This window comes from Bufo bufo, chromosome 5, assembly GCF_905171765.1.
Source record: "Bufo bufo chromosome 5, aBufBuf1.1, whole genome shotgun sequence".
In the NCBI taxonomy this organism is placed as follows: Eukaryota; Metazoa; Chordata; class Amphibia; order Anura; family Bufonidae; genus Bufo; species Bufo bufo.
This window is the reverse complement of record NC_053393.1, coordinates 108477814-108548842: the sequence shown is the minus strand read 5'-3', so window position 1 is coordinate 108548842 and position 71029 is coordinate 108477814. Positions and strand designations below refer to the sequence as shown.

Genomic DNA, 71029 nt, shown 5'->3' with positions numbered 1-71029 from the left:
TCCTTTCTTGATAATGCAACTCTATTCCTGTTCAAAGGCTTTCCTAATGTTAAATAATCAAAGACTGCAGTCAGTCTAAACCGTAAGAAATATATGAATAATCATCCATAATATCCCCCCCCCCCCTTCATTGTCAAAATCCTGTGTTTTAGCTCTACTGATACTGGAGAAAGACCCATCCCGCATTAATCTGTATGAAGAAGATGAGCTGGAAGCCCCTAACCACTAAAACCACTAAACATTGGCCTCTTGGTTGATCCCCACCCATCAGATGGCTCACCTGAAAATTATTGCCTGTGTCATCTGCAAGATCTTACCAAACAAATTGCTTTAGCCTCATGTATAGAATGCTATGATGGGGGCGGCTGGGCAAACATTGTGGACAAGTTTAATTTTGTCATTTATTACTAGGTGAGCTATTGTCGCAGTCCTCTCTGGCCTTACTTTCTTGAAGAGTTTCCAAAACTTTCAGTCCAAAGTGAAAATCAGTATCGGCTTCTAATACATTTTGAGACAATTGTCTCTTACGTTTTCAGTGCTCTGATCGGTCACATTGCCCTGTGTTCAGCGATGGATGTAAAGGCCATGACAGTATTTTGTGCGAGCAAAACATTCTGTGCTTGTTAGGCCTCGTTAACATCTGCGCTGCGAACTCTTCCAGTGGAGGAACAGACGAAATTCACTGTATCTGGCATTCAGCTGGACAAGAAAATTCTGCATGTAGTATTATTGTCTGGCTAAAAGCCTGCATATACGCCGGATACAGTCACCGGATCAGAGTGTCGGAGTTCACAGGGCATGTGTGAACCCGGCCTTAGTGTTGGCCTAGCCAGGAAATCTAATTATAAGGACAATGATGGCTGACCAGGCTCGGACTGGCCCACAGGGAAACGGGTGAATCCCCCGGTGGGCCCCTGAACAAGGTGGGACCCTAGTCCCTCACCCCTATTACAAGTGGCACATGGCACAGTAGACTGACAGCGCTAAATATAGATAGGCAGCATAGAGCATCTCAATCAGCCTATGTTGATATGAAAACCTGGGCACATTATTTAACAAAGTACCCAGTTTATAGACACATTGGGTGGCTGAGATGACTTTTAGGTATAGAGTCCGGCTAGCCATATCCTTTCTTTCCAGGGACCTGCCCTCTAAAAGTCACTGCAAGGGCCCCTATAATCATATTGCAGCATCTTGCTGCTGCCACTGTATAAGTGGTTAGTATTCGCATGTAGCTTTATAGTGGGCCCCTAAAATGAATTTTACTGGTGGGCCCCAGGAACCCCAGTCCGACATTGTGGCTGACTAATTTTTTTCTATTGAACGTGCATGAGCTGATGGTAATTTATAATAAAGGTGGCAGTACACTTTAAGCTGCCCATACACCTTCAATAACTGTTGGCCAAATGCTCATTTGGCCAGCAGCTGTCTCTCCCGACTTCCCCATGCACCTACTCGGTTTGGACCCCCATGTATTTATTTTAGAGTAGATATTTACTGCCAGGCATCTGTGAACTCTGGTAGCTGCTTATCTCATGTAGGGATGAGCAAATCGACTTCAGATGAAACATCCAAAGTTGATTCGCATAAAACTTCGTTCCAATACTGTACTTGGAACCGAACCCGAGTTCGGGAAATGTTTTTTTTACAGTATAAATCAATTTCTGAAGTTATTTTGCGAAGTCTCGCGAGACTTCACGAAGTAATAACTTCGGCTCATCGGAGCCAATACATTCTAATACTGTACAGAGCGCTTGCTGCGTACAGTATTGAAACAAAGTTTTATGCGAATCGACTTCGGGTGTTTTATCTGATGTCGATTTCCTCATCCATTAAAATTCTCCCCCGACATGTATTGGTGGGATAGTCATGAGCTCCTCATACACCTAAGGCCTCATGCACACGAACGTTTTATTTTCCGTTTACGTTCCGTTTTTTGCGTTCTGTATGCGGAACCATTCATTTTAATGGATGCAAAAAAAAACTGAAGATAGTCCGTATGCCTTCCTTTTCCGTTCCGTTCAAAGATAGAACATGTCCTATTATTGTCCGCATAACGGACAAGGATAGTACTGTTCTATCAGGGGCCAGCTGTTCCTTTCCGCAAAAAAACGGAATGTACACGGACGTCATCCATATTTTTTGCGGACTGCAAAATACAAAAGCCATATGGCCGTGTGTAAGAGGCCTGGTAATCCTGCCAAAAAAGTTAAATGTGTATGGGGCCTTCAGACTGCTGTCTCGGCCAATGGCTATTCCTTCTGCAACCTTTTTCCATGCTCTGAATGGAAAGCAAGGAACAAGGACCCATTTACCATGAGCGAACATTTGTTTGAACACTTGTTCCCATTAGTTGACCCAGGAAAATGTACGGCCTGTCACCTGACAAACGGGCAAAATGCTTTTCTGCTGAGTAATAAGATCGTATATGTAACACATGAAATGAATGTTTGCTGGCAGCACATTGCGCTGTATTAACAGAAATTTGCTGCTAACAAACATGGGGATGAATGATAATAGTAACAATGTATCATCCGCATTCATAGGGGATGATTGCTTTATGTAAATGGAGCTGAACAACAGAGCAATGGTCGAGAATGAATTATTTCGTTCACAACTGTCGCCCTTTGTATCGGCCCGAAAAGACGAAACGGATGAACCTCTTCATTCTTTTAGATGTGTGTTTAGGTTGCGCAGGAGCCACTTTCAGTGGTGGATTTTCTGGATATCTGGGCACAAGTGCCATAATTACGCACAACATGTTTAGTTATACTGTCAGGAACATATAGGAGAGGTATCAAATAATCAGACTTCAGTATAATCAACATTGATACCACAAGTAGGGAAATCAGAGAGGACTTTGCTGCAACAGAAAGTGAACTGCTATCATCATTTGCTAAAAATAATTTTTTATCAGCTTGCACTTTCTGCACTTTTCCCTATAATGACAGGCTCTCCACAGTGAATCCAGTCAGATAGCAGCACTGACCGTTCAATCTGTAGCCCTTATTTCTGAACTCTTAATAGCTCATAAACACTCGTTATAGTTAAATTCTTATCAAACTGATCAGAACTGAGCTATAATGAATTTTTATTAACTGTCAGAAGTTTCTTATCAGAAGTAGCTAGGAGATTTTTTTGTGTGGTCTTCTCTCATTATTATATATTATACATTTACAGATTTAAAGGGGTTATCCAACCCCTATAATGCCCCCCAAAATGCCCGGGCCCCTCATACAGGTTATACTTACCTTGCTCCCCGACACCTGCGTTGCTTCTGATGCCCGCTTGGCCGCCGCTTCATCTTCCGATCACGCGGATCAAATCATCCGGTGACGGGCAGCCAATAGCAGGCCTTGACGGGAACGAGCCTCCCTAGCATTGTGGGTGACGCTAGGGAGGCTCGTTCCCGTTGCAGCATGCTATTGGCTGCCCGTCGCCGGGTGTTTTTAGATTTGCACGGACATCAGAAGCGACGTGGTGCCAGGCATTTTAGGGGTGGAATAACCCCTTTAATATTTCCGATTGCAGTTGAAGCCATGTGGTAGCCTTCTCACTTTCTGTTGAAAGCTCATTCCTAATTAGGGTCAGTGCTTATTGGCATTGTTTTTCCTATTTTGGAAAAGTTTTGCTGTGGGGGTTAGTGCTTACATGGTGGTGGTGTTCTTGACTCGAGTTCACTGCTTTCTTTTATATTTTTCTTCTCTCTCCATTCAGTTTTTTTTTTGGTGCTGACTTCATTCCTTTTTTAACCTTCTTTCATTCATCTCCTCCTTTCTTCCTTTTTTTTTTTTTTCTTCATTCCCACAATGGCAGAACCTTCTATAAAACTGGCATCCTCGAATGTGCAATAGGTTTAATTTAGCTGAAAAGGGCTCAGATGGGTTACTCTATGGATAGTGAGTGAGAGTACACGTTATGTTATTGCAGAAAACACATTTCAAATCAGGCCATGTCCCGGGTAAACGTGCCAGGTAGTATAATTATTGGCTACATAGCACTAACCCTGAATATAAATTAAAGGGGCAGTGAATTGCTCTGCATCATTCTTTCCATATATAGTGGTAGATTAGTTACTTTCCTTTAGAGTAGATTTGCTTTTCTTAAGATCATTCATGATCCATTCTTAAAGGGATTCTGTCACCTGCTTTTACCATTTTAAGCTGGCACCATCGCTATGTTGACTAAAGCACCTTATTTCCAGCAGTCTTCTTTTTACTTTATTTCGTTTTGTAGTTTTGATATAAAAGCCGGAGCCCAGTGACGCCCCCCTGCAGTGCCCAAGAACGCCTTCTGATCATCAAATAACCTCCCACAGCCCTGGCAAACGGTTCCGCCCCCTCCCCACGTCATAGTCTACCTTATAGAAATGCCCCGTCCTTCTTCCTGTCTGCGGCCAGAAAACTCGCGCAGGCGCAGTACTGCCAGTGGCCTGCGCGATCATCAACGTCCTGAGGGCAACAGCCTCAAAAGTCTCACTGGGCATGCGCTGAGCCCAGTGATGTGACCTGAGCGCTGTTGCCCTCAGGAGGTTGATGATCGCGCAGGCCGCTGGCAGTACTGCGCCTGCGCAAGTTTTCTGGCCGCAGACAGGAAGAAGGACGGGGCATTTCTATAAGGTAGACTATGACGTGGGGAGGGGGCGGAACCGTTTGCAGGGGCCGTGGGAGGTTATTTGATGATCAGGAGGCGTTCTTGGGCACTGCAGGGGGGCGTCATTGGGCTCCGGAGAGTGAAAAAAACGCCCCTCTGGGCACCTTGAACCCTAATTAGCATAACAGAAAACGCACTTTTATATCAAAACGAAATAAAGTAAAAAGAAGACTGCTGGAAATAAGGTACTTTAGTCAACATAGCGATGGTGCCAGCTTAAAATGGTAAAAGCAGGTGACAGAATCCCTTTAACTACAGTATATACAGTTGGCAATATTTATTTACCAAATGTTAATCAAGGTTAGACCTTAAAAGATATTCTACTGAAGGTTTATTTTGTTAAAGCAGTATCTTTGATTGGGGGGTTAACTTGGTGATGTGTACTTCCGTTTATTTCGTTTCTGGCAGTTCCTGTGTTCCTTATTCCAAACTGAATACGGCAAAGACTGCTCTGGATGCTCATCAGCTTATCGATGTCTGGAGAGTCCTTCATCCTAGAGAAAGGGATTGCTCTTATTTTTGTCTTTATTTCTTCCTTTCCCAAATCAGAATGAAAAGTGATTATGTGCATATTAATACTAATGAAAACTGCAGATTATTCTACTAAAAACAAGCCTACACGGGTCAGTCGAGGAAAAAATACTTATATTTATAAAAAAAAAATTAAGTGATTTTTTTTTTTTTTTTTACAAAAGTGGTAAAGCATTAAAAAAACTACAGAAATGTTGTATTATTGTAATCATATCAACACGATATGGAAAAAACAAGACAATTCCAGAACTTTTTTTTTTGCATTGTGCATTGTGCCTTCCGTACAGTGATCCAAAAAGCCTTTGTACCCCAGAATTGAAAACTACAGACTATCCATCTAGCTTTGTTCCTGGTTCTGATTTCTGTGCTTATTTGGATTGCTTGTGCTTCTGACCCCAGCTTGTCCTCTGACCTCTTTGTCTCTCGTTTGGTACTGCGTAGCCCGTACGGTTCTGACCCATTTATGTATGACTCTGCTAGAGTGTTTGTCTTCTTTGTTTGTTTGTCCATCTCTGCACTTTAGCATAGGGACCATCGACCAGTTGTGGCCTAGCTATCTAGGGCTTGTACTGCAAGTAAGTAGGGAAAGCACGCTGGGTTCTAGCCTTACTGACCACCATCCTTGTCTGTCCCTACCTACAGTTTGTTACAGTGTATTTATTGTGCATATGTAATAAAATATGAAAAAAAACATAAATGCACTGTTCATTCTGATCCATAGAATAAAATAAAAAACATCATTTATTGCCGTACGGTACTCGATCAACGATCTTTGTCCAGAATTCAATTAACAAAATGCAACGTGAATAAACTAAAGAGAAATCTAAATCAAATCCATATTTGGTGTGACCAGTCTTTGCCTTCAAAATGGCGTCAATTCTTCTTGGTAGACTTCTCGGAATTTTGAATGAAGTGGATCTTGGTGCAACTTGTGTGAATTTTCTGTGTGCTACTACCTAGCGTTCTGTGAATTAATACACAGATGGAACGACGCTTCATTGGACATGATTTATTTCATCAGGTCCAAATGTCCTTCTACAGTAATAGGAGCCAATTTCAAAAACCTCTGTCAACAGATTTGTACCTATGAAACTGGCTGACCTGTTGAATGTGCGCTTGGCAGCGGATGGAATCTGTGTTGGTCCCATGTTCATATGTGCCCATACTGCTGAGAAAAATTATTTATTTATATGCAAGTGAGCCTCCAGGAGCAACTGGGGAATTACCATTACACCTAGAAGCTCTGTTCTTTCTACAACTGTCGCACCCTCTGCACTTTGATTGACAGGGCCAGGCGTTATGATGTTTTCACTTCCTGGCCCTGTCAAAGTGGAGAGGGTGCAGCGGTTGCAGAGAGAGCAGAGCCTCTAGGTATAATGGCAACGCCCCCGTAGCTCCTAGAGGCTTATTTGCATATATTAACACTTTATTTTTCTCAGCAATGCAGGCACATATGAACTTGGGACCAACACAGAAGCCTTCAGCTGCCAAGCGCACATGTAACAGGTCAGCTAGTTTCATAGGTACAAATCTGCTGACAGATGCCCTTTAACCACTTCCTACTGCCACACGACTTTATATGTCTTATCTGTAACCCGACATATAAAACCATTAGGTTACATCTTGATCTGGCGTCGGCCCTTGCAGCTGCAGATCGCTGTGACCACGCTGTCATTAGACAGCTGCGGTCACAGGGAGATGTGCCATGACCAGCTAGAGTGGTCAGGCAGTAATAAACGCTTGTAACTCTGTGCTACAAGCGTCTATTAAATTGTAAAATCGAAACCCGGCAGGTAGAGCTTTTATGTTTTGTAAGAGCGCAACCTGCTGGCTATAAAATAAACAGGCTGAGAATTAACCTCTTCCTGCCTTGACTTCACTTAAAAAATAAATAAATAAAAAGTAACAAAAAATATAATTAATAAAAAGAGAAATAAAATTAAAAAAATTAAAAAGTTATAGCAAGAGTTATTAGTATTAGCAATAGTATATCAGACTATGTACACACCCATACATTTATAAGAAAGGAAAAATATATTTTTTTCATAATTTTCAGTTTCTCCTTAACCCCTTAAGGACTCAGCCCTATTTCAACTTAACCACCTCCCGACCGCCTAATGCAGGTATGCGTCCTGCAGGCAGCCGGGTTATTCCTCCTGGACGCATATACGCGTCATCTCGCGAGACGCGAGATGACGCGCATATGCTGCCCGCACATGTGCAGTGCGGGTCGGCAAAAGGCGCACAAGGAGTTGGTCACCAGCCTGCCAGCCAATGATCAGTGCTGGCAGGTTGGTGACTTTTAAAATAACGAACCACCAGCCATATAACACATTATATTTAGAAATATAATGTGTTAAATGGCCTCTGTGCTCTCTGCTGGGTCCTTTTTGTCAGTTGGTCCCGGCAGAGAGCACAGATCACAGTGAGTACACCAAGCACTACATATTTAGCCCCAGATCACCCCCCCCCATCACCCCAATTAACCCCTTGATCACCCCTGTCAATCACTATTGAAAGGGAAAAAAGTGATCAGTTTTTTCACCAGTATTGACTGTTAGGTTTAGGTTAGTTTAGGCCCCTTTGGTAGGTAGTTAGCTTCAGTTAGCGCCCAGCCCACCGCATCGCGGTCACTGATTCGCTGATTAGCGTATCGCTAATCAGCATTGGTACTTTATAGTATCTGTAAGTGATCAGAACTGATCACAGTCAGATCTATAATAGTATTAGTGTCACCTTAGCTCGCCCTCCACCCAAAACGCAGTGTTTGCCTGATCGGTCGCCAACACGTGCATTCACCCACGCCCACCCCACCGCAGTGACAAAATTTTATTTATTTTTTTATCACTGCACAATCACTACACAAGCGCTGTGGCGATAAAAAAATCACACATAAGCAAAAAAGTTAATGTTCCAAAAGTTCAATAAAGTTTATAAAAGTTAATGTTCTGTTTCAAATGTTATATAAAGTTAATGTTAATAAATTTATTGCATTGTTGCCTGTTTTTTTTTTGTTTTTTTTACCTTCTACGTGGACCAAGCGATCAACCAGCTGAAGCACTGATGTGCATTCTGACAGAAGCATTGAGCTGCTGTCAGATTACACAAAAGTCTGTGTATGCGGCGCTGCAAGACGAGATTTCTCCTCTGCAGTAAAAAAGATACGTTTGCCGAGGCTTATGAGCTGAGTGGCGGTGTTCATATGCTTTGGCAAACACTTTGTATATAAAAAATAAATAAATTCCGGCAATGATTTATTCATCCACATCGATTGATGTGAATGGAGAAATCGGGTTTGCCAGGGCATACGGGCTGAGTGGGTTTGGATGTTGGGCGGAGCTCCTATGTCCTGGCAGACGCCTTTCCCCTCTTTCTTTCTTTTTTTTGCACATTTTTTGGCAGAGATTTTTTCATCCACATTGAAGAATGAAGAAATCTGTGCCGTTCATTTTTTCTTTCAGCCCAGAGGCTGAACGGAAAAAAAAAAATCTCATTACCTGTATGCTCAATATAAGGAGAATAGCAGAAACTCCTAATGCTGGTCATACATGTAATGATTGCGGAGACCCTCAAATGCCAGGGCAGTACAAACACCCCACAAATGACCCCATTTTGGAAAGAAGACACCCCCAGGTATTCACTGAGGGGCATATTGAGTCCATGAAAGATTGGACTTTTTGTCACAAGTTAGCGGAAAGGGAGGCTTTGTGAGAAAAAAAAAAAAAAAACAATTTCCGCTAACTTGTGCCAAAAAAAAAAAAATTCGATGAACTCGCCATGCCCCTCACGGAATACCTTGGGGCGTCCTCTTTCCAAAATGGGGTCACATGTGGTGTATTTATACTGCCCTGGCATTTTAGGGGCCCTAAAGCGTGAGAAGAAGTCTGGAATCCAAATGCCTAAAAATGCCCTCCTAAAAAGTACTCATTGGAATTTGGGCCCCTTTGCGCACCTAGGCTGCAAAAAAAGTGTCACACATGTGGTATCGCCGTACTCAGGAGAAGTAGGGCAATGTGGTTTGGGGTGTATTTTTACATATACCCATGCTGGGTGAGAGAAATATCTCTGTAAATTGACAACTTTGTATAATTTTTTTTTAAAAAGTTGTCATTTACAGAGATATTTCTCACACACAGTATGGATATATGTAAAAATACACCCCAAAACACATTGCCCTACTTATTCTGAGTACGGCGATACCACATGTGTGACACTTTTTTGCAGCCTAGGTGCGCAAAGGGGCCCAAATTCCAATGAGTACTTTTAGGATTTCACAGGGCATTTTTACGCATTTGGATTCCAAACTACTTCTCACGCTTTAGGGCCCCTAAAATGCAAGGGCAGTATAAATACCCCACAAGTGACCCCATTTTAGAAAGAAGACATCCCAAAGTATTCCGTGAGGGGTATGGTGAATTCATGTAAAATTTTATCTTTTGTCACATTCAGAGAAAAATTTATATAGAAATGTAGTTTTATTTGAAAAATTTTACAACAGAAAGTGAAAAATGTCATTTTTTTGCAAAAATTTCAGTCATTTTTTATTAATATTAAAAAAAGTAAAAATGTCAGCAGCAATGAAATACCACCAAATGAAAGCTCTATTAGTAAGAAGAAAAGAAGGTAAAATTCATTTGGGTGGTAAGTTGTATGACCGAGCAATAAACCGTGAAAGTAGTGTAGTGCAGAATTGTAAAAAGTGGTCTGGTCATTAAGGGGGTTTAAGCTAGGGAGGGTGAGGTGGTTAAAGGGCTTCTGTCACCCCCTAAAAGTCATTTTTCATTTTGGGCTAATTAAAATCCATATAGTGCGATTATTCAATATATAGTGCTCTTACCTTTTTCTGTGGCTTAGTTTCTTTAAAAAACGCACTTTTATAATATGTTAATTACCTCGCTACCAGCAAGTAGGGCGGTAACTTGCTGGTAGCCGCCGCATCCTCCTTTAAAAAAAAACGCCCCCTCCTCCTGTTGATTGACAGGGCCAGCGAGTGCTCTCCTCCTCCGACTGGCCCTGTCTGCAATTCAAATCCCGCGCCTGCGCCTTACGTGTCTTCATTCGGTGCAGGCGCTCTGAGAGAAGGACGCTCGCTTCCTCAGCACTCCCTCAGTGCGCCTGTGCCGATGACGTCACCTCTAAACCCGAAAGAGAAGACGTCATCAGCGCAGGCGCACTGAGGAAGTGCTGAGGAAGCGAGCGTCCTTCTCTCAAAGCGCCTGCGCCGAATGAAGACACGTAAGGCGCAGGCGCGGGATTTGAATTGCAGACAGGGCCAGCCGGAGGAGGAGAGCGCTCGCTGGCCCTGTCAATCAACAGGAGGAGGGGGCGTTTTTTTTAAAGGAGGATGTGGCGGCTACCAGCAAGTAACCGCCCTACTTGCTGGTAGCGAGGTAATTAACATATTATAAAAGTGCGGTTTTTAAAGAAACTAAGCCACAGAAAAAGGTAAGAGCACTATATATTGAATAATCGCACTATAAGGATTTTAATTAGCCTAAAAATGAAAAATGACTTTTGGGGGGTGACAGAAGCCCTTTAAGGACTTGGCCATTTTTTGCAAATCTGACCAGTGTCACTTTAAGTGCTGATAACTTAAAAACGCTTTGACTTATCCAGGCCATTCTGAGATTGTTTTTTCGTCACAAATTGTACTTCATGACACTGGTAAAATGAAGTAAAAAAAATCATTTTTATTTATAAAAAAAATAGCAAATTTACCAAAAAAAAATTCAAAATTGCAAATTTCCAAGTTTCAATTTCTCTACTTCTATAATACATAGTAATACCTCCAAAAAATAGTTATTACTTTACATTCCCCATATGTCCACTTCATGTTTGGATCATTTTGGGAATGATATTTTATTTTTTGGGGATGTTACAAGGCTTAGAAGTTTAGAAGCAAATCTTGAAATTTTTCAGAAATTTTCAAAAACCCAATTTTTAGGGAACCGTTCAGGTCTGAAGTCACTTTGCGAGGCTTACATAATAGAAACCACCCACAAATGACCCCATTCTATAAACTACACCCCTCAAGGTATTCAAAACTGATTTTACTAACTCTGATAACCCTTTAGGTGTTCCACAAGAATTAATGGTAAATAGAGATACAATTTCAAAATTTCACTTTTTGGGCAGATTTTCCATTTTAATCATTTTTTCCCAGTAACAAAGCAAGGGTTAACAGCCAAACAAAACTCAATATTTATGGCCCTGATTCTGTAGTTTACAGAAACACCCCATATGTGGTCGTAAACTGCTGTACGGGCACACGGCAGGGCGCAGAAGGAAAGGAATGCCATACGGTTTTTGGAAGGCAGATTTTCCAAAAAAGTGACCCCATTTTAGAAACTACGGGATAGGGTGGCAGTTTTGTTGGTACTAGTTTAGGGTACATATGATTTTTGGTTGCTCTATATTACACTTTTTGTGAAGCAAGGTAACAAGAAATAGCTGTTTTGGCACCGTTTTTATTTTTTATTTACAACATTCATCTGACAGGTTAGATCATGTGATATTTTTATAGACCAGGTTGTCACGGATGCGGCAATACCTAATATGTATACTTTTTTTTATTTATGTAAGTTTTACACAATGATTTCTTTTTTTAAACAAAAAAAATCATGTTTTAGTGTTTCCATAGTCTGAGAGTCATAATTTTTTCAGTTTTTGGGCGATTGCCTTGGGTAGGGTATAATTTTTGCGGGATGAGATGACTGTTTTATTGGCACTATTTTGAGGTGCGTGTGACTTTTTGATCGCTTTCTATTACACTTTTTGTGATGTAAGGTGACAAAAAATGGCTTTTTTTACAGCTTTATTTATTTTATTTTTTTACGGTATTCACCTGAGGGGTTAGGTCATGTGTTATTTTTATAGAGCTGGTCTATACGGACGCGGCGATACCTAATATGTATACTTTTTTTTTTATTTATGTCAGTTTTACAGAATAATATCATTTTTGAAGCAAAAAAAAAATCATGTTTTAGTGTCCCCATATTCTGAGAGCCATAGTTTTTTCAGTTTTTGGGCGATTATCTTAGGTAGGGTCTCATTTTTTGCGGGATGAGATGACGGTTTGATTGGCACTATTTTTGGGTGCATATGACTTTTTGATCGCTTGCTATTACACTTTTTGTGATGTAATGTGACAAAAAATTGTTTATTTAGCACAGTTTTTATTTTTTACGGTGTTCATCTGAGGGGTTAGGTCATGTGATATTTTTATAGAGCCGGTCAATACGGACACGGCGATACCTAATATGTATACTTTTTTCCCACCCTATTTTTTACAATTTTTTTTTAACTTTATTTGGGGAAAATGACGTTTTTGTTTATTTTTACTTGAAACTTTTAATTTTTTGGGGGGAAACTTTATTTTTTCAACTTTTTTTCACTTTATTTTTTGTCCTACTTTGGGACTTCAACTTTTGGGGATCTAATCCCTTTTACAATGCATTCCAATACGTCTGTATTGGAATGCATTGGCTGTATGAGTAATACAGTGTGTATTACTCATACAGCTTCCGGCCTGTGAGATCCAGGGGGCTGGATCTCACAGGCTCGTCACCGGAAGGCAGCGCAGATGCCTAAGGAAGGCATCGCGCTGCCTTCCATGCCATCGGGTCCCCCCCCACAGCCGCATGGGGACCCGATGGCACCGCCGTCCGCCGGATAAGGTAAAACCGCAAACCGCAGGTCTGAATTGACCTGCGGTTTGCGGTGATCCCCCATGCGGGTGGGGGGGGGGTCATGGGGGACAGGATGCCCGCTGGTGTTGTGACAGGATGCCCGCTGAATGATTTCAGCGGACATCCTGCACCGATTAACCCCCGCCGCGCCGCAATATAATTTTAAACTTAGGACGTACCGGTACGCCCTGGGTCTTTAAGGACTCGTCCTAAGTCCTTAAGGGGTTAAATATAAAAAATATATATATCATATCCATTATCGGATGGCACAAAAGAAAGGTCTAAGGTGTCCCGTGAAAAATAATATCAAATACATGTAGGCTGACTCAGAAATTAAATTTGCAGTTATAGTCAGGTCCATAAATATTGGGACGTCGACACAATTCTAACATTTTTGGCTCTATACACCACCACAATGGATTTGAAATTTAACTGCAGACTGTCAGCTTTAATTTGAGGGTATTTACATCCAAATCAGGTGAACGGTGTAGGAATTACAACAGTTTGCATATGTGCCTCTTGTTCGTTTCATTTCAAATCCATTGTGGTGGTGTATAGAGCCAAAAATGTTAGAATTGTGTCGATGTCCCAATATTTATGGACCTGACTGTAGATAAACATGCCGTTAATAAAGCGGTTAAAGTCTAAATTTGCTTACCAAAATGTATCTTTCCTGGAGTCCAAAGGCAGCACACACAAAGGGTTAATGTCTTACTCCTCCCATCTAGGATAGAAGATAAATCATTAGTAAATCAGACTAATTAACCCCCCTATAAAGGAGTGCACACCCACTAGGCAGACGTGTTTTTTCCAAGCAATGTCTTTTTTCAGGGAGGGATATATATGCGGCCTTTTGGCTAAGATCAAGTGTAATTTGCTCTTTCAGTCTGCCTTGACTTGACAGCTCAGGTCCTTTGGGTACCCCTACACTCGGCTCAGGTCCTTTGGGTACCCCTACACTTTTTTGCTTTGTTGGGAACTGTCCCATTCAGAGGGAGGAAAGAAGGATCACGGTGGCTATGAGGAACCCGCACACCCACGCCAAGACCTCACCACTTTCCTGAAGCAGTTCTGCACAGTGGTGAGGGAACCCACCCATATCATGAACTGACTTGGCTTCTGGACCGGGAAGTGGTCAGTAATCGTCAAGCTAAACAAGGACTCGACCTCTGAAGATGGCCTCCAGCACCTTCTCCAGTAATTTTCCCTCGGAAACTCCCACGGTCTCATCTGCTACCTGGATATACCACAGTTCTGCCGGAAATGTGGAAAGAATGGCCACGAGATAAAGAACTGCAAGGAGGATCCTTGCCAAATTTGCCGGGTCACAGGTTTCGAGACCAAGAATTGCCCCAAGAAGATGGCATGCAACCTGTGCGGACTGTCCTCTCATGTCTACAAGGACTGTCCAAAGAGGGATCGCACCTAGGCATCCATTGCAGCCAAGTCTCTGGTCAGCGAGAAACCCACCCCAGCCTCAGCTCTGGCAATGACAAAACCCAAAGAGAAGCCATCTAAGAAGGAGGGTAAGTGGACATCTGTCCCTGGCCACGCTCCCAAGTCCCCCCCCCCCTTCCCCCGTCACCACCACTGAGGCTATCCAAATCCACCTGTCCATCACCTCAGTGGCACCTCCCCTCTCCCCCAGCCCAACCCGCCCCATTGCCACGGCTGTAGCAGCACTACCCCCCTCCCCCCTCCAGCTGCAGCAGTCTCCGCTACGGAGGATTTATCCACTCTTCCGCCCCCAGGTGTCCAGCCAAAAAAGAGGAAGGAGAGGGACAGCCCTGTTGCCAACCACTCCAAGAAGAAGATGATCGAGGTGGAGGAAAATTCCCTGCCCTGCGCAGAGTAAATAGACCAGCTCGTGGAGGAACTGGTAGCTGGCAGTGAAGCCCTCAAGCTGCACGGCCTCCAGACCTCTGCACTCCTTGATGAGCTTGATGCCCAGTGCCTGATGTTGATGGGCCACCTGGAGATGGGTGAAAAATGCAACTCGTTCTTTTTCAGGAAACTCCACATCAGCCACACGCCCCTGAACGAACTTCGAGACAAGGATGGCAACATGCGATCAGGGAAGGAGGAAGTGATGGGAGTCGTCACGGACTACTACAGCGACCTCTACTCCCTGAAGAACACCGACCCGACAGCTGCCGATTAAATTCCTGTTAGGTATCACTAACCATCTTGATCCTGTAGGTGCAGAGGCAATGGATGACCGTCTGACGGTGGGAAAGCTATGTAGCGCTGGGAGATCTGATCTGTACGGACCTGCTGTAACTCTATGAGGAGATGGTGGAGGGTAGAATGCCCCCATCGTTGAGAGAAGGAATGATCACGATCTTGTATAAGTGGAAGGGGGAGAGATGTGACCTGGAAAACTGGACTACAAGATCCTTGCCAAGGTACTAGCCAACCGGTTAAAGGTTGTCATCGGCGGGATCGTCCACCCGGATCAGACCTGCGCCATTCCTGGCCGCAGGATCACAGACATTCTCGCTCTCATGAGAGACATGGTACAATACATCAAAGACAGCCGTGTACACGCGGCCCTGGTCAGCCTCGATCAGGAGAAGGCCTTTGACCGAGTCTCTCATGAATTCATGGGCAAGGCTTTGTGCAAGCTGGGTCTGGGCAGGAGGTTCTGTTCATTTGTTAACCTGATGTACCTTGATATTTAAAGCATGGTGTTGGTGAACGGCTGGAAGACTGACCCCTTCCCGTTTCTCTCAGAGGACAGCCTTGTCTGACCCCAATCACCTCTCCTTATTGTTTGTGTTATAGAACTCTTTGCGGAGTCTATCCGGCTGAATAGAGGGATCACTGCACCAGGACACTACGAGGTCAAGTGCTCGCTGTACATGCACGACGTGACCGTATTCTGCGCTGACCGGCGATGAGTTCTGACAAGCTTCAAGGGCCAAAGTCAACTGCGGGAAGTCGGAAGCCATGCTCTTCGGGGACTAGCAACTGGCTTCCTCTGCCCCCTTCCCATTTACTATCAAATCGGATTTCATCCAGATCCTGGGAGTCTGGTTCAGGAAAGAAGGAGCAGCCCTCAAGTCTTGGGAAGAACGCTTGGCCAAGGTTAACCAAAGGATTGGACTGTGGAGCCTCAGACAGCTCACTATTGAGGGCAAAGCACTTGTCCTACATAACGAAGCTCTGCCTGTGCTACAGTATACAGCACAGGCATGGCCCCTGCTTGCCACCGTTTATAGGGTCATCACCAGGACAGTGTTTTACCTTAGTTTGCGGATCCAAAATGGACAGATGAAATGAGCCATCATGTACAAAGAGCCCCGCAAGGGCGGGAAGGGCATTTCGGACCTGCCCACATTACTGCGGATTGCCTTTGTTTGTGACAGCGTTCACCGGACTCGGAGAACTGCAAACGGCTCTGCGGGCAAAGACATGTCTCGCTTCTTCCTCCTGCCCCTCTGGAGGGGTCTAGGCTGGGACAAGTGGGACAGCTCCATCCCTTACAACTGGCATGCTCCATGATATTACGGAGATGTTGTCAGGTTTGTGAGGTAACATCAACTGGAGGGCCTCAAGCCCGACTTGTGGAAACCCAAGACGATCCACAAGCTAATCAGAGAAAAGGACTTGGTGGAGTCAATTCCAGGGCTTCCTGATGACACTGCAGAGACAGTATGGACTAATGTGTCTTCAGACAGGTTAACCAACGGGCACAAGGACTTGTCATGGATGGCCATCCAGGGAGGATTACCCATCCGGTCATTCATGCACACCCGCAACCTGTGCAAAACTTGGTACTGCCCCAGGTGCCCTTTCACCTGTTTTGGGAGTGTCCCTTTGCGCAGGGTCTCTTGGATGCCCTGGAACATGAACTCAAAGACTCTGTGCCCAGGAACAGCCTGCAACACACCTCTGTGTTTTACGGACTATTTCCTGGAGCCTAGCACCTTATGAACTGTTTTAAGGACGCTATATGGCTTGCCAGGAACCGGATTATCCTCAGGAGGGAGAGCATGTCCGTCCTGGACTGCCGCAGGCTTATCCACAGCCTGTTGCAGGACTACAACATCTTGGACAACGACGACGAAGAAAAACAAGACAACCCCTCTCCTTCCCCCTCTCTCCCCATTTGTGTCTGTCCTTTCAATAAAGCTTCGGGCATGTGATTTCCCCTCCCTACCCCCTCCTTCCCTTCCCCCACCCGTCATCACTGTCTAAATGCTTTGCTGGAAGGTTTGTGTTAATTTGTGATTGAATAGGAATGCTTGTGTAGCATGCATTGTGATGTATAGTGTAGGTTAGCCTGTGCTTTACATAACAATACCATGCCAGGAGAGACAATTGAAAGTATTTATTAAGTGCTGGCTCCTTGCCTGCGCAGCGTCGCAGTACTAAGTATGCATGGTTGACGATTTGATTGTAATAAAGGCGTTTTAATTCAAAAATATGTACTGCTTTTGGACTCAATGAAATAATAAATTTTGGTAAGCAAATTTATACTTTCCTTATCATCCTTCAGGCAGCACACACAAAGGATCTGAAAAGCGGTATTGAACAAGGGGGGGGGGGGGGTCAAAATCGCAGCCATAACGGGCACTTGTCTGTCAAAGGCTGAATAGCAAGCACCAGATAAATCCAATTTTGTATTGTTTTTTAAAGATGCATGGAGAAGACCATGTACCGGCCCTGCATATATTATATTTTTTATCCCCTTTCTCTGCCCAAGCAACTAAGTGGACCGACCACCTGATAACTCCACCTGGTAACTGGAGTACTTGAAATTTAGAAGCAGATTTAATAGTATTCTTAATCCAAGCTACGTAGGCTTGCTGGCTTTTATACTTCTCTATAAACAGCCGTTCAGCCGATCTTAAGGACCCTGGTTCTCCAATGACCAGTAGATGAAGCTTGTCTATGTAACAGATCTGCCTGAAACTTCAGAATAACTTGAATGTGGATGGCTGTCTACGGTTTGACATTCCACTGCCCAAGTCATAATCTGACTATTATCTGTGGATCAGAGTGAGTCCTATGCCAATTGTTGATATAGCACATGGTGGAGATATTATCTGTTTGCTCCACCACTGATCCTTGAGCCTGCCCTAACTGAAGAGCTAGATGTATTGCTCCCAGATATCTGATAATGGTTTAGATACATCTCTTGGGGAGACGATCTCCCCTGAACTCAAAGAATGTGGAAGTGTACTTCCTGACCAGAGATATTGAATGGCCAGAATAATCTACCTTGTTCAGTATTTCTCGGACGAAGACAGGTCTTCCCTAGTTTCTGGCTTGAGCAACTGAAGACGAACCAGACTTGAAAAAAACAATGTTTTCTTCCTGAAACGATGCTGGTTTGTAATGTACACTAATGCCCATGTTACGGCTTCTATCGAAGAGGTCAGCAAAGCATATATTTGTAGACAGAGCGGCTGCCTGGCCTGATCTGATAGGCCTGATCTTGACTAGCGACAGGAGTTGCAGTTGCACGGGAGGGGGGAAAGCTTCCACAGAAGTTGCTGGGGTGAGCCCTGTTCTAATATTTGCTGTGGGGCCCAGTTATTTCTAGTTACTCCACTGGGTCCTGACTGGCACTTGGTTATGGGACCTTAGACTTCATATCCACCTTGATTTCTGGATCCGCTCCTGTGAGAGCTTAAGCAACTAGTTTCTAAAGTTTAACTGGAAGCTAGGGGCTGCAGTTAGTGCCACAACTAACTCCGTGAAAACACCAGGCGATGATAAACCAAAGGCCAGTGAATTGAAGATGAGAAACCCATAAACGCTAGATGCAACGGCGAGCAGGTAAACAATGAAGAGGAGGCAGCGCTGGCACAGTGCACGTCTTCTCTTCAAACAGCTGATTGGCCGGGGTGCCGGGTGTCAGACCCCAGCCAATCTGATATTGATGACCTATCCTGAGGATAGGTCATCAATAAATATAACTTGGACAACCCCTTTAAAGCTGCTGTGATTCCGCTGCTGCAGAACGATCTCGTACCTATGCAGAGCCACAAATGTAGCTGAGCTAAAAACGACTCTGATAACATGGTACAGAGTTATCTCATACCATTTTGTGAAAAACTATTGAAATACATTGAAAGCTGCACCTGTATACTTCTACTCCAAAATGGCTCCTGAGATGGGGAAAATAAACTCTGGAAACCACTTCCAGTTCAGTAATGTCATGCAGTTAATTCTGGAGCACACCCCGAGCTCTATAACATGCATATACAGTGGATATAAAAAGTCTACACACCCCTGTTAAAATGTCAGGTTTCTGTGCTGTAAAAAAATGAGACAAAGATTAATCATTTCAGAAAGTTTTCCACCTTTAATGTGACCTATAAACTGTACAACTCAATTGAAAAACAAACTGAAATCTTTTAGGTGGAGAGAAGAAAAATATAAAAATAAAATAATATGGTTGCATAAGTGTGCACACCCTTAAACTAATACTTTGTTGAAGCACCTTTTGATTTTATTACAGCACTCAGTCTTTTTGGGTATGAGTTGCCTAAGTGTGCACACCCTCTTATAACTGGGGATGTAGCTGTGTTCAGAATTAAGAAATCACATTCAAAATCATGTTAAATAGGAGTCAGCATACACCTGCCATCATTTAAAGTGCCTCTGATTAACTCCAAATAAAGTTCAGCTGCTCTAGTTGGTCTTTCCTGAAATTTTCTTAGTCGCATCCCACAGCAAAAGCCATGGTCCACAGAGAGCTTCCAAAGCATCGGAGGGATCGGAGGGATCTCATTGTTAAAAGATATCAGTCAGGAGAAGGGTACAAAAGAATTTCCAAGGCATTAGATATACCATGGAAAACAGTGTAGACAGTCATCATCAAGTGGAGAAAATATGGCACAACAGTGACATTACCAAGAACTGGACGTCCCTCCAAAATTGATGTAAAGACGAGAAGAGAACTGGTCTGGGAGGCTACCAAGAGGCCTACAGCAACATTAAAGGAGCTGCAGGAATATCTGGCAAGTACTGGCTGTGTAGTACATGTGACAACAATCTCCCGTATTCTTCATATGTCTGGGCTATGGGGTAGAGTGGCAAGACAAAAGCCTTTTCTTACAAATAAAAACATCCAAGCCAGGCTACATTTTGCAAAAACACATCTGAAGTCTCCCAAAAGCATGTGGGAAAAGGTGTTATGGTCTGATGAAACCAAGGTTGAACTTTTTGGCCATAATTCCAAAAGATATGTTTGGCGCAAAAACAACACTGCACATCACAAAAAGAACACCATACCCACAGTGAAGCATGGTGGTGGCAGCATCATGCCAAGGGGCTGTTTTTCTTTAGCTGGAATCGGGGCCTTCGTTAAGCTAGAGGGAATTATGAACAGTTCCAAATACCAGTCAATATTGGCACAAAACCTTCAGGCTTCTGCTAGAAAGCTGAGAGGAAGTTCATCTTTCAGCATGACAACGACCCCAAGCATACAGACAAATCAACAAAGGAATGGCTTCATCCGAAGAAGATTAAAGTTTTGGAATGGCCCACCCAGTGCCCAGACCTGAATCTGATTGAAAATCTGTGGGGTGATCTGAAGAGGGCTGTGCACAGGAGATGTCCTCTCAATCTGACAGATTTGGAGTGTTTTTGCAAAGAAAATGTCAAAATGTGCCATGCTGATAGACTCATACCCAAAAAGACTGAGTGCTGTAATAAAATCATAAGGTGCTTCAACAAAGTATTAGTTTAAGGGTGTGCACACTTATGCAACCATATAATTTTATTTTTATATTTTTCTTCCCTCTACCTAAAAGATTTCAGTTTGTTTTTCAATTGAATATGCACAAAGAAAAGTCCAGCTCAACCCAATTATCCAAACACCTGCGTGCACGGAAAAGGCTGGTGAGCCTGTATATCCTTGATATGAAAACACAATGAAATTCCAGCACTCACATTTTTGGTAGCTAAAATCTTCGTCTTTTATTCAGGCAGTAGACAATTTAGACAGGACATCCACCCACAAGTGTAGCAACTTTGACGCGTTTCGAACAGTAGTTCTTAGTCGTAACAATGAGCTGTGTTACCTCTGGTAGTTTTATGCTGGTTTGTAAAGTAATTACCCTCTCCCCCCACCTGCAGGGCGGGGGAGCAGAGGAGGCAAAGCACACTTTAACCTCTTATTTTCCAGATGAAGCACTGCTCATGTGTCTTACAATATACATAGATAATTTATGCATCCACATATAGTCATCAGTTTATCAATTAAATCAAACGTGAAATGTAACATAAATAAAAACAGTATACATATTAAAATTATGATAGAATATCAACTGTCATGATAACAATAGAACACCACATTGGTTATATATAACAGCATTTTTGCATGGATCCATATGTGATAGTGTTATACTGCTATATCTGACATAGGCCCTTTTTCCCCCGCTAGTACTCTTAATTACAGTGTAAAAGGAGATATGATGGAAAGAGATCCTTGATCAATAGAAATACATGAGCTCTTTTTTCATATTCAGGCCGTTTGGATGCCTGGTATTCAATTTAAAAATCCAAAAGGCTTCTCTTAATCTCACCAAACGTTTAAAATCTCCTCCTCTGCGTGGCTTGCTGGCTGAGTAAGATGGCTGCGTGAGGTGAGAGCTCACAGCGTGCTCCTGCTCCTGCTCGACTACCCGGTGACAGCGGTATAGCAGCGGTATAACGGGCCGTGCACTCCACGATTGAGCTTACGTTATAGCTGACGTGAAGCGAAGTGGAAATGACCAGAGGTATGAGGTCGGCGAAGAAACAGGGGAAGCTGGATGCCTTCATGGAAAAGGGAACCCCTGGAGGTATTCCCTCACACCACCTCCCTCACTTCCACTATTGCCTCTATCACCGCATCAGCGTGATCCGGAAAAGGTAGAGACCCGGAATACCACCAGACGTGAGTTGGTGGCAAACTCACTGTCGGGTTTACATCCGTCCGGACCAGCGGGCTCTCAAACCAGGTGTGAGAGACCTGGAGATCCTCGTGATCCGCAGATGGAGACGGAGGGCTCCCAGAGGTATGTCGGTTGTTTGACTTCAACGTTACAGTCGATTGGAGTGGGACGGGCACAAGCAAGCAAACAGCAGGACGGGGAAACTCCAACCCCGATGCATGAGGTGAGCGAGGTGATTGACTGTACCACTCAAACAATCCAGGCGATCCCCACTGATGATCAACCTGCATCAGGTAACTTACTAAAAGACATGCTGGTTCTTTTTAGCAATTCGATGCATAAAGATTTAACTGCCTTGGTTCGCCCGTTACAGATGGCGGTGGTAGAGGTGGGGAGTAGGGTGGATTCTATCGAATCAAGGATGGAGGAATACGCTACATCTTATAACCAACTGAAAGAGGCTCATAGTGATCTAAAGGGGGAAATAGCGTGGCTTAAGGCCAAGGTAGTTGATCTAGAAGATAGATCACGCCGGAATAACCTCAAATTTCGAGGGATCCCTGAAGATATTGCATTAAAAGATCTGATTCCCTACCTACAGAGTATAATGAAAATTCTGACTCCTGAACTCACCCCACAGGACTTGACCCTGGATAGAGCGCATAGGGTGATGAGACCTAAGTACCTTCCTAGCTCATTACCGAGAGATACCGTGGTACGGATTCACTTTTTTCACGTTAAAGAGGTGCTTTTAGCAGCATCTAGAAAATTAGGTACTTTGCCTTCTCCGTACCACCAGATTAAGATTTTTGCGGATGTATCCGCTACCACCTTGCAACAGCGCCGCCAGTTGGGTGCGTTTACTGCTGCATTGCGACGGAATAACATTCCTTATAGATGGGGATTCCCGACCAGAGTCTTGATCCATCATCAGGGAACCGCACATGTTGTAACTTCCATGAAGTCCGGGAAGCACCTGTTAGACTCTTGGAATATTGAGATGGAAATCCCGGATAAAAGTCAATGTCCATCTACTTCCCTGGACTCTGAATGGCATTTAGTGACCCAGGGGAAAAGGCCCTATAGTTGATGGGGGTCCAGGGAAATTCACCAGGGTAGAGGGTGTGGGGGCAACGTCGAGCAGCCCTTTCTGGCCATGAGCCGAAATATATGTCCCTTTATAGGATTAACGGCATTATATGCCGGGTTTGTGTTTGTCTTAAAATAATTGTGGTTTATGTTGTTCTTTTTTTCTCTTGTTTCTTCTCCTTTTTATGTAGAATTGTTTGTGATTTCTGTATTGTTTGGCAGTGCAAAGATGGGATACGTTGCTTACAGGCTTTAATATGGCAGAAACCTGACCTGGTGGGGGTCCAATCCCTCCACAGCGTGAACCCATGGACAGATGGTTTATAAAATCGTTGCAATAAATGTGAAGGGCCTAAACAGCCCGTTCAAGAGGTCCATACTGTGGAGGGAAGTAGAGACCATGAAAGGGGACATAGTCTGCGCAACCGAGACACATCTCCTAAAGGAGGATGCGTATAGACTTAAAAATACTCATTTTCCACACATTTTCCATTCCCATTATGCGAAAAAACAGAGAGGTGTGATGGTGGCAATTAGGGATTCGGTCGTATTCCAGCTGATCGAATCCATAGTTGACCAAAATGGACGATATATTATCATGGTGGCATCCGTAAATAGCGTGATTTTCACCATGGTATTTATATACGCCCCGAATAGGCACCAGCTAAGTTTTTTACGTAATTTGGTGACTAAGGTGAATGTGGTTAGGAGGGGTCTGATCCTCTGGGGTGGAGACTTCAACTCTGGGGTGGAGACTTCAATATTGGATCCAGTGATGGATTCGTCATCAGGGGTTGGAGGGTCCATCCGGGGTCTCAACTCCCTCTTATTGAGAGAGGATCTTTATGATGTTTGGAGGTTTCATCATGAGGGAGAAAAGGATTTTTCCTTTTTTTCAAATGTCCACCAGACATACTCCAGGATAGACCTTTTTCTGGTAGATCGCCACTTGTTAAATATAGCAGTATGCTCATCTATAGGGACGATTACATGGTCTGACCATGCGCCCGTCACCTTGACAATTGGTGAGGATTTTAAAAGACCCCTATGCTTTCTTTGGCGTGATAATACCTATTTATTGGAACATCGTAAACATGGTTTAACGCTGCAGGAGGGTTTAAAGGAATTTTTTCGCATTAATGAGGGATCAGTATCTAATCCTTTTTCTCTCTGGAATGCCCATAAGGCCTATATGCGAGGTTTACATATTAAAATTGGTTGTATAGCAAAGAAAGAGAGAGAGGAACAGACAACTGCTTTGACTTTACAGATTAGGGCTTTGGAGTCCAGTAACAAAATGAACCCCACTGCCACTATAGGAACTCAGTTGCAGAATTTACGCCTTCAATTGAAGGAGCATTTGCTTTATAGATATGAGAATGATCTAAAAAAGAGCCGTGCATTATATTATGCTCAGGATAATAAATAGGGGAAATTATTAGCCCACAGATTAAAGGAGAGAACTACTAAAAACAAGATCCCTTATATAACGTCAAAATCTACGAATAAAAAGATCATTGATCCCCAAGGTATAGTGAATTCTTTTCAGAGTTTTTATAAAACCCTCTATAACTTAGAATCCCTTCCGGATGTGTCCTCTGTAGACTCGGTGGCCATGGACCAGTTTTTAGATTCCATTGACCTCCCGAGTCTTACTGACGCCCAGTTAGAGAAATTAAACTCCCCAGTGACAGAGCAGGAAATTCTCGAAGCTATTAGGACACTACCGAATAATAAAGCACCAGGGCCAGACGGCTTTTCAAATACATATTATAAGTTATTTCAAAGAGAGCTTTCCCCTTATTTATGTCAGATTTTTAGGGAAATGGTGAGTACCGGTCGTTCTCCAAAAGAGATGCTGGAGGCGAGGATAGTCACCATTCCCAAAACTGACCTTCTTTCGGATGATGTAAGGGGTTACCGTCCGATATCATTGCTAAATACAGATGCAAAAATCTACGCAAAAGTGTTGGCAAGCCGTCTGGCTCCCTGTATTACTGCTCTTGTCCATATGGACCTGGTTGGATTTGTAAGAGGTAGGCAGCTGCAAGATAATACCAGGCGGACATTAAATATCCTGGACTATGTCCAGAGGGGAAAAATTCCAACGCTTTTGGTTACCCTAGACGCCGAGAAGGCGTTTGACCGCATTAATTGGCGGTTCGCCTTCTCGGTGCTGGGGAGGATGGGATTTACGGGGGCAATCCAGGCGGCTATCAGGGCACTTTATACCCAACCAAGTGCCAGAGTATGGGTCAATGGGGCACTCTCAGACCCCTTTGATATTAGCAATGGTACCCACCAGGGTTGCCCCCTGTCCCCCTTGATATTTGTTTTGACTATAGAGCCCCTGGCTCAGGCTCTTCGCCAGTGCCCAGACGTGAAAGGAGTTGATATAGGGAGTATAGAACACAAAATCAGTCTATATGCAGACGACATCATTTTGACGTTGTCAACTCCTCAAACATCTTTAATAGCTGCCATGGACGTTATAACCCGATTTGGAGATCTCTCATTCTATAAACTAAATGCTCTTAAATCTCAGGCTCTCCCAATAAATATCCCTCCTATGCAGATGAAGAAGCTGAAGGATACTTTTGAGTTGGATTGGCAAAACAACCAAATTAACTATTTGGGTATAAAGCTTACAGCATCATTTAAGAGGCTGTTTGTAGTAAACTATGTCCCATTGTTAGGGCTCTTAGAGAAGGACCTTGATAAATTGGCTAAATATGAGGTGTCTTGGGTGGGTCGTATTGCATCATTCCAGATGTTCACCCTCCCAAGACTCCTGTACATATTTAAGACATTACCCATTATACCCCCAAGCAGTTTCTTTCAGAAGTGCTCCAAACTGATTAATGCCCTAATTTGGAAACGACATAAACCGAGAATAGCAACTGCAATAATGCAGAGACCTAAACTCCGAGGGGGATTGGGTCTTCCGAATATCCATGAGTACTTCCTGGCTTCGCAGGTATCACAGTTAAGGGAATGGTGGGTAGGTAACTATGCGAAACAGTGGGTACATATAGAAGCAATATTATCCCCTGGTAGTAATTTAAAAGCTCTTTTGCTTGCAGCTCTGCACCCGACATTTATTTGGCCACCCCTCCCGTCGTTAGTATTCATGGCCTTGAAAAGTTGGGTCCGATTTCATAAATTGTGTACTTTGGAGTCGGGATCCTTCCCGCCCAGTGCCCCAGAGACTGTACTTAATTTTCTTATTCCGAATATTTCGGTGTCGTCTTGGGCACGGGGCGGATTGGACCTTCTCTCCAAACTATTTATTTCGGATACCCTTTGCCCCTTTGAATATCTTCATGGGCAGTTCCTGATTCCACACACAGATTTTTATAAATATTTGTGTATTAGACATTTTTTTAAAACTAACTGTCCGTTTAATCTGGTGTGCAATCGGGAAGTGTTTAGTCTGTGGGCATTGGCTTCACCACAATGCACACGACTGCGGCCTCTGTATATGATGATGGGGGATAAGGGATCATTTGTTAAAACGACCCCGCTGCTTGCATGGGAAGGAGATTTGGAGTTGGTGTTCACTGATGAACAGTGGTCGGTAGCCTTTTCCTGTATAAAAAAAAATATTAGATGTGCTCTGCACTATGAGTCTCTGATGAAGACCATATTAAGGTGGTATTATGCACCAGATCGCCTGAGTCATATATTTCCGGATCTCTCATGCTTATGCTGGCGGGGATGTGGCGATAGGGGCACATTGTATCACATTCTATGGTCCTGTCCGAGGCTGCAAGATATTTGGAGGGCTACATTCTCTCTCGCCTCGGATTTGCTGGGATGCCAGCTCCCGCCATCCCCCTCATTAGCTCTCTTATGGATTGATCTGGTTGAGATACCATGTGAGGGGAGGGTGGTTCTGGGACACCTTTTCCTTTCAACCAAACTGGCCATAGTTAAAAATTGGAAATCACGGTATGTTCCTTGCCTAACGGAGGTTATCCGAAGGTTAAACTCTACTTATATATATGAGCGTGTGCTGGCGGGAGCTGAGGAGGCTGCTGCGAGGTTTGAGAGGGAATGGGGCATATGGAGAGCTTCACCGCTCGCAGTACCATACCCTGTTTGATACAATTAAGTATATTATATCTGTGTAATCAAGGTCTTGTACATGGGCGTATATCTGGAAAAATATGCCTGCGCAAATGTACCCCAATAATTGCACTGTACGTCTGTCGTATGTTAGTATGTTTTTATGTTCTTTTTATGATGTATTGTTAGTTATTTTTTCTTTTTGTCCAGTATTTCATTGTGGCATGTATATGGGCTACCAACGTCGCCAACATGATTATGTATGGTGTTAATTATGCAGCCACTTGTGTTTCTTTAATGATAACAATGTATGTCTTTTCTAAAACTAATAAAAAGTATGGAACGAGAAATCTCCTCCTCTACTAGGTAGTCTCACTTGTTCTATTGCAAAGGCTTTGAAATTGCGCACCTGGCTTTCATGTTTGCAAATAAAGTGTTTGGCCGTATTGGATGTGTTCACACTGTGCGGATTTTTTATGTAGTTGAGATGCTCCAAAATTCGAACTTTGAACTTTCTGGTGGTGCAACCCACATACATCATGTCACAGGCTACACATTTTATAATGTATATCACCCCTATTGAATTACAGTTGATATATGATTTAATTGGGTAGATATGGGAATTATTGGCATCATGGAAGGTTTTTGTATTCACTACATAAGTGCAGGTGCGGCAGCGCAAGCCTCCGCATCTGGTAAAACCTTTATAAGTGAGCCATGGATCCCGTTTATGTTTAACCCGTTGTGTATACATAGATGGAGACAAATCATTTCCTATATTTCTTAGCCGTCTTGACACAATTCTGCAACCTTGTTTCAACATACAGTGCAATATTTCGTCATCAGAGAGGATAGGTAAATATCTCTTAATAATTTGTTGGATTTTTTCGAATTGTTTGCTGTATGTTAAAACAAGTGTGGGTAAATTTTCATTGTCATTTTTATCCGATCCTACAATTCCAGATTTCTGTTTAAAAATATTTTTCTCACGGGTTGAAAAGAGTAATTCTTTCCTATTTTTACTTTTTGCTATAACAAAAAGTAAAAATAGGAAAGAATTACTCTTTTCAACCCGTGAGAAAAATATTTTTAAACACAGCTCATTGTTACGACTAAGAACTACTGTTCGAAACGCGTCAAAGTTGCTACACTTGTGGGTGGATGTCCTGTCTAAATTGTCTACTGCCTGAATAAAAGACGAAGATTTTAGCTACCAAAATCGTGAGTGCTGGAATTTCATTGTGTTTTTCAATTGAGTTGTACAGTTTATAGGTCACATTAAAGGTGGAAAAAGTTCTGAAATGACTTATCTTTGTCTCATTTTTTTACATCACAGAAAGCTGACATTTTAACAGGGGTGTGTAGACTTTTTATATCCACTGTAACTCTGGACACTTCCAGCACCTCATATGATACATGATATTCTGGAAACCACTTCCAGCTATAAAATATCAGAGAGAAAGTATAAGGATGGCACTCAAATATGTGGAATCAATAGAAGTGACAATTTATTACATAAAAGCCAATACAATACACAATCAATTGGTTAAAATATGTAGAAAATATACAAAATATAAAATAAAAAATGCCGCAAAATCGAAATGCACTGTGGACTGCAATCTAGAGATGTTGTATCCCTGGAGAAGCTCAAGATATGTCTCTTAGTTGGATCTGTGGGGAAACTTATAAAAACAGTTTCTCTGTAATATAGAGTGATGTCCTCCTTAAGGTAATCCTCTATTAGGATACAGGCTGTTGCAAGAACGGCACTGTGGCCGGATGGTAATGGCACGTCAGGAAGAAAATCAAGTTCCAGCTAATGTGGATATACCACAAGGTCGCTGTAAGGCTGCAGGTGGGGAGTAAGGCGGGACCGGTGTATCTTACCCTTCTGGATCGGGTCCGGTAACTAGGAGGTCTCTTCCTCTTGCCGCTACTCACCACGATGCGCCGGCTTCTGCTCATGCTGTTCGGCGTCCTCGCTCGAGACTGTCGTGTCACGTGATGTTTGTCTCGCGGGATTTGCCTTTCAGGAAGTTCAGTCTGTTCTTTCCTCCGGCTACTTTCGCTTTAGATATCTAGTGGAGCGCTCCAACATCCGATAGGCTTGAGAACTTGCTTAGTGACTCCAGGTCATTCTTTGGGGGTGAACTCGCCAGACGCGTTTCGGGGACGTCTCTCCCCTTCCTCAGTGGCTCATCAAAAACACGTCTGCCTAGTGGGTGTGCACTCCTTTATAGGGGGGTTAATTAGTCTGATTTACTAATGATTTATCTTCTGTCCTAGATAGGAGGAGCAAGACATTAACCCTTTATGTGTGCTGCCTGAAGGACCATAAGGAAAGGGGCTATGTCATGATTGATGTAAACAATGAAAATCATAAAAACAGCGTACAATACATGACAATCTAAAGCTGCATTCACATCAAATTTTTGCCATCCATTTAACGTATACAAAAAACGTATATATGTTAACGGATGCCTCAGACAGATGCCATACAGTCGCATCCATTCACCTTAGATTTTTAAAATGTACACTACCATTCCTCTGCAGTGTACATTTTATTGTGTCAAGGAAAACACTAACCCCAGTTTGGCTTTCTACTTCTTTTGCTAACTGCAGTGAACTTGCAAGGCAGTTTTCTTCAACCCTTCTTATCAGAAGACGCTCCTGTTTAGGTGTTAAAGGGAACCTGTCATGTGGATATTTGATTATAATCTAACTAATTATATACAATCATTAACTACTAAAAAGTACCTTAGATGTATTCACTTACTGGTGTGACAGATGATTACCTCATAATATACACACAAAGATGCCGCATGCTAATGAGCTGATTTGAGTCCAGTGTGATGTCATTGAGTCCAGCGTATATTTAATTCAGAGCTATAGCCACTCCCCTGCCCACCTGCTGCTGATTCATATGGAAAATAACTGTCATTCAGCAGCAGGTGGGCGGGGAGAGTCAGGAGCTCATGAATATTCAGGACTCATCATTATCAGCTGGAGCTTTTCAATACAAGATGTTGGCAGATTGACTGGGTCAATTAAAGAAAGTGACCCAGCATTTTGCTAAGAGAATCAGTCATTTATTTATGTTGCCCTTAGTTAGGACACCATAAAACTGGTGACAGGTTCCCTTTAAGTTCCATGGATGTCTCTGTGAGATGGTTGCAGTTCCATCTTCTTTACATTTTTGTATCAGTTTTGTTACAGTCTTCTGACAATTACTAAATCTTTGCTGATCTTCTTGTAGCCTTCACTTTTCTTGTGTAAAGAAATTATTTTCTTTCTCAGGTCTTGTGACGTTTCTCTTCCATGTGGTGCCATTGCTGACAGCATGAATTGGGAAGGGGTTTTCTTTGTTAAGTAACGTCCTTTTATAGTCATCTGTCTGCTGGACACAAGTTTAGAGGAAATGTGTCACCAAAAATGTTATCTACCAGTTAAAACCAGATAGTAACACATATCCTTTGTTTCTTAATCTCTTTTTATTTTCAGATTTTTTTATTCTGTTTCCAGAACATTATTATGGGGCTGGTATCTTGCCTGAGCTGTTCTTAACAGCATTTAGAAAGCATTAAGAACATTGCTTTATGGCATCACATGGTCCATAGGCACAATTATCAGGAGGGGACCTCATTGACTTCTATGGGAGAGTTTTCTAAGCTGCTCTGTGCCCTGTGCAGAGGTCATTGTACAAGGAGATCATAGATAAGCTGTGACAATCACTTATTGTGAATGGTGAATCCTGTCTTATCTGTCATACTAATCCTTCCTGTAATTATATCACCTCTGTGTACAGATAAACAGGTAACTGCAGTAAAGTGATCTGTGGTTTTTGTTTAAATATAGATATTCTCAGGAAAAAATTAAAAATAACATCATCAAAAATTCTTTAAAAATATGTTAAACATAAAACGTGATTTAAATAACAGGTCATTTTCTGATGACACTTTTCCTTATTGAAGAATTAGACTCACGTGTGGTTGAATACTTGTTAATTAGAAATTTGTAGTATAAGCTTTAGATTTTCAGTTGGGGTGTACTTATTTTTGCAACATGGTCTTGAATGAATTTGTTAGGAAAATTACTTTTTGTGTGTGCAAATTAACATTGTTTGCAATCAGTGTTATTTTGTAGTATGGTATCTCATAGATTCTGAAAAGAAAACCCTTTAACTCTTGCACAACTGACACTCAGAGTGGCTTCAAGTGAAGTGGTTTCAGTACACGTCGACACGTTGATCTGCTGACGTGCGTCTGCTCATTTCTTCTGGCTACTCATAATCCTCTGCTGGATGTTTGCCAACGTGTCTGGGTGTCCGAACATGTGGATGTCCATTTTCTTTGCATCAGGCACAGATCTTGTATTAAACCACTTCTGCACAAAACCATGTATACTGCTTTTTGCTGTAACAGGAATGGTGCTGGACAGGATACGATTTAGTAGTTTACTTAGCAGTATGCTGCCCAGGCCCTGTATGCCCCCTTACTGCCCCACACAGTAATTATTCCCCTTTAGTGTCCTCTTCACAGTAGTAAAACTTCTTTAGTGCCCGCACACACAGTAGTGATGCCCCATTTACAGCAGTGATACCCCTTTAGTGCCCTAACACAACTAAGTGCATTCTTAGTGCCCCTACACAGTAGTTATGCCCCCTTAGTGCTCCTACACAGTAGTTATGCCCCCTTGTTGACCCCACACAGCAGTAAGGCTCCTTTAGTGCCCCCCTTTCAATAGCACTGGCCACTTTATGCCCTCTTAAGTAGTGAAGCCCCTGTAGTGTTAATAAAGTAGAAAAAAGTAATACCCAGCTCCGTTTCCCCAATGACCAGAGCACATCATGCTATCTCCCAGAAGCAGGCATGATGCAGTGATATTATGGTGCCTGCTGAGCAGAGCAGGAGAGAGCACCGGCCGGGGAATGAGGCTAGGGGCCGTAATGGATGACAGACAGGGGCAACCAGGCTGTTGTGTCTGTATAGGCAAGACCTGGGCTATTATGGATATCGGTACATACACACACCTACAGTAATCATTACTGCCCCACCATTCACAAGGACGGGGGCCACATTCCTCCAAAATGAGCCGACCAGCAGGTCAAGCATGCATACTTCCACTCCATCCACTCTCTATGGTATCGCAGAAACTAGCATTCCTCCTTTTTGTACTGTGGTTGGTATAAGTTTAGGACAGCTCTGTTACTTTGATGGTGGCTTTTTGTAGATTGTATGATTAGTAAATCTGCCCCTTTGTGTTTGCTATATTGTATCATGTATGAGCTAGATACCTCAGCAGTAGCACATGTCTGGTGTTCTTACCAAGACTAGGTGCAATGGTAGCAAAACTCAGCTGAAAGCAGGAAGAGATATAGGTTTTGACCCTGTAAAAAATGAATGTTTTTATTCACTGACCGCAAGCAGAGATGGTGAAACACAAAGTACATTGCAAAATTGCATACTTTTTCATTATACAGTGATTGAATTACATCTAAAATTGTATATAGTATCTGCTTTGGGCAACATGGAAGATCAGCCGCTCTACCTAGTGCCAATAGTGGTGCCATTTACTGTGCATGTTTTCTGTCTATGAACAGAGCAGAAAGGACATTGTGATAGCCATCTTCACCCATAATCTTTCCCTGTATGCTGCTGATGGTGAGAGGAAGAGCAGTTCCTGTACTATATTGCTGAAAGACTTTATTCTGATGATACAGCTACATAATATACTAGGTTTATAGCTCAGGCATGGCACAAAGGCAACTCTATATTATATTGATTCCTAGTGTGGCAATGTGAACATTGAGGTGTGCAGTAAAGGTCTGGGGAAGCATGATAAAAGGGGTGTTGTTTGCACCAGGAGCGTGTCACCAAGGGGCCCGGCCTTGGTGGAGTAAAAGCCCTAGTCCAGGTGTCCACTAAAGTAGTTGGGGGACACCATATAGATAGTGTAGCTGGTTCAGCTATTTCAGGGCAGGCTTTGACTGGGAACAGGCAATGTGTTGGGTGGGTGCCTGTTCCCCATGCTTCAGTCCGGGACTTAGGGCATGCTCAACTGTGAACTGTGCTCTACGAGTGAGGTAGGGACGTATTTTGTTTAGGTAGCGCCTAGACGGGCAGGAGTTTATTTGTATGTTTTTCTTTATGCCGTGTGCCACAATAAATGCACAGTTTGGACATGAAAATCCGTTGTCTAGTGAGAGTGTGACCCCCTTAAAAGAGACAATCCCTTACACTAGTCAAATATCATGATTACATCAAATATTTTATTATAGCATTTAATTTTTTTAAACAGTTAATTTTGTGCATTAAAGAAAAACTGCATACTGTACATTTATTAGGACAGTTCTTTATCTAAAAAATAATAGCATATTGGTGAACAGGCACAGCAAGTATAAAATATACATGTTAAAAGAAAGGAACACTTGGCATGTAAACAATTCAGCCTGACAAACAATTACCGTAAAGAAATGCTTATTATATTTTTGGAGTCTAAGAACAGGGGACCCAACTTTTATATTTATTGGAACACCTGCTAATAGCACCAGTTATGTACGAAGCCAGTTATGTCCTCCTTTTAGGGTTTTTGTGATGCAAGAAAGACCACGGGCCACTGTGGCTTTCCTTTGGAATGTTAGCTTAGGTAGGGTCCTTAAAGAAACCAGTCCTGTATAGAGACTTACTGGAAGTACTCCTTGGCGTGGAGACTTGGCCATGCTCCATGGGAAAACAATATGCAAAGAGGTATCTCCCAGGAAAAGAGAACCATCTCTCTAGCGCCACCTTGTGGAAGTGGCCCCCTATGAGTCAAAATCTGACTTTTTAACAAGCCTTGGCACGTGACAAGGGAAAATAGCCAAGCCAAATATCCATTTGTAAAGTTGGATTATAACTCGTAGGGAGCTGCTTCCACAAGGTCGTGCTAGCGAGATGGTTCTTTTTCCTTGGGAGATACCTCTTTGCACACTGGAATGTTAAGTGGTTGTTAATTTTCTGGGAAACAACTACCCCCTCCCTCCCCCAAAAAAACGTGTGGCCATTTATTTACAAACTGTAAGCAGCCACTAAGTTCTGCCCCATGTGGTCTTACCTAAAGGATGTTAGGTTTATTCATACATGCTAGTATAACTATAATACTTACAAAAATATATAAAATAGCTTATTTTCCTTTACATGGTTCCATAACCTAAATCATGTAAAAATAAAGCTATGAACCAAGGGGCAGGAGCACTTCTCAAGCTCTCTAACTTTTTTCCAGGTTCCATGACACTTGCCATTTCCCACAGCTTGCCAGTGAAGAATTTGGTCCCTGAAAACACACAAAAAAAAAGAAGCAAATTAATCTTTAGTGATGTGTGCAGAATAACTGGGCATAAGAAACTGACTCTAGACACTGGAATTCTAAAGAAAAAAAATAAATAACCAAAAAAACTGTGTAAAGCTCTTACATACTAATGTGTATGGAGGGCATTAAGGGGCTGGTCTAATGAATTATATTGATACGGTAGTGTAATGTAAGGTGTGTACTGTGTAGAATCAGGATTCCTGCATCTTTCATTTATTTATTCATTTATATTAATCATTTTATTCTCATTTGCATCTGGATCTTGCAGAGTTAAAGGGGTTGATCCGAGTTATTTTATTTATTGATTGATTGATTTACTTTCGACAAGGAAGGTATTAAATAAATGAAATAATGAACAATGTTATACTCAATTCCTTAGCCCCTCTATTCCAGCTCTTTCCTCCCCACTGACCTTTGTTATCCTGAGTGCAGCAGTGACATATGCGTACACCACAAATCACCACTGCAACCATTATGGGCCTCAGATCCCCAGAGGAAGGTTTCAAATCGAAACGCGCGTCGGGGTGTGCAGTCTTCCTGTGGATTTATTATTATTTCATACATGGTATGTGACCTCACTCTATTTACCTGCTTACCTGTTATACCTCTTGCGGTTTTTTTGCTTTCTGATCAAACACTTACTATGTGTTTTTTCTTGTAACTATTGTATAACTTGCACATGCACTTTATTATCCGCCTAGACTAATTGAATGGGTATAGATATATATATTCAAAGACCCACATTGGAGGGCTATTTTTCATCTCTTTTGCTTATATATATAAGCTTGCACTTGCACTTTATATCTGACGATATTACTTGTACTCCTACCAATAGTGGGTATCCTTTCAATATATAGGAAAAGAGAAATGTAGCAGCTCTCACCTGCCCTTCCTTTAGTTGTGAGCACGGATGGCCCGTGTCAGGTGCGGGCAGCAAATGCAGAAAGAAGTTGAGAAAAATCCAGCTCCACTTTAAAGGAATTGCGTTTATTCAGCTTGCGGTTAAAAACTCATCCAAGAAATACAAAAATTTAGCAGTCTTGTCTTGTCTACATGTTTCGGGCTATCAGAGACATTTCCAGCCCTTCTTCATGACACAGAAAGACATTAAAAGTGAGACCTTTTAAAGGGGAGGGTGCACCTGTGTTCACTAATTGTTTCCACAGGCCTGTAACCGCCCCCAGGAAAAGGTGCCACACTTCCAGTTGACTCTTCTCATGAAAATTAAATGAAAGAAAAAACAAAAATATATAACCATATGTATGCATAGAGAAAATAAAAGTATAATGACTATGAAAAAAACTATGTCATACAAGGGTATACATATATAGAGGATACATGGGGTATGAGCCGGATATACAGCAATATTCTAGCAAACCATGGTGGAATGTAATGGAAATCAGGTCACCAGAAATGTGTTGTAGCATTCTCAGGAAAGGAAGAAATTCACATGCCAAAATATTATTAGCATGAGAATTATTGCTGCAAAATCAGATCTAGGCGTTTATTGAGCCCCTCAGGTTGGCGTGTATTCAGTGAAAAAATCCAAAAGGATTCCCTGTTTAATAATTTTCTTCTATGGTCTCCTCCACGTTTAGGCAGAAAAACTTTTTCTATGCCTTGTACTATCATATCTGATGTGTCCCCACCATGGCAGACAGCAAAATGCAGACTAGCTGCAGACACATTGCGACTGCCATGGTGGGGCACATCAGAGATGTGTTTGCGTATCCTAGATTTTATTGCATTAATAGTACAACCCACGTATTGCAGTTTGCACTTTGTGCAGGTGATCAAGTATACAGCGTGGGTTGTGTTGCAGTTGAGATACGCTTTCATTGGAAAAACTCTGTTGTTTACAGTTGAGGAAAAGGTTTTGGATTTCATCATATGTGTGCAGCAAATGCATCTGTGGTGTCCACACCTATAACTCCCCTTGGTCCTAAGCCACACAGGTTGCGACTTTTTGTCTTCTTGGTATAGGCTAGGGCTGACATAGTTTGCAATTGTGGGCGCCCGTCTGGCTGCGCATTTAACCCCATCTGCAACTATGTCAGTCCATTCTCTGTCATAAGACAGGACAGGAAAATGTTTTTTTATAATATGACATATCTGTTGGTACTCTGTACTATATTGTGTTACAAACAGATTCCTTCTGTCCTTGTCCTTGATGATGTTGTTTGTGTTTCTATTTTTGTTTTCACTATTAGTGCCTATATCCAGTAGTGGAACCTCCTTATGCACAGGATTTTGCTGTTTAGGATAAAGGAGGGATCCCCTTTCAATGGTTGAGACCTGAGCTATAGCATCTTTTACATGTTTGATGCTATAGCCTCTTTTACCCAGTCTATGGCAAATATGTCCAGCTTCCTCCATGAAGCCAATTTCCTCCGTGCAATTCCTTTTTGCACGGATGATTTCCCCCCTGGGTATATTGGCAGTTACATGTTTAGGATGACATGATGTCGCATGTAATGTGGTATTACCTGCCATAGGTTTCCTATATGTGCAGGTGGATACCTGACTGGTGGCGGGGTCCCCCCTCAGGCGCAAATCCAAAAAGGCCACCTCCAGCGTGTCATAATGGACACTAAAGGAGATGGTATCCACACAGGAATTGATGTAACCACAAAAGGATGGTATGGCCGCCACATCGCCCGTCCAGATCGGGATCAGGTCATCGATGTAACGGCCATACCACCTGATGTGGTGCCAGAAAGGGTGGGTGTCGATGAAGAGAAAACACCTCTCCCACCATGCCATAAAAATATTGGCGATGGAGGGAGAGAATTTAGCCCCCATCGAAACCCCCGATGTCTGGAGATAAAATTTATTGTTGAACATGAAGAAATTGCGCCTGAGGAGGAAGTCCACCACCATCAGGACATATTCCTGCAAGCCTGCAGTAATGTTGCCATATATCTGTAGGAACCAGGTTAGGGATTTAATGGCCAATTCATGGGGAATATTGGTATACAGGGACACCACGTCTGCTGTGATCCAAACATAATTTGAGGACCATTCAATGTTATCGATTGTTTGTAAAACAGACGTGGTGTCCCTGAGATAACCCGGTATTAATGGTATGAGTGGCTGAAGTATGGAATCAACCCATCGTCACATTCTCTCTGAAAAGGAGCCAATGCCCGCTACAATTGGCCTAAGGGGAGGTGGAAAAACATTTTTATGTGTTTTGGGAAGTGCATGGAACACTGGGATGACTGGGGACATGGTATAAATATACTCTGATTCTTTTTTGGTTAGGAAGCCTGATTGGATCCCTAAATCCAAGATGGCCCTGAGTTCCTTCTGAAAAGAGGGGAGGGGGTTGTCGCTGAGAGTGACATAAACTGATGTGTCACTGAGCATGGATTCTATCAGGGTCCTGTAGAGACCACTGTCCAGCACGACAACCCCGCCCCCCTTATCAGATTGTTTAATTACAACATCAGCTCTTGTTTTAAGATCCTGGAGTGCCTTTTTTTCTTTTTTGGAAATATTGCTGCAACCCCCACTATCATGGTTGATCTGATCATGCAGCAAAACTAGATCACGTTCCACCAAATCCTGATATCTATCCAGTGCTGGAGATCTGGACTGAATTGGATAAAAATCCTGATTTTTTGTATGAAAATGCATGGACCTATTATGTAGATCCAGATCATCCAGAACTGTATTAGACTCTTGTAATTCACAAATATGCATCATTTCATAGAAACTCATATATCTATTTTCTAAAGTAATCGCATCAATACAGACAGTGGGATCACTATTGGATGCAACAGGGTGATCGGCGTCCCCAGCCCCCGCAGCACTAACATCATTACCACCCACCTGAAAATGCCGGCGGAGAGTCCCGAACATGGTGGGATCTTACTTCCTTGAAAAAATATACAGATAAAGGAATGATCCCTAGAGGGCTCAGACTAAAGAAAAAACCAACCATCATATATTCGGATACTTTTTTGCAGGAATGGGAAATCATTCTGTCAGAGTGTTCTCTGAAATTAATGGACTTAATCATCACCAATGAAAGTCAGGCTCTTGTGGATTACAGGGCAAACATCAAAAAAACACAAGAAACCCTATGCACACAGATTAATAACCCTGAATTTAATAACCTGGATAACAAACTAAAGGATGATCTTCAAAAAATGGAGGACGATCTCATTAGATTCAAGCAGAGGAAATTTAACCGTGATCTGCTAGACTATCAGTCCAACCAGGTGTATACATGGACAGACTCCAAACAGAACACACCTCGTTCAATCCTTAAAAAGTTGCGCAATAAAAATAAACAGAAAAGAAACAATCAACAAAGGGTCTCATTCAGCTCAACAGATTTGGATTCTGCTGATTCCGAACAGGATTTCATCTCACCATCGGCGCAGGCCGCACAAAGTCAAGAGACTGTTTCACATAAAGCGGTTTCAAAAAACGGAGAGCAGGCCGAAAACATGGCAAACCGCCGATATCCGATAAGATACAAAAAGGACAGGATGAACTGGAAGTAATTAACCTATCTGCTTCCATATTGTCAGCTGATGATATCAGCATACTCAAAAGAGGCTTAACCTTTTCTCCTACCTGTCAATTTGACCTGTACAGGACGCTCTTGGATGTTAACAGACTGGCCCGCGCCCTCACTCTCCGCCGGCATTTTCAGGTGGGTGGTAATGATGTTAGTGCTGCGGGGGCTGGGGACGCCGATCACCCTGTTGCATCCAATAGTTATCCCACTGTCTGTATTGATGCGATTACTTTAGAAAATAGATATATGAGTTTCCATGAAATGATGCATATTTGTGAATTACAAGAGTCTAATACAGTTCTGGATGATCTGGATCTACATAATAGGTCCATGCATTTTCATACAAAAAATCTGGATTTTTATCCAATTCAGTCCAGATCTCCAGCACTGGATAGATATCAGGATTTGGTGGAACGTGATCTAGTTTTGCTGCATGATCAGATCAACCATGATAGTGGGGGTTGCAGCAATATTTCCAAAAAAGAAAAAAAGGCCCTCCAGGATCTTAAAACAAGAGCTGATGTTGTAATTAAACAATCTGATAAGGGGGGCGGGGTTGTCGTGCTGGACAGTGGTCTCTACAGGACCCTGATAGAATCCATGCTCAGTGACACATCAGTTTATGTCACTCTCAGCGACAACCCCCTCCCCTCTTTTCAGAAGGAACTCAGGGCCATCTTGGATTTAGGGATCCAATCAGGCTTCCTAACCAAAAAAGAATCAGAGTATATTTATACCATGTCCCCAGTCATCCCAGTGTTCCATGCACTTCCCAAAACACATAAAAATGTTTTTCCACCTCCCCTTAGGCCAATTGTAGCAGGCATTGGCTCCTTTTCAGAGAGAATGTCACAATGGGTTGATTCCATACTTCAGCCACTCATACCATTAATACCGGGTTATCTCAGGGACACCACGTCTGTTTTACAAACAATCGATAACATTGAATGGTCCTCAAATTATGTTTGGATCACAGCAGACGTGGTGTCCCTGTATACCAATATTCCCCATGAATTGGCCATTAAATCCCTAACCTGGTTCCTACAGATATATGGCAACATTACTGCAGGCTTGCAGGAATATGTCCTGATGGTGGTGGACTTCCTCCTCAGGCGCAATTTCTTCATGTTCAACAATAAATTTTATCTCCAGACATCGGGGGTTTCGATGGGGGCTAAATTCTCTCCCTCCATCGCCAATATTTTTATGGCATGGTGGGAGAGGTGTTTTCTCTTCATCGACACCCACCCTTTCTGGCACCACATCAGGTGGTATGGCCGTTACATCGATGACCTGATCCTGATCTGGACGGGCGATGTGGCGGCCATACCATCCTTTTGTGGTTACATCAATTCCTGTGTGGATACCATCTCCTTTAGTGTCCATTATGACACGCTGGAGGTGGCCTTTTTGGATTTGCGCCTGAGGGGGGACCCCGCCACCAGTCAGGTATCCACCTGCACATATAGGAAACCTATGGCAGGTAATACCACATTACATGCGACATCATGTCATCCTAAACATGTAACTGCCAATATACCCAGGGGGGAAATCATCCGTGCAAAAAGGAATTGCACGGAGGAAATTGGCTTCATGGAGGAAGCTGGACATATTTGCCATAGACTGGGTAAAAGAGGCTATAGCACTAAACATGTAAAAGATGCTATAGCTCAGGTCTCAACCATTGAAAGGGGATCCCTCCTTTATCCCAAACAGCAAAATCCTGTGCATAAGGAGGTTCCACTACTGGACATAGGCACTAATAGTGAAAACAAAAATAGAAACACAAACAACATTATCAAGGACAAGGACAGAAGGAATCTGTTTGTAACACAATATAGTACAGAGTACCAACAGATATGTCATATTATAAAAAAACATTTTCCTGTCCTGTCTTATGACAGAGAATGGACTGACATAGTTGCAGATGGGGTTAAATGCGCAGCCAGACGGGCGCCCACAATTGCAAACTATGTCAGCCCTAGCCTATACCAAGAAGACAAAAAGTCGCAACCTGTGTGGCTTAGGACCAAGGGGAGTTATAGGTGTGGACACCACAGATGCATTTGCTGCACACATATGATGAAATCCAAAACCTTTTCCTCAACTGTAAACAACAGAGTCTTTCCAATGAAAGCGTATCTCAACTGCAATACAACCCACGCTGTATACTTGATCACCTGCACAAAGTGCAAACTGCAATACGTGGGTTGTACTATTAATGCAATAAAATCTAGGATACGCAAACACATCTCTGATGTGCCCCACCATGGCAGTCGCAATGTGTCTGCAGCTAGTCTGCATTTTGCTGTCTGCCATGGTGGGGACACATCAGATATGATAGTACAAGGCATAGAAAAAGTTTTTCTGCCTAAACGTGGGGGAGACCATAGAAGAAAATTATTAAACAGGGAATCCTTTTGGATTTTTTCACTGAATACACGCCAACCTGAGGGGCTCAATAAACGCCTAGATCTGATTTTGCAGCAATAATTCTCATGCTAATAATATTTTGGCATGTGAATTTCTTCCTTTCCTGAGAATGCTACAACACATTTCTGGTGACCTGATTTCCATTACATTCCACCATGGTTTGCTAGAATATTGCTGTATATCCGGCTCATACCCCATGTATCCTCTATATATGTATACCCTTGTATGACATAGTTTTTTTCATAGTCATTATACTTTTATTTTCTCTATGCATACATATGGTTATATATTTTTGTTTTTTCTTTCATTTAATTTTCATGAGAAGAGTCAACTGGAAGTGTGGCACCTTTTCCTGGGGGCGGTTACAGGCCTGTGGAAACAATTAGTGAACACAGGTGCACCCTCCCCTTTAAAAGGTCTCACTTTTAATGTCTTTCTGTGTCATGAAGAAGGGCTGGAAATGTCTCTGATAGCCCGAAACATGTAGACAAGACAAGACTGCTAAATTTTTGTATTTCTTGGATGAGTTTTTAACCGCAAGCTGAATAAACGCAATTCCTTTAAAGTGGAGCTGGATTTTTCTCAGCTTCTTTCTGCCTTTCAATATATACTTTATATGGTAGCTTTGCTCTATTTGGATGTATTTACATTTGGGTCACTTCTGCTTTTATATTTTGTGTACTTTATCAACTCTCCCAGGATTGTGCTGCACTTTGTGCATTTGTCTGTCATCTCTCTGTATGCTTTTAATTACATATTCAATAAAACAATATTTTTATAGCTTATTAGGCCTCTTTCACACTTGCGTTGTCCGGATCCGGCGTGTACTCCACTTGCCGGAATTACACGCCGGATCCGGAAAAACGCAAGTGTACTGAAAGCATTTGAAGACGGAACCGTCTTCCAAATGCGTTCAGTGTTACTATGGCACCCAGGACGCTATTAAAGTCCTGGTTGCCATAGTAGGAGCGGTGAGCGGGGGAGCGGTATACTTACAGTCCGTGCGGCTCCCGGGGCGCTCCAGAGTGACGTCAGAGCGCCCCATGCGCATGGATGACGTGATCCATGTGATCACATGATCCATGCGCTTGGGGCGCCCTGACGTCACTCTGGAGCGCCCGGGGAGCCGCACGGACGGTAAGTATACTGCTCCCCCGCTCCCCGCTACACTTTACCATGGCTGCCAGGACTTTAGCGTCTTGGCAGCCATGGTAACCACTCTGAAAAAGCTAAATGTCGGCTCCGGCAATGCGCCGAAACGACGTTTAGCTTAAGGCCGGATCCGGATCAATGCCTTTCAATGGGCATTAATTCCGGATCCGGCCTTGCGGCAAGTGTTCCGGATTTTTGGCCGGAGCAAAAAGCGCAGCATGCTGCGGTATTTTCTCCGGCCAAAAAACGTTCCGTTCCGGAACTGAAGACATCCTGATGCATCCTGAACGGATTTCTCTCCATTCAGAATGCATTAGGATAATCCTGATCAGGATTCTTCCGGCATAGAGCCCCGACGACGGAACTCTATGCCGGAAGACAAGAACGCAAGTGTGAAAGAGCCCTTAGTTCTCAGTGTTCTTTTGTAGGTTCTCCCTCAGAAGTCTCATAACGTGTACCGCTGAGGCCAGTGATTGGCTGCAGCAGTCACATGCGATACACATCATTTCTGCAACCAAAGCATAACACGATGGCTGTGGCAGCGGAAAGGATGGAGTAATGGTGCTGGAACGGAGGAGGTTTGGAACGGTAAGTAAAACAGTTTTTTATTACTCTAATAGGCCTTTTAAAACTATAACTAACTAACTCAGACAGCCCCTTCTATTTCTTCCCTTGATTTGGAAAATTTTTACCTTTTACCATAACTTGGTTGGCTCAGATAGGTGTATTCCATGTGACATAGCTGTTTTTTCTATACCTCCAGTTAGCAGTCGCTATAATCATAAACTCCTGGGAATATAGTCACATATTCTCTTACAGATGTAACATTTTATACACAGAAATAATGGGGGGGGGGGGGGGGGAATTATCATGAGGGTAATATTTTAGGTCTGTTTTGCTTGAGACTGCCTTGGGGTACTTTGCACCAAATTTATTAATCCTCATATATGTTGTTTTTTTTTTCATTTAGTCTAGAAATACTACTCCAGTTTTTTTTGTGCAAACCGCATCTTTTTTTTTGCAAATTTTTTAAAAAAGTCACATTGATAAATCTGGGGTGCAACACATTAAGATAGCTAACTGTATCCACCTTCCAAGTGATGAACTATCAAATTTTTCCACAACCAAGCCCAAAATGTTGCAAAAGCCCTATTTTTGTACTTTTTGAAGCCAGAATTCTGGAGTGCAGGGCATGATAAATTCCCCCCATTAAATTCTCACCTGTTAGCACCACTACCGTCTCCATAGCACCGATGGTTCCTGACATTCATTGCAGGGTGCTGGCATGCCACACACACAGTGTAGCCATCTCTGATATACAGCATCCAGCGAGCATGTGGTTCATCCTGAGTCAAGCAGGCTGGAGAAAAGGATTCAATCTGGAACTCAACGCAGTACCTGATGTAAAGATTAGCAAGCATTATCTTCACCAGACAGCAGCTTATATTTATATAAAGTCAGGTAGCCCTGGACCTTATGTGGCTGACGCTAGAACTGGACCTTTTTGTAGGGATGCCTTCACACTGTGGATTTTGTTGCAGAATTTTCAGCAGCTGGAAATCAGTTCTATTCACCTGAATGGGGCTTGCAAAAATCTGAAAATCAGAAAATTCTGCAACAAAATCCACAGTGTGTGAAGGCACTCTAAGGCTGGGTTCAGACCTGAGCGTTCGGGATGGAGCGCCCTGTATGCGCGATTGTATGCGCGTTTACAGACGCGGCTCCGGAACAAGCGAACGCCCATTGTCGCGCGTTCCCGCTGAAGTCTATGTACGGGAACGCGCGACAAGACGCCCCAAAGAAGCTCCTCTACTTCTTGGGGCGTCGGGCGTTTTACAGCGCGATCGTACGCGCTGTAAAACGCTCAGGTGAGAACCCTTCCCATAGGGAAACATTGGTTCTTGCCTGTTGAGCTTTTTTTTAAAGCGCGTAGGAACGCGCTGTAAAACGCTCAGGTCTGAACCCAGCCTTAGGCCTCTTTCACACGGGTGAGAATTCAGTGCGGGTGCAATGCGTAAGGTGAACGCATTGCACCCACACTGAATCCGTACCCATTCACTTTAAAGGGGCTGTGCAGATGAGCGGCGATTTTCACGCATCACTTGTGCGTTGCGTGAAAATCGCAGCATGCTCTATATTGTGCATTTTTCACGCAACGCAGGCCCCATAGAAGTGAATGGGGCTGTGTGAAAATCGCAAGCATCCGCAAGCAAGTGCGGATGCGGTGCGATTTTCATGCATGGTTGCTAGGAGATGATCGGGATTGGGACCCGATCATTATTATTTTCACTTATAACATGGATATAAGGGAAAATAATAGCATTCTTAATACAGTAAATTAGGGATGGAGGGGTTAAAAAAAAAATAATAATAATTAAACTCACCTCATCCACTTGTTTGCGCATCCCGGCTTGTCTTTTCTTCTTCTCTGAGGACCTGGGAGGAAAAGGACCTTTGGTGACGTCACTGCGCTCATCACATGGTCCATCACCACGTTGATGGACCATGTGATGAGCGCAGTGACGTCACCAAAGGTCCTTTTCCTCCCAGGACCTCAAAGAAGAAGAAAGAAGACGAGCCGGGATGCGCAAACAAGTGGATGAGGTGAGTTTAATTTTTAATTTTTTTTTCTAACCCCTCCATCCCTAATTTACTTAGCATTCTGTATTAAGAATGCTATTATTTTCCCTTATAACCATGTTATAAGGGAAAATAATAAAATCTACACAACACCGATCCCAAGCCCCAACTTCTGTGAAGAAGTCAAGGTTCGGGTCTGGGTACCAAACATGCCAATTTTTCTCACGCACGTGCAAAACGCATTAAAACGCTTTGCACTCGCGTGGAAAAATCGTGCATTTTCCTGCAACGCACCCGCAGCACCCATGTAAACCCAGCCTAATACTACAGAAAATCACTGTGTACTGCAGCAATGTACAGTACCAGCAAAATGGATGAAATTTTAATAAATCTCTTCCACACACTGCATAAAAATCTGCAGCATAAATTGGCCTGGGATATGGATTTGAAATCTGCAGCCTGTCAATTCATGCTGTGTATTGTCATCACAGATGTCACCCTGTGCAATAGAGAGGGTAAATCATAGCCATTTCTACACTTGGGCATTGGTAGTGATGAGTGAATCGAAGTCCAGAAAGTTTTCAAATTTCAGGCTAAATTTGATTTGCAGTGAAGCCGAATTTCCTCGTGCTTCGTGGTAGCGAATCGATTTAACCAAAAATAGTGTAAAAAAACAAACAAAAAAATAATACTTACCTGATCCATTTGCTCACAAGGGGCCGGCCGCTGCCATCTTGCTTGAAGATCTCAGCCGAAATTCCCTGCCGGTGTGATCACCTCGGGCCGCATGAGATTTCGCACTAGACCTTCAAGCAAGATCGCAGCGGCCGGCTCGTTGTGAGCAAATGGATCAGTTTTTTTTATTTTTTATTGTGCACTCTGTAATTAATATCAGATGCCGCGATCATGTATGAATGCGTCATCTGTGGGGTACAATGACAAGGAGAGGCGCAATCGCCGCTCCTTGTCACTGCGCACACTACTTACAAAAAAATGCGTCACAAAGCAGATTTTTAGGGCAAAGCAGCCAAATTGAACTTTTAAATACTTTGCTCATCGTCATTACTCTTAATTGGTCTCAATGTTTTTCTTGCCATTTTTCCAGGCATTTTTTCCTGTATAGATGGGAAGATGTCTGAAAAAAAATGCCACGAACATGCTGCAATAAAAATAAAAAAAAACACGCCATTGACCCACAAAAATGCATCTCACAATTGAAAAACCTATACTACAAAAAAAACAACTCTGTCTTGTTTAATAGTTGCACAAAAACACCAGCCATCAAAAACTCCTCGGGATAGATTATTAATACCTGATTGTTGGGGCCCAGCTCCTGTTACCCCTGCTAATCAGCTGTTTGAAGAGGCTACGGTTCTCAGGTCAGCTAAATCACTGAAGATTCACTGCAGATCTGTGAGTGCCGGTCCATTTACTTTCTGCCAATAACCCTTCCTGCATTCCGTATTTTGCGGAAACGGAACAGCTGGCCCCTAATAGAACAGTACTATCCTTGTCCGTGATGCGGACAACAATAGGACATGTTCTATTTTTTTGCGGAACGGACATACAGACATGCGGAAATTGAATGTACACAAAGTAACTTTCGTTTTTTTTTTGCAGACCCTTTGAAATGAATGGTTCCGCATGCCGTCTGCAAAAAAACGGAATGGATACAGAAAGTAAATACGTTAGTGTGCATGAGCCCTTAGATATTGATGGCATAATCTCAGCATAAGGTCATCAATATCAAATCAAAGGGGGTCTGACATCCTCCACCCCACTGATCAATAGTTTTGGACATCCGTTTTTGAGCCAAAAGCACAAGGTGCCATCCGCCGTGTAGTGGCCATGGCAGGGTACTGCAGCTCAGCTTCCCTATAAAGTGGATGGAGCCTTGGTTTCCGGCGATGGCGGCTGCCCTAAACAGCTGATTGATGGGGGTATTGATAACCTATCCTTGGAACAGGCCATCAATATTAAACCCTTTAGCTAGAAGAAAGGAAATACAACATACAATACACAGTATATCCATTGAGGTTTAATACTGTACCCAGAATCCTCTGTATTGGATGCCCAGTCTATCGCCACAGCGCGCCTCTTTCTTTCTTTGTTATATTCAGAAGTAGTAATGAAGGCAGGAACTATGGAAGAAAACAGTTACTTTTACCTTCAGACCTTCGTTAACCACTTTTAGGAGCATTTATCTGTCTGTTAAGGCTGCTTTGGACATAGATAGCCGGGTTAATGGAAAAGCAAGGTCTTATCTGTGCCTTCAGATGCTCATTTGGACTCCAGCTTCCTGATTTTTCCGAAAATAGACAATACTGAGGGAACTCCTTCCTGTCGGCCGAGTATAATGTATACAGTATATAAAGATTACTTAGGGTTCATTCACATTACCATTCTGATCTATCAGAACTGAAAAATTAAAAAAAAGAGGATCATTTAGGCTACTTTCACTTTGGTGGCACAGCTCTGCAGCAGGATGTTACCAATGTTACCGAAATGCCTGCCGGCCCTATTGATCTGCCGGCCAGGAGATCTGTCCAGAGAAAAAACGCTGCACAAAACTGTTTTTATCTGGCATTCTATGCCGGAACAGCCGGCCAGAGAGCTGTGCCGCCAATGTGAAAGTAGCCTTTTTTGAGCATCCGTTGTGCTGATTTTGCATCTATTTGTGTCAGTTCCATCAGAGAGCCATTGATGGATCAGAAGATCAGAAAACAAAACAGTGATGTGAAGGAACCTTTATATTGGAATGAGTTATGCAATTGTGTATAATAAAGAATAACGGATCGAGTACTGGGTCGTATTAGAATAATAGAAGCTGTTTGATGCTTCCATGACCTAATTAAAAATCTCTTTATGTTTTACCATATAGATGTCCACATTCAATGCCCTGGTTTGTGAAATATTCCAGACATCCGGCCTTCTCCTGTAGGTGTGGGCACGACTCTCCCCTATTTTCAGGCTCCTGTAACACTTGACGACTGCGCACTCTATATGTTGGGCTGCACTGGATTGCACAGCCACTCCAATGGCTCCATTCACCAACAACACAGTCACGAGCTAGAGGAACAAGCATATTTGTGAAATTAGGGTAATCTTTTCATTACCTGATTTGTATTTTCTCTATTTGCTGTTATTATGGTTTCAGCATTGTGACTGCTACAGGTTACTGCCTTGAAACAAACCATACACTTCTATGCTAGCACATTTTTGTTTTACTCCACCCCTGATTTCTCCTTCCCCTGCATAAGACACCTATCCATTAGGCTGCATGCCGTTTTTTGCGGTCCGCAAACTGCAGATCCACAAAAAACGGAAGCCGTCCGTGTGCCTTCCGCACTTTGCTGAACGGAACAGGCGGCCTATTGTAGACATGCCTATTCTGGTCCGCAAAACGGACAAGAATAGGACATGCTATATTTTTTTTGCGGGGCCTCAGAACGGGGCAACGGATGCAGACAGCACACGGAGTGCTGTCCGCATCTTTTGCGGCCCCATTGAAGTGAATGGGTCCGCATCCGAGCCGCAAAAAACTGGCTCGGATGCGGACCCGAACTACGGTCGTGTGCATGAGGCCTTAGCCAGAGCACAGTTAAAAAAGTTCTAGCGGACTCTGTGTAATCATGAATTACATGGACACACATGGGAGTGAGCGGATCAGGTGATCAGCTTATGGGTGAGATCAGTGTCGGACTGGGGTATCTAGGGCCCACCTGTAAAATGTATTTTTGGGGCCCATTGTACAGATGCATTCAAATATAATAAATAATCTAGAAAGTTTTTTTATATGAACATAGACTGGTTGAGGTGCTGTACATTTCTTATATATGTATGTAGTGCAATAAGTCTACTGTGTTATGCGCCACTTGTGCAGGGGGTGGGAGACTAGGGGACCACCTTGCTAAGGGGCCCACCAGTGGATTCCCCTGTTGGCCAGTCCAAGCCTGGGTGAGATCAAATGGTGTGGCTTACCAGTTTTGCTGGAAGTGGCCAACACGTGTGGCTGCACCATTTGGTCTCACCCATAAGCCTAGGGCCTCATGCATGCAGCCGAAGCCGTTTTTGTGGTCTGAAAATTGCGGATCTGCAAAACATAGATACCGGCCATGTGCATTCTGCATTTTGCAGATTGGTACGTACTGTCCTCTTTAGGACCGCCTATTCTCCTCCGCAAAACAGACAGGAATAAGAAATATTCTATTTTTTTTTGCGGGGCCGCAGAATGGACATATGGATGCGGACAGCACACATTGTGCTGCCGCATCTTTTGCGGGGCCATTGAAATGAATGGGTCTGCATCTGACCCACAAAAAAGGCATATTGGATGTAGACCAAAATCAAGATCGTGCGCATGAGCCCTAAAGGTGTCTTCACACGTTGCAGAATATTCCACAATAAAATCCATAACATAAAGTCATCCTGTATGTTATCCTTTGGGGATGAAAAGTGTCAATACCTGCTTTCTGTCCTGCTGAGGAATATTAATTCCATAGCGGAACAGAAGGCAAATGTTTTGTTGCAGATTTCATGTACAGTAAGTAGCTGTCTTCATGATGTAATCTGTACAGAAATCAACAGCATAATTCACAAACAAAATTCCCTTTCTATTTTGTAGAGGAAAAATCTGCAGTGTAATCTACAAAAAAAAAACACAACTTTGTAAAATCTGCAATCCACATTCTAATGACTCTAAAGTGCACTGTTGAACCACTTGTTGCACCATAATTTTCCTCTCTCCAGACCTTCCCTCTCCTGTATGATTGACAGGGCCAGGCTTCTGAATGGTGCCTGGCCATGATTTCGGCCAAATACTTTGTGGATTTTCCTCTGCAGAAAATTCGCAATGGACCAACTACATGTGGCATACCCTAATAGAGGCATCTAAAAGTGAATTCTTTTTTGAAGGGTTGTCCCACAAAAAATATTCTACAGTTTTCAATCCAGCACCTGGATCTGAATACCTTTGTAATTGCATGTAAATAATAATTTAGCATAGCCACCGAGTTATTCAATAAAATGTATCTGTATAGCGCCACTTGCTGTTTGTTTTTTTCTCATTTCTTTGTCCTGCTCACTGAGATGGTCGCACATGCTCAGTTTCATCCTTCTACTGCTTCCTGAGCTGTGATAGGGAGAGCTGAGACACGCCCCGTTAGCTGCAGCAAAAAAAGACACTCCCCTTGAGCTGCCAGCTTGATATAAATCTAGCAGAGCAATGAATGGGGAGATCTCTAGATCCATGTGAGGTACAGGGCTGGTTCTAGCTTTGTTAGAAAGAGGTTGTCATGTACTATATATTTTAATTTACATTTACATTAGTCATGGGATAACCCGTTATCCGGGAATTAAGAAAATAAAAATACTTAAATATTACTTTATTATAAATATATTCCCCAATACCTTTCATTAGTTATAAATGCTCATTTTGTCTAGGGAGCAATCATTAGGAGAAATAAAATGGCCGCTGTCCTATTAGTACACACAAACCCTGTCCTAATCACACAGCAGGACAAGTCACTTCACAACACTGAGGTAAAGAGCTGCATTATCCTCCTCTCATACGTATCAGGGATTATGATCCTGAATACAGATGATAAGATCTTCAGCTGAATCTCTGTAGGAATGGAGTTCATGAGAAGACATGAATTAGAGGGTGGGGATGTGGTAATGAGCAGCAGCACTTGTATGTAGTCTCCATTAACACAGTCTGTCCTGTCCTTCCTCTTTGTACTTCATGTCTCCTTATGAACTCCATTCCTACAAAGATTCAGCTGAAGATCTTATCAGTTCTCATCAGGATCATAATCCCTGACATGTAGGAGGAGGATGAGGCAGCTCTTTACTACAGTGTTGTGAAGTAACTTGTGTGATGTGGGATTAGGAAAGGTTTTGTGTGTACTAATAGGACGACAGTCATTTTATTTCCCCTGATGATTGCACCCTAGACAAAACGAGACATTATAACTAATGAAATATATTTATAATAAAGTAATATTTAAGTATTTTCATTTTCTTAATTCCCAGAGAACCCCTTTAATCACCTAACTGTTTTGCCCGAGTTCAGCTCCAGCAGTGGGAAAAGTAGCTAACTTTAGATGGTGATATCTCCTGAATGGTAGCAGCTAGAAACATGCAACTGGTCTTGTTTGAAAGCATTCCAAGCTTTCAGACAATACCAGAACGAGCAATATGTTTAGTACAGGGAAAGATATCACTGATATAAATCGGGATGCTGTGAATGCAGCTGAAAGTGAAAGTAAAATCAGGTTTTGCCCGTGAATATTCCCGACCCGATTCCTAATAGTGATTTCTCCTCTGTTGCTTGGACTTTAGCTGTCATTTTGGTCTTGTATGAAACAAGACCAGTTGCATGTTTCTAGCTGCTACCATTCAGGAGATAGCAGCATTTAAAGCAGCCCTCCCACCTCCAGAGTTAGCTACTTTTCAAACTGCTGGAGCTGGACTCGGGCAAAACAGTTAGGTGGTTAAGTTTATTATAGTCTATGGGTGGCTATATTAATTAGCCTCTTAAATAGGGCTATACGCCATTTTCTGTCTACCTTGCTGTGCCTGATCATTTGTAGGATGCACTTTGACAGCATGTGGTTGTGTTGCTGGCATCTACTCATCCACCACTGCCTTATTTTGACTGCTTTGCAAACTGTGGATTTAGAATAGAGCAAATTGTTCGCATCTCATCAGGCTGAAAGTCTTCTAACAGCTTCCAAAGAACTTTATCTCATCCTTTGCCAAGGTTTTTCTGTTTGTCATTTTCTTGCACTGTCAAAACCGAACAGCAGCCTGTGTTATTTGTGGTGATATTCGTAACCATTGTTAGCAATATAGAAGTCTGTCTACACTTATACACTATATACACTTATATACCCTATATACATTTATATACACTATATACACTTATATACAACTATATACACCTATGTACACTTATATACACTATATAACAGGGTTTAGCAACCAACTGCTGTGAAACTACAACTCCCAGCATGCACACCTGCTTGCTTGTGATTGTAACTCCCATAGAAGTGAAGGGAGGTTTCTAGGAGTTGTAGTTTCTGAACAGCTGGAGTGCCAGATGTTGCTGATCCCTGCTTTATACACATATACACCTATGTACACTTATATACACTATATACACATTGTAAGGGATCGCCTTTCTTTCAGGGGGTCGCAACCACATACTTCTTCAGGTGTATATAGTGTATATAAGTGTACATAGGTGTATAAGTTGTGGCGTAAAAAGGCAGCATTTCTCCAGAAAGTGGCCGGATTCCCCTGGGTCCCCATTATCGTCAACGAGGTCCGGCGGTGAAACACGGTATCCGGCTTGGCCAGATTCAGTGAACTCCGGCAGGCTGTTCTCCATTTAATAAAAGTGTGAACCTACTCTTACTGAGGAAAACTGCTTTGACGAGTGAATGTGGAAGCAGGGGGAAGTTCAGATTTCCTGCAGTTCCCCCTATAGGACAAATTTGAGGGTTTATCTACTTTTGTATTAGTAAATGACCCCCAATGTGCATAGTGTTTCACTGGATAGACTCAATATATGGTGAGGATTATATTCAACAGCCTTATGAAAGACTGAAATCCAATTATATGTGTTTGGTTGTAATTACAGCGCTAAAAGCACCGCAGTCACTAATTAAGTATAAGAAGGAAGTTAATTTCTCACAAGGAAGGTTTAGTTATTGTCTGGTTTTACGTTCCCAAAGCTTAATCACTGTATAGATGAAAAGTTATTTAAATTTCTGATATACTCTAGGGGAATTTTAGGATTCCCTTTGCCCTAAAAAAAAGTAAAAGAAAAATTGGTGTAAATCATTTTTGTGAAAAATGTGTTCTTTTTTATTTGCACCGCACAACAGGCACAGTCAGGGGCGTAGCTAATGGCCCATGGGCCCTGGTGCAAGAGTTCAGCTTGGGGGCCCCCCTTCCCTCAGTGCTTTGTGGCCAGGGGCAGGAAGCACAAGGCCTTTGTGCTGCCCGAGGCAAAAATTTAAACGGCACCCCCTTGAGCCAGAGGTGTAACTTGACCAGCATGCACTTTCTATAATACTGGTGTCTTCTTATGCACCCTCACCCTTCTTTTGGCCCCCTCAGGCTCCTGGGCCCGGTAGCGACTGCTACCTCTGCACCCCCCTATAGCTACGCCCCTGGGCACAGTGCCTGGTAGGGATGGTCCTGCTGGTTTTTAAGACCGGCGTTATAGGCGCCAGTCTTAATAACCCCTATATTTGGCGCCGGCCTCTACATAACTTTGGCGCATTCAGCCCCAGTCTAAGGCTATATGCACACGACCGTTGTGTGTTTTGCTGTCCGCAAATTGTGGATCCGCAAAACACGGATGGCGTTCGTGTGCGTTCCGCAATTTGCGAAACGGCATGGACAGCCTTTAATATACAGTGGAATGGCGAAAGTTTGGGCAACCTTGTTAATCGTCATGATTTTCCTGTATAAATCGTTGGTTGTTACGATAAAAAATGTCAGTTAAATATATCATATAGGAGACACACACAGTGAAATTTAAGAAGTGAAATGAAGTTTATTGGATTTACAGAAAGTGTGCTATAATTGTTTAAACAAAATTAGGCAGGTGCATAAATTTGGGCACCACAAAAAAGAAATGAAATCAATATTTAGTAGATCCTCCTTTTGCAGAAATTACAGCCTCTAAACACTTCCTGTAGGTTCCAATGAGAGTCTGGATTCTAGTTGAAGGTATTTTGGACCATTCCTCTTTACAAAACATCTTTAGCTCATTCAGGTTTGATGGCTTCCGAGCATGGACAGCTCTCTTTAAAGGGTTTCTATCACTTCATATGACATAATTGGCTGGCAGACACTAGCGATCTGCTAGTGTCTGCTCTGGCCAACCATCCTACTATAATCACTTGTGGGGCAGCGCTTTTGCTAAAAAACTAACTTTTATAAATATGCTAATGAGCCTCTAGGTGCTATGTGGGCGTCATTAGCACCTAGAGGCTCCGTCTACCTTCATACACAGCGGCCGCCCAGCACGTCCCTCCAGCCCGCCCATGTCCTCCTCCGTGTGACGCAGCGGCCGAATTCTCGCGCATGCGCCGTGCGCGGCTGTATTCGGCGCATTAGAGATGTCTGAGCTCGGAGCGGTCAGACATTCAATGCGCATGCGCGGAACAGCCGCGCATGCGCATTGAATGTCTGACCGCTCCGAGCTCAGACATCTCTAATGCGCCGAATACAGCCGCGCACGGCGCATGCGCGAGAATTCAGCCGCTGCGTCACACGGAGGAGGACATGGGCGGGCTGGAGGGACGTGCTGGGCGGCCGCTGTGTATGAAGGTAGACGGAGCCTCTAGGTGCTAATGACGCCCACATAGCACCTAGAGGCTCATTAGTATATTTATAAAAGTTAGTTTTTTAGCAAAAGCGCTGCCCCACAAGTGATTATAGTAGGATGGTTGGCCAGAGCAGACACTAGCAGGTCGCTAGTGTCTGCCAGCTAATTATGTCATATGAAGTGATAGAAACCCTTTAAGTCACACCACAGATTTTCTATTATATTCAGGTCTGGGGACTGAGATGGCCATTCCAGAACGTTGTACTTGTTCCTCTGCATAAATGCCTTAGTGGATTTTGAGCAGTGTTTAGGGTCGTTGTCTTGTTGAAAGATCCAGCCCCTTCGCAGCTTCAGCTTTGTCACTGATTCCTGGACATTGGTCTCCAGAATCTGCTGATACTGAGTGGAATCCATGCGTCCCTCAACTTTGACAAGATTCCCAGTCCCTGCACTGGCCACACAGCCCCACAGCATGATGGAACCACCACCATATTTTACTGTAGGTAGCAGGTGTTTTTCTTGGAATGCTGTGTTCTTTTTCCTCCATGCATAACGCCCTTTGTTATGGCCAAATAACTCAATTTTAGTTTCATCAGTCCACAGCACCTTATTCCAAAATGAAGCTGGCTTGTCCAAATGTGCTTTAGCCCACCTCAAGCGGCGCTTTTTGTGCTGTGGGCGGAGAAAAGGCTTCCTGTGCATCACTCTCGCATACAGCATCTCCTTGTGTAAAGTGCGCTGAATGGTTGAACGATGCACAGTGACTCCATCTGCAGCAAGATGATGTTGTAGGTCTTTGGTGATGGTCTGTGGGTTGACTGACTGTTCTCTCCATTCGTCGCTTCTGTCTATCCGAGATTTTTCTTGGTCTGCCACTTCGAGCCTTAACTTGAACTGAGCCTGTGGTCTTCCACTTCCTCAATATGTTCCTAACTGTGGAAACAGACAGCTGAAATCTCTGAGACAGCTTTCTGTATCCTTCCTCTAAACCATGATGGGGAACAATCTTTGTCTTCAGGTCATTTGAGAGTTGTTTTGAGACCCCCATGTTGCTACTCTTCAGAGAAAATTAAAAGAGGAGGGAAACTTACAATTGACCCCCTTAAATACTCTTTCTCATAATTGGATTCACCTGTGTATGTAGGTCAGGGGTCACTGAGCTTACCAAGCCAATTTGAGTTCCAATAATTAGTTCTAAAGGTTTTGGAATCAATAAAATGACAACAGTGCCCAAATTTATGCACCTGCCTAATTTTGTTTAAACAATTATAGCACACTTTCTGTAAATCCAATAAACTTCATTTCACTTCTCAAATATCACTGTGTGTGTCTCCTATATGAGATATTTATCTGACATTTTATATCGTAACAACCAACGATTTATACAGAAAAATCGTGACGATTAACAAGATTACCCAAACTTTCGCATCCCACTGTAACTGCCTATTCTTGTCCGCAAAGCGCGGCCAAGAATAGTACATGTTATATTTTTTGGGCGGTCCACGGAACGGAGCCACGGATGCAGACAGCACACGAAGTGCTGTCCGCATCTTTTGCGGCCCCATTGAAGTGAATGGCCCTGCATCTAAGCCGCAAAAACTGCGGCTCGGATGCGGACCAAAACAACGGCCGTGTGCATGTAGCCTAAGTGTAAGCCAGGATAATAAATAACCCCCCTTTGACTTTTTTTTATCCATGCCGATATTGACCTGCTGTGTGATTGTCAATTGTTTGTGCTATTTTTTATGCTGATTTCATCCTTTGCAACACAAGGGTGAGAACTTTGAAAATGTTCATCAAATTTGAAAAAAAAACTGCAAGTAAGGCTACATGCACATGACCGTATGTGTTTTGCGGTCCGCAAATTGCGGATCCGCAAAAAAAAAGGTAATGTTCCGTATGGCATCCTTTTTTTTGCGGATCCCTTTTTTTTTGCAGATCCATTCTAATAATGCCTATCCTTGTCCGCAAACTAGACAAAAATAGGACTTGCACTATTTACTTTGCGGGGCAATGGAACGGACATACTGATGCGGACAGCACACGGCATGCTGTCCGCGTTTTTTGCGGACCCATTGAAATGAATGGGTCCGCATACTATCCGCAAAAAAAAAAACGGAACGGACACGGAAACAAACAACTTTCATGTGCATGTAGCCTAAGGCCTCATGCACACGGCCGTTGTTTTGGTCCGCTTTCGAGATGCAGTTTTTGCGGCTCGGATGCGGACCCATTCACTTCAATGAGGCCGCAAAAGATGCGGACAGCACTCTGTGTGCTGTCCGCATCCGTTGCTCTGTTCCGTGGCCCCAAAAAAATATATAACTTGTCCCATTCTTGTCCGTTTTGCGGACAAGAATAGGCAGTTATATCAATGGCTGTCCGTGCCGTTCCGGAACGCACACGGACGCCATCCGTGTTTTGCGGATCTGCAATTTGCGGACCGCAAAACACACAACGGTCGTGTGCATGGGTTCACACTAGCGTTAGGGATTCCGTTATGGCTTTTCGTTATAACATGGTTATAACGGAAAATAACGGAAAGCCCAGACAGAATGCAAAACGGAAGCCTTTAAAAGGCATCCCGTTTGCTTTCCGTCCTAATAGAAGTCTATGGGAAAGCATAACGGATCCGTCTGGGTCCCGGTATGCAAGACGGAAACCAAAGTCCTGTCGACAGGATTTTGTTTTCCGTCTTGCATAACGGGACCCAGATGGATCCGTTTTGATTCCCATTGACTGCTATTAGGACGGAGAGCAAACGGGATGCCTTTTAAGGGCTTCCGTTTTGCATTCCGTCATAATACAAGTCTATGGGCAGAAGAAGGGATCCGTCCTTCCGTCTTATGGATTCCGTTATTTTCCGTTATAACCATGTTGCAGCAACCGCTGCATCTCTTACCAGCCCGCACCCCCTCTTCAGCAGTCAGGGCTCATCAATGTCAGCAGAAGGAAGCTGTCATTCCTTCCCATCGACTTCAATGTCGTCTATTTTTCCTGATGCTCCTCCTTCTCCTTGTCACTTGTTTCAACAGTAATCGATCGCCGAGGTGATTGCAAAAAGACAACAGTATGTGTGACCTCATCCAGTGGCGTAGAAGCTCAATGTGCACCTGGCCAAGTTGCTGGTACTACAGTCCCTCCCTTTCCATGTAGTTGACTCTGCACATTCCAAAGAACTGATGGCTTGTGCCCACCCAAGGTGGAGAATCCCAAGCCAACATTACTTTTCCCAAAAAGCTGTACCAGCCCTGCACTCGTACGTTGAGCAGAAGGTGGGCCAGTCCTTGGTCCTCTCAGTGTTTGGTAGCGTTCACGCCAGCGCTGACATATGGAATTGTAACTATGGTCAAAGACAATATATGCCATTCACAACCGACTGGGTAAATGTGGTTCCGGCCCAGACACAAAAGCAACTTGGCCAGGTGATGGCAATACAGCCTCCACATTGTAATCGTGGGATTTCTGCTCCAATGTCCTCTTCTGTCTCCTCATCTTCGACCTTGTCCTCACCCTCCCCTCTAGGCACAGTTCGCAGTGGTCCTCCATCATATCACCTATGCAAAGCTAGGCGTTGTCACGCGGTTCTGCACCTTGTCAGCCTGGGCGAACAGAGCCACACCAGGAAAGAACTGCACAACGTCATAAAGAAATTGAATACTGGCTGTTTCCTCACCAACCGGAGAGATAGGAACCATGGCTACTGTTAACGGGAAGAACATTTTGTCTGTGCTGCATCAGGGAGGACTGACACATGCGCCCTGCATGGCGCACATCTTCAGTCTTTTTGTCACTCGGTTCCTCAAGTCTTTCACTGGACTGCAAGAGCTTTTAAAAATCTCCAGGACACTGTGTATGCACTTCAGCCACTCTTACCATGCAAAACACGCCCTCCTTGAGCTGCAAAGGCAAAATTCTCTTCCACAACATCGCCTGATATGCGACATTTCCACCCATTGGAACTCCTTGTTCCATATGTTAGACCACCTGTATGAGTAACGGAAGGTGATCAACGATTTCTTAATGCAGCAGACGGACAGGTTTACTGCCCAGTGTAATTTCCATCTTAACCAGTGGCAGCTCATGCATGACACGTGCCGTTTGCTCAGGCCATTTGAGGAGGCCATTTTATTTGTCAGTCAGCAGAACTATGGGATGAATGATGTCACTCCACTCCTTCACATCTTGGAGGAGATGCTGAGCAATATGATTGGCAAGGGGACAGAAGACTTGGCACCTACTGTACATCCAGTGTTCCCTCTAAGCCTTGGAAGCTGCTGAGCGGGATCGGCTCAGAGCTGAGCACAGCGCCATCAAACCTAAGATAATTGTCACATTAAAGACCGTACACTATAATCCCTGCACCATGCTGTACAGAATACATTATAATCCCTACACCATGCTGTACAGAATACATTATAATCCCTGCACCATACTGTGTAATATACATTATAATCCCTGCATCATGCTGTACAATATACAGTATAATCCCTGCACCATGTCGTATAATATACATTATAATCCCTGCATCGTTGTGCAGTATACATTATAATCCCTGCACCATGCTGTATAATATACATTATAATCCATGCACCGCGAATACCGCACCTTGCAGCCCCGGCTGACGTCAACTACGTCGAGCTCACGTGGTACAGTTTCATCACTGGTTACCAAGACGTGACGTTATGCCCTCCTGGGAGTACATAAGGTCAGCTTGGCACAGTTTATACAGACACCTCCTGTCCACATAGGCACAGGGAGGCACAGGGAGTGAGAGAGGAAGTCCCACGCTGCAACGTACACGTGGCACAACATTGGCTCACAACCATGACAAGCTGAGAGAGCCTTTTCCCTGCCCCAGCGAAACAGAGCCCTGCCAGCCGGTAGACTGCCACCAGTTCCTTGTTAGATATAAGCCTGGTCCGCTAACGGGATTATATCCGGTCAGAAGCCAACCCGGGTAGCTTATAATTTATGCCGAAACACAGACGTTGGTATTCGTGGTTTGCGATACAAGAACAGCGCAAGATTAAATTATATATTTAATTGCCTTAAGGGCGTCCTAAACATCACACTATATGCACATAGATATATACAATGGTCGGAGGTGTAAATACAGATGATAGGGTACAAACAGAGTTAAACAGATTAAAAGTCAGTTACCGGGTAGGCGAGTAATCCTTTGGGTTATTATGATGAATTCTTGGTTGCTATAATCCTTAGCTGTAGTCACACGGGGGGCAGTGAGGACAGCGAGTTTCCTAGGTCTCTCCAAACATGTTACACGACGTGACCACTCTTCAGAGAAAAACTCTGGCCTCTGGCCTGCATGGGCCATTTCCCCTGTAGTCAGTCATTCCCCTTCCTCCCCCAGGGAGGAGCCCACTCGCCCTTGCTCCGGTGAGGCAGCTAAGAATCCAAAAACCCATTATGGATCATAGCTCCTCACCAGAAGATCATAGGGAGATGGTTCGGGCAGCAATGGATACAGCTTGGTTTTAGCTATAAGTGGAGACCAAACATGGCTTTGTTATTGGATTATATATAATCCCTTATGAACTCCCGATTCCATGATGTCTGATGGATTCTTTTGTTCTGTTGACCAACTCAGCCACCTTCAACCGGCATTCATCCTGCCAGAGAAGTTGAGTTGCCAGTGTGGATGAGTGGGGCGTGAAAGATAAACACGTGGCCCCACTTTGAAGCAGGGCCACCTGGGGGCCTACTTCCTCTGCTAGCTGACAGCAAATGGCTCCACATTCCTCACACACACCTAGGTGGTTTACCTGCCCAAGGGGCAGGAGAGGTGCATGAGGAGCTGGAGGAGGATGACGAAGACAATGCAGATGACTCTGACAGACTATGGCAGTATGCAGTGGAGATGGATGCAGGGAGGACCTCCGAGTCCCTTAGCTAAATGGCCAGATGCATGCTGTCATGTTTACGTAGTGACAGCTGCATTGTCAGGATTCACAGAGGGACGACTACTGGCTATCCACATTAAAAATGGGTGCATTTTTTAGACCTTCTGAGAGGGATGCAAAAATGGACTACTATAGAGACAGGCGATTGGTTGCTGCCTACGAGCACCATCTGCGGTCCTCAGGAAGGTCTGTCCGGGGGGGTCCTCTGTGTTCACACTCCACTGCCATGACTGGGGGGGATGCAGGAGCAGCACCAGCTCCATAAGCATCAGCTTCAGTCTGGAGTTCATGATGACCAGTTTGATCAGCTGTCTTCTGAAGAAACCACACAGCAGCAGCAGCATTGGAACATCCAACAGAACCTTAACCAACAGGTGGTGGCGACATATTTGGACTGCACCCGGTCATCCATGATCCAAGATCCCCTGGACTACTGGGCATGCAAACTTGAAGTGTGGCCACAACTGGCCGAGTTTGCCATTGGCATGCTTTCCTGCCCGGTCAGTACTATGGCATCAGAGCAGGTGTTCAGTGCAGCGGAGGCATAGTTAGCCCTAAGAGAACTCGCCTTACCTCCCAAAGTGTTGAGAAACTAACCTTCATAAAGATGAATCAGGCGTGGATAAACCAGGATTTCCAGACACCAGCCTGATGCAACAGAATAGATCATTCTGCCACTAATGATCATACTGTAGTGTGCTGGCACACTGGAATATTGTGTAAAACGGGCTGTTATTCTGGCCATGTGCTGCTGTCACCTCACAATTCTATCAGGGGGCCACTATTGACACTGTTACTGCCACTGCTGCCACCCTCCCCACCACTCTGTCATGGGCCCACTATTGTTACTGTTACTGCCTCTATTGGGGCTGCTGCTCCACTCCCCACTCTGTCATGAGGCCATTATTGTCACTATCAGTGCCACTGCCACCCTCCCCACTCTGTCATGGAACCACGAATGTCACTGCTACTGCCACTGCTGCCGCTACCACCCTCCCCACTCTGTCATGGGCCCACTCTTGTCACTGTTACTGACACTGCTGCTGTTCTCACCCTCCCCACTCTGTCATGGGGCCACTACTTTATACTACGTTTTATGAAACGTAGAGAAGCTTGGCCAGCACACTGGGATTGGTCCCCCAAGTTGGTTAAAAATACTGAGTTATGCAGTTGTAACTTCCAAGCCTTCACACTGAGATTGGGAAGAATATGCCTTAGGTTGGGTTCACACCAGCATTTCTCTGGTTTTCAGCCTTCCGTCTGAGGGATCTGCCTGGTTTTTTAATAGAAATTAATGTTTCCGTTTTATTTACCCTACAATTCACTGGAGGATGAATGTCATTGTATTGACATCTGTTTGCTCCAATTCCATATGAAATCTATTTTTGATGCCTGATTTGAAAACACTGCTTTTAGGCAGATTGGCCTGGGTATACCTGATTTATAGCAATTCATTAAGAATGAATTCGTAACAAATCAAATTTCTTGTCAAACTTCAGCAAAGCTGCCAAATCAAATCAAGTTTTCTAAACTTCGCTCATCTCTGGTCATGAGCAGCAAGATGTGAAAAAAAAAATGAATCAAAGAATAGGATCAATTAGTCATTTCCTAAAGTACCAGAGCCAAGATTTATCCACCCAGTAGAGGATATCAGAAGGAATTTCTGAATTGTTCCTTGCCTTCCTGAATTGCTTTTGATATGATGACAGCCTAAAGCATACACAACTGACAACTGCAAGATGTAGAGAGAATTTAAGCTGGTTATGTAGAGCTAAGCTTGGTGATGAACTACAAATCTCAGCATGTGTGGCTAGGCTTTTATATCTTCCTAAGGTCAGTGCCTTAGTCAACAATGAAGATTTATGGAGAACTGGTCTGATTTACCTTATGATTCATCAAAGAATTCTTAAAGATTTGCTCATCTATATAAGAGATTAGATCTGAAGCTGGTGGATGATTTCCTGAAGAATCATTAAAAAAAAAAATCCCTTTTCTTTATTTGGCACTGTTAGCACCATTTATATGTTTGGTGTATACAGTAGAAAAATCTGCTGAGCTATATGCCTAAAATATGACCCCAGTGCATGCAGTCACGTGTGTCACCCTTTAAGTTGTTTTGTAAAAACCATATAGCGTACAGGATGAACTCCGCGTTTCAGGAAGAAATAAAAACACCCGCCAGGCCCATTATACCCTATGGACACTGTTATACATTCAGATAATTTTCTGCCATGACCTAAACACAGGGAAAACAAGGTCTGAACATAGCCATAGTGCTATTTCCTTACCTGGACATGCCTGGGTGTAGTCATGACAGCAGTCCATGGCTGATGTGCACACTTGATCACAGAAGCAGGTCCCATATACCCTGTCCATTCTCCAGCCCTTGCTGACACAAGTCAAATCTCTGCCTTTGCAGCACTTTCCAGCCTCCACACACCCACCTTTGGCCATGCCACTGAGTGCCAGCAATCCCATCAAACAAACCCAAAAGCAGCATCTTCTCCAGTTCTGATCCATCACTGTGCGGCAATGAATTATGACGATAAAAGACGGTCAGTTCTGATTCAGATGATGGACTGCGGTGACATAGTGGTGGTACTTCTCCTGGTGTTCTGAGAAGATGCTGTCATATACAGATGTCATATACACACTGCGGGCTGTCACTGGTTAAGTAACTTCTTCTGAGATTAAGTTTCCAGATCATCCAAATATGAGTAGTCTAAAAGTACAAGGTGTAGAGGAGGAGAGGGGACCAGGACCTCCACAGCTGATCTAGCAGGTGAAGAAGTGACCCTAGATAGTGACAGGCAGCAGTACGCAGTTCAGTCCAGAGCTTGTCCCTCCCAGGCTTCTCACTGGGTGGAATGTGAGCTTCTCCTCCCTCCCTGTGCAGAGTGGAGGATGTTGTGTGTATAACTATGCCATGAGTAGTGCTAAGTATGGACACGCAGAACATAGGTACTTGTGCTACAAGGACATACTTGACCTATGTGCCATAATCGATAAGTAGAGAACTTTCATATCCTCTCGTGTCCTGACGTGTGCAGGTTGAAGACAGCTGCTTTATTACTGTGTTACATGCCAAACAATACTGTAGTCTTCATTAAGGATGGGCAACCTTTGACCCACAGCTTTGACAAAGTGTTCATCAACCCTTTTCTACGCCAAAACAAATCTTATTTTAAAGAGACACTATCAAATTTTAGGCATTTGGCAAATTAATTTCTACTACGCACCGTAAAGTCTATTGTTTTACTCCCATCTTAGTGTTTTTATATTTAATAATGATATGTTTGTGTCTTATGTCCTGACTACCAGCTGCACTGCAGAAGGTCATGTTGTGGTTAGTGATGTCACTGCGATCTTGTGATGTCAGTGTGTTTGTGAGGACTGTGATGGACCCACAAAACAGCAGTGGGAGAAAGAGAGAAACTGAAAAGGTGTAAGGCAAAGTTTCTTATTTTTGAATTTTATAGAGAGTCTGTCACAAGGAAATTCACTGATAAACTAAGCACAATAACTTGCAGGACAAGCTCAGCTGAATGTAATGAAACCTTTCACTTAGAGATCTACTGCTTCATTCTGGAGAAAAAGTACTTTTCATCCAAATGAAAATGAGCAGTGAAGTGCACTGAGGGTGTGTCCAAAGTCACTCTGTGCACCTTTGCTTCTCCTGCTTCCTCTACCAGCCCTTCCCTCTACTTACTGATGGAGAAGGACAGGTTCCTGCATAGTCATCTAGACCGGCCCTGTCAATCAAGAAGAAAAGGGAGGGTCTGGCAGAGGTAGCATTAGGAGCAAGGGTGCCCAAAGTGGCTTGGGCCCGCCCTCGGTGCACTTAACTGTCCATTTGCATATGGATTCAAGTAAAAGGTATCATTACATTCAGCTGAGCTAACCAGTGAATTTCCTGGAGAGATACTCCTCTTTAGTGAAATATATTTTACCCAAAATGGCCAACCATACAGCTTCTCAGAAAAAAAAACCAAACGCCAAACAGGAGACACAAATGGCACGGCACTTTCCTTACTTCACAATGGTTGGACCCTCGCCAATAATGGTGGCATGTTATAATGATACTGAGACAACCCTTTTAAGGTCTTCATAGACTTTACAGAAAAATTGGCCAAATTGTAAAACTTCCACCTTATGTCTGAATTACAGGGCGCTTATTTTATAAGGAATTATGTTGGATACTAATTACTTATTTGCCATAGTGAGTTTTTTTTATGCTGCAATCAACCCCAATAGAAGTACCGTCCACAGTCAAGTTGCCTCTCGGATACCCAGAGTGCGAAAGGTACAATAGGTTCAGCATGCAACCAGCAGGTCTATTGAAGCCCACCTGGCCACTATAAAGCTGACATATTAGCAGTAGGAACGGAGGTCTTGGCATGGTACAAATATATTGAAATAAACCCTTCTTCAGCATGATTCATACAATGTTGAAGCTCTACTATACCATGGAGATCGGCAGTGTCATCCACAACCCACAGCACTCAGCTAAATCCGGCAGTCGCTCCATTCATTTCGGGGGGATATTGTGGGGTGCAGGGACCCTGTTATCATGATGGGTGGGGGTCCCAGCAGCAGGAGCCCCATCAATCTATTAGTCATAACTTCAAATTACCAGAAAACACCTATGGGAGGCTCCAGCTTTCACTGTAGTTTCTCTTTAATACTTGTGGATAAACAGATGCCTTCTGAAGATTTGATCTTAAGAATGATTGATCATCTTCGATCACCATGAAAGTTAATTATGCTTGTGCACTGAATATTTGCATTCCTTCCAGATGTGGCTTTATAGTTGTATAAGTCTTTAACCTCCATAGTAGTATGATCAACATTATTCCTGTTGACTCTCAGACTTTCCTTCTCCCTTCTGCTCCATTGTATCATGAAACAAAGGTGCCTTAGATAAATGGTTGTACAAGTCTTGGAGAGAGGCTGTAAGTACTTGGCGAACTCAAGTTTAAGGGAAGTTCTATTTAAGGTAATTGGCAGAAGTCTTAGCATTTCATTTCTATTTTTATGGTCAACTACATTCTTTAGCACAACAGAAGAGCTTTCTTCTGCAGTACTGAGGAATAGCAGCCATATCGCCAGGTAATGCACTTCATTAGAAAGAGAAATGAAAAGACACAATCTTTACTGTATTCAGACGAGCGTCCTTTAGTTTTCCTATTTGTACAGTGCACTGTTTCATCGTGTGGAAGGGCAGCTATCCTTGGCTTTACAGATAACCCACATTCCTGTTATGGAACACAAGTACTGTGACTCTATAATGAACTGGAACACAACGCTAAAAGTAAAAAGTCCTAGTACCTCCTCTATTTTATGAAAAGAAAAAGGTTAATTTGTGGAGAGAATAAAAGGTCACTGACAAAGGAGGACATAATGGATTTAAGGGCACCTGTAAGGAGATTTGTACCTATGAAACTGGCTGACCTGCTACATGTGCGCTGAAGACATCTGTGTCGGTCCCGTGTTCTCTAGGAGCAACGTGGGCATTCCATTACACCTAGAGGCTCTGCTCTCTCTGCAACTGCCAAGCCCTCTGCACTTTGATTGACAGGGCCAGGCAAGCGTGATCACATTTACACCACCTGGCCCTGTCAATCAAAGTGGAGAGGGCTCGGCAGTTGCAGAGAGAGCAGAGCCTCTAGGTGTAATGGCAACGCCCCCGATTTTCTCAGTAATGCGGACACATATGAACATGGAACCAACACAGATGCCTTCAGCTGCCAAGTGCACATGTAATCGGTCAGCCAGTTTCATAGGTACAAATCTTCTGACAAATGCTATTTAATATGGAATCTGATGACAGGTGATGCTCATTGGCCTATGTAATGTGGGTGTACACAGACAGAGGTAAGTTATGGCTGAAAATCAATTCATTTAGCACCGGTTTTCATGATTTAAATTGAGTAGCAAGGAAGATGCAAACCTTGCATTACAATTTTGGTTGCCCTTTATAAGATAGTAGATTTCAGTTTAGGCACTTGGAGGCCTGCTCCTTGGCCTCCACCTACACCAAATTCCCCCGACGCTCCCCCTTTTTTAGGACCTGGAGTAGATTTCAGTCTAGGCACATGGACTGTCGTAGGATGTGCCTATAGGTCAGATAGGTCATCAGTATCTGATCAGTTGGGGTCCAACACCCGGGACTCCTGCCAATCAGCTGTTTGAGAAAGCAGCAGCATTTGCATTAGCGCTGCGCCATTCTCCATGCTCACCAAGGGCAGTGCCGTAAATTGTATAGCAGCTGTGCTTGGTATCACAGCCCAGCCCCATTCACTTCAATGGGGATAAGCTGCAACTAGGCCATGTGACCAATGAGCGTGACGTCACATAGCCTAGGCAAAGCTGCAAGAAAGCCATTGCCTTCTCAAACAGCTGATTGGTGGGAGTCCCAGGTGTCGAACCTCCACTGATCAGATACTGATGACCTATCTGAAAGATAGGTCATCAGTTCAAAAATCTCTGAAATCTCCTTTAAATATTCCACATCTCTGCCCAAGCCTCCAACTTGTTCAGATAGACTTTCACTTTAGACAGTTTAGTATCATTTGTATCAATTGCTAATTTACAGTGCGATCCCGTGTAATTGTCATATTTGTCATTCCCATACACTGTGACATTCTTAGCATTACTATTTGAAATAAAGTAAAACTATTTGACACAAGTGAAATGATAAAGCAATGATGGCTTTTTATAACAGTAGATCGCCTTGTCTACCGACGTATTCAGAGTCTCTGTTCCACTTAAATCATGATGATGACGTCTTCCTCCCTGCTGTATTCACATATAGACTTGTTATCCTGGATTCACATTATAAATTTATATTAGCAGCAGCATTGCTTCAGCATTGGACCAGATCAATCAATACCCTCCTTCCTATTTCCTTTCCTAATATATTAGTGCAAACCCCAGTGGACCTTATTAAAGACTTGCAGGCATCAAGGACACATTGAGATACTTTACATAAGTCTTCCTGCATTCCTGGGTGTCGTTAGGAGCACATTGGACAAGTGATCAACAAAATCCTCCATTACATTTATCACATCATCATAGCGCTTGTAACCTAAGCTTTAATGAAGGGTCTAGCGCAGGGGTGGCCAACCCGTGGCTCTTTTCCTCTTCAAGTGCGGCTCTAGCGGTGGAGCTAGGAAGCAGCTGCGCAGCCTAGTATCAGTTAGAGAACATGGCACATGCCGCTCTCAGCGCGTGCCATGTTCTCTTAACTAGCACTGTGGAGAAGGAGGGAGTCCCTCCCTCTCCACTGTGACACGGCTGCTGCTGCCACCAATGGGGAGATAGCAGGGAGCAGGAGGGGAGAGGCTGTGGCCACTGCGCCACCAATGAATGTAATTAACATATTAATTCAAGTATAGGAGGTAGCGGGTTCTGGCGGCGGTATCACATACCCGTCACCTGGCCTCAATAACAGGGAATGCGATCCGCCAAACCGTGGAAATTAACCCCTCAGGTGCCACACCTGAGGGGTTAATTGCCACGGTTCGGCGGATCGCATGCCCTGTTATTGAGGACGGGTATGTGATACCGCCGCCGGCACCCACTGCCTCCTATACGCCCTCCCCCAGTATTATAAATTATAACCATTGGTGGCGCAGTGGACCCCCCCCCCCCGTATTAGTATCATTGGTGGCAGTGGCCACAGGGTCCCCTCCCCTCCATTGGTGGTCGTGGCAGCTTCCGATCGGAGCCCCAGCAGTGTAATTGCGGGGCTCCGATCTGTTACCATGGCAGCCAGGATGCTACTGAAGCCCTGGCTGCCCTGTTAAGCTCCCTGCTGCTGTGTGTACTAGGGCAGCAGGGAGAGTGTGAAGTCCTATTCATTCTAATAGAGCTCTATTAGGGTGAATAGGACAAGGGTTCTAGCCCCTAAGGGGGCTAATAGTAAATAAAAAGTTTCAAAAACACCAAAATACTAAACGTTTAAAATCGCTCCTTTTCCCAATTTTACATATAAAATTTACAAACGATAGAAAATAAACATATTACATATCGCCATGCCCGAAAAAGTGTGAACTATTAAAATATTACAAAATATTTCCTATGCGGTGAACGCCGTAACAGAAAAAAATCACAACCGCGTGATTCGCCATTTTTAGTCACCTTGTCCCCCCAAAAAATAGGATAAGACTGCTCTATTATGGGCCAGACATTCCATAAAATATGGAATACACACAGCTTTGTTGGTGTTTTATTTTTTTCGCGTGGTATCGAGTATCGCAATACTTTTTTATGGTATCGAAATCAAATCAAAATTTTGGGATCGTGACAACCCTTGTAGGTGAAGACGCGCACTATGACCTGACGCTGTGCACATCAGGTCAAGGTGGAGACCGTGTCAGACCTGCAGAGTAGCAGGTGCCTGATCAGGAGCCCGGTGCCCGATCAGGAGAGGTAGGTGATTTCTTTAAATTATAGTACTGAGCATGGGGTCTAATCTGAGCATGGGGGGTCCTGATCTCAGCATGGAGGGTCTGATCTGAGCATGGGGGGATATTATCTGAGCAATGGGGGTCTGATCTGAGCATTGGGGGTCTGATCTGAGCATGGGAGTCTGGTCTGAGCATGGGGGGTCTAATCTGAGTATGGGGGGTCAGATTTGAGCATGAGGGGTCATATTTGAGCATGGGGGGTCTGATCTGAGCATGGGGAGTCTGATCTGAGTATGGGGGGATCTGATCTGAGCACGGGAGGGTCTGATCTGAGCACGGGGGGGGGGGGGTCTGACACTGGGAGTCTGATTTGTGTTGTCTGATCTGAGCATTGGGGGTCTTATTTTGGGGCTCTGATTTAGAGTTCTGATGAGGATTGGGGATCTTTTCTTAGGTCAGATGAGCATTGGGGGTCTGATGAAAAATAAGTTTTTTCTTTTCTTCTCTGCTAATGAAAAATAAGAAAAAACCTCAGATCAGATGAAAAATATTTTTTTTTTCTTATTTTTCTCCGCTAAAACCTAGGTGCATCTTATAGGGCGAAAAATGCAGTGACTTGTGTGTAAGTGTATAGCTTGTGGCTCCTGGTAGTCATACCTTTTTTTTTTCTGGCTCTTTGTGTCTGTAAGGTTGGCCACCCCTGGTCTAGCGTATCAGTCTCTGCATGCTTTTATCTGTTTCAGCTGGGTATGGCTACAGTGCGTTATGTGTCACCCGATCGTGCAACATTTGTCAATGGTGTGGACAAGGGATATGCTCCAATGCAGCACAACAGTCGCAGAAAATCTAGACATGCTGTATCTTGTGTCGCAGGACTGTCGCGCGTGACTTCTCATCCATTGACTTTAATTGAAGTTGGGCATAACATGCGACTCTCCTGGCTATATTTTCACAGCCAAAACACAGTTCTGAAACAGTCGCGCAACTATCCTTCACTGTAGGTATGGTATTGGGGAGTGCCTGGTTTCCTCCAGGCATGTTGCTTAGAATTGAGGCCAAAAGGTTCAATCTTGGTTTCATCAGACCAGAGAATCATGTTTCTTAGAGTCTGAGAGTCATTTAGGTGCTTTTTTTTCAAACTTTACAGAGGAGAGGCTTCTTTCTGGTCAGTCTGCCATAAAGCCCAGATTGGTGGAGTGCTGCAGTGATGGTTGACCTTCTGGAAATTTCCATCTTCGCACAAGATCTTTGGAGCTCAGCCATTGTGTTCTTGGTCAACTCTCTTACCAAAGCCCTTTTTCTAAGAAGAGCCCTGGTTGTTCCAAACTTCTTCCATTTAATAATTATGGAGGCCATTGTGCTCTTGGGAACTTTTTATATTTGTCTTCACATCTGTGCCTCCACACAATCCTCTGTCCAAGCTCTACAGGCAGTTCTTTCCTCCTTATGGCTTAGTTTTTGCTGCAGCTCTCCCTATAACAGCTCAGAGGGTATGTCCTTTCTGCTACTGCTCTCTCCCTATCAGCTCAGGCAGTGTGTCCTTTTTGCTGGTGCTCTCTCTGTATAAAAACTCAGTGGGTGTGTCCTTTCTAACGTGACATTTTCCTGGCTGCACAGCTCAACCTTTAGATCAGGAGCAATTCATTAACAGTAATATAAAAATTGTTAATATTTTGTAAAGTACTGAAAAGCGTATATAAAATGCAGAGATCTAAAGAACTGGAACGTATGTTGGTATGCCTTAAGGAATACAATATGTGGCATGGCGGCTGGTGAAAGACAGAGCATCCCAGGACAGCGACAGAATGTAGCACGCAGCATTTCTCCACTCCTACACTCCACTAGTCTGATTTGGCTAAAACATCTGCCATCTGCATGTGGTGGGGATGACTGCATTTCGACTCCATTAATAATAAGTGATGGATTCCCTGGAATGTCTTTAAACAGTTAATGGGCTGTAAGGACTGGATTATTTAAAGTGAATCTGACAAGACTGCCCAAATCTGCCTGCAGCTCCGCGATTCCACTGTCAGATGACATGTTAAATTCATCATGCTGGGCATCATTTTTCCTCTGCTGTGTACACTAATAAAGGAAGATGTCTGATGAGAAATATCGGAATATATTCAGACAACGTGTTTGTCAAGCAGAGTATTGTAAGAATAATGAGCGTTCCCAGGGATGCTGTGACTGGGGTCATCACTAGGGGTCAAGAACTATTAAACTGGAGCATATCATGGGGTGCATATTATCAGCCCATAGTAGATAAAATAATTTCCTGCCAAAACAAGAGCGGATCCCGACAGAGGAAACTCAGCAAATTCTACAACTTGTAAAAGTATTATTTCTAATGGATGCACATATTAATAAATATCATAGGCC

The 71029-nt window shown here is 43.4% G+C and overlaps 1 protein-coding gene across 1 annotated transcript; it reads right to left on the bottom strand.

Annotated features, from left to right (window-relative positions):
* Positions 1-33757: 33757 nt before the first annotated feature.
* SBSPON (somatomedin B and thrombospondin type 1 domain containing) lies at positions 33758-63106 on the bottom strand. The gene is made up of 5 exons (XM_040433309.1): positions 62525-63106; positions 47841-48035; positions 47017-47107; positions 43608-43784; positions 33758-34234 (listed from the first exon to the last, which is right to left on the bottom strand). The coding sequence occupies exons 1-5, from the start codon at positions 62754-62756 to the stop codon at positions 34117-34119; spliced, it is 813 nt and encodes a 270-aa protein (XP_040289243.1). The 5' UTR covers positions 62757-63106; the 3' UTR covers positions 33758-34116.
* Between the last annotated feature and the right edge of the window lie 7923 nt (positions 63107-71029).

What these genes read in the sequence shown, in the direction of transcription:
- SBSPON (XM_040433309.1), bottom strand. Translation starts at nt 62,756, where the DNA reads ATGGATCAGAACTGGAGAAGATGCTGCTTTTGGGTTTGTTTGATGGGA. An exon ending in TGAATGTGGACATCTATATG is followed by an intron (nt 47,108 to 47,840) that starts GTAAAACATAAA and finishes TTTCTTCCATAG; the next exon opens with TTCCTGCCTTCATTACTACT. An exon ending in TCCAATACAGAGGATTCTGG is followed by an intron (nt 43,785 to 47,016) that starts GTACAGTATTAA and finishes TCTTTACATCAG; the next exon opens with GTACTGCGTTGAGTTCCAGA.